A 72,089-nucleotide genomic window follows, 5' to 3' on the forward strand; every position below is an offset into this window, starting at 1 on the left:
TCTGTTTTCTCATTGGTTGTAAACCCAGCCACATGACCTCCTCATCACTGCCTGTGTGTACAGACCTCCAGGTCTTCTATGGTTGGTATTGAGATTACAGGCTTGTGTCTGCCATGCTGGCTGTGTCCTTGAACACACAGAGATCTACCTAGCTCTGCCTCCCAAGTGCTGGGATTAAAGGCGTGTACCACTACTGCTCACCTTCTGCTCTGGCTTGCTCTGACCTCAAGGCAACTTTATTGACATACAAATAAAATCAAATTTCAATAAAATTAATATATATATATATATATATATATACACACCTCACAAACTTCAACACACACACATACACACACACACACTTTTGAGATGTTTTGATTTTAGAACTAGGAAATTCACTTAAAACTGACCACACAGAATCATATTATGAATATGTGTTGTGTTAAGACATTAGCTTGTAGCAAATAGGTACAGAAAAAATATGAATAAATAAACACAGTCAAATACCAAAATTAGCATCTTGCTCCAGGATGTCCTAATTCATCTTAGTACACGAGCCTTGATTTCTGGAAAGCATTTTCAGACCATCTGGCTTCCTCTTGTAATTAGTAGCACTTATTTTATTCTATGGTCTTGAAAAGATGTTAAATACTAGATTTATAAGTATAGTGATACCTGAGATAATTAACATTGGATTTGAAGTTTGAATTCCCTTTGAAACCTCAGGGGATTTTAATTCTCTGCATACAGTGACAAATTATAATGCCATATTAATGCTTTGAACTGTATAACATGGAGGCAACTAAGGAATTTCAAATCAAATTAATGCAAATTCCAATCAAAAGTACTATACACACTAGTTATGAAAGACAAAGCACATCAGATGGAATGTGGCACCCAGGCCAGGTGTACCAGTTGATAATGCCAGTTCCTTTCAGGATTCAAGAAACCTCCAGCTGGCTATAAGCTAATCAAGTAATTGGGTAGTATTGTTTGGGACTTTATTTAATAAAACTCAATTTTATATAAAATGGTTCTGAGTTCATTTCCTTTGATATTTGGATTATAATTTTCAAAATGATTTGCTATTACAACATACTTGTATTTTTCTTTTTTTATTATATTTGTGTTTTAATTTTACACATCAGCCATGGGTTCCCCTGTCCTCTCCTCTCCCGCCCCCCACCCCACCTTTCCCCCATCCTCTCCCCTCCATTCCCATCTCCTCCAGGGCCAAGACTCCCCTGGGGATTCATTTGAACCCAATGGATTCAGTACAGGCAGGTCCAGTCCCCTCTTTCCAGGCTGAGCAAAGTGAACCTGTGTAAGCCCAAATTTTTAATGAGAGATACTCCTATTCAACTGGGGTTTACCACAATGTCAATGAATAAAATTAGTGACATATCTATATTAATTTAATCTCAAAGTTGCATTTTTATTTAGTTTTACAGAAAAATATCTCCTTGAAATTCTAAGCATGACAGATTTACTTACGGAGTAAACTAGACAATGTTTACTCTGACCTTATGTACTTGTATTACAGCAGGAGACAGTGGTAGCAGCTTCTCATAATTATATACTGGTATATATGCTTTTCTGGTAGACATGCTTTTCTTTATATATATATATATATATATTTACATGATAATTTGATAGTTTCTTTTGTGTACTAAGGGCTCATAAAAGATATGGGTAAAGACATGCATCGTAATGATGATATTTAATCTGAAAACTGATATTTTACCTTTAAAAATTGTTTAGAAAGCTGACTGCATACCAGGTATTCTTTTAAACTGGAATATTTATGAATGGAAACAACCGAAGGAAATGTTTCCATGTTTGAATAACTGCATGTTCTCTGCATTCTATTAACTGGAGAGCAATTGTAATCATTAATGAGGGTGCTGAAGCAAAGCATACCTACCTCCCAGAATTTCTAAGAATATTTCAAAGAGGCTATGTTTAGGCACTGGCCTCACACATAGCAGCAGAAACCAAGTGGTTCATTATATTGAAAAGCCAACAAAGTAACTGGGTATGCTAAGCCCAGTTATGCTTTTATTTTTATTTCAAGATATTTTCTGATCAGTATTTCCTTCTTGAATCATGGCATGATTCTCACCTGGGCATCTTTCTACAATTGGAAGTTTTAACCAGGCATTGTTGTCTGTGATGAAATACACTTTTCAAATTGTATAAAGTTCCTTGTATTTAAACAATATCTTTAAGCCTATCTATTTGTAATAGTGTCAATATATCTGCCTTCTTGATTACATTGTTTTGCATCTTAGCTTATTGAAAACTGGAAGGGGAAATAGGGTAAGTTTGTTTCAGAAATAACATCATATTTTTATATTAAATACTATGGTCTTAAATACCAATAGTGTACAGGTTTTTAAACTTGATGCGATTGACTGGGAAAGTAAGGACATTCATGTGTTTAAGCATATACAAGTATCTATACTGGATTTTCCTTTGTGCAATGTGTTACTCTCAGTCCATTATATGTTTGTGGCACTATATTACTTACCTTTCTGTTCTAATAAAACACACTGACCAAAGCTGGGCAACAGTGGTACACGCCTTTAACCCCAGCACTTGGGAGCCAGAGCCAGGCAGATCTCTGTGAGTTCAAGGCCAACCTGGTCTACAGAGTGAGATCTAGGACAGGGCCTAAAACTACATAGAGAAACTCTGTCTCCAAAAACAAACAAACAAAAATACCAACAAACAAACACAAAAAAAACCAAAAAACAAAAACAAAAAACACAATGACCAAGCAAACTTATGCAAGAAAGTGTTCATTTGGACTCATGGCTCCAGAGGAATAGAAGTTCTTCATGGAAGCAAGTGGCAAGTGAGACACCAGGAACAGAAACTGAGGACTCTTATCTTCAAATGCAGGCTTGAAACAGAGAGTATGAACGAGAAATGAAGCCAGGATTTTAATTTAAAACTGCTATCAGTGACATATTATAGCAAGGCTTTGTATCCTAACCCTCCCCAACCAGTGCCACTAGCTAAGAACTAGGTGTTCAAATATGGGAGCATATATACATATACATATATAAATGTGTGTGTGTGTGTGTGTGTGTGTGTGTGCATACATATGAATACTAAGGATAAAACTTGCTCAAACTTGGAGGAAATATCATCAGGGGATACTTGAATCACAGCCAGAATCAGGATAAAATTAGTGGTTACATATAATAAGGCAATAAGGAAAAGAAGCAAGTAAATGCTGGTGGAAAGATACAAGCAAACAGCAACATTATAATTTGAATGCATGCAATTCTCTAAAAATATCATCCTCTCTTTTTTTTGCTCCAGTGACACAGGCTTCAGTGACGAGTGTTTAATAATACAGCAGATGTTATTAGATCGCCTGCTGATCTAGTGTCGGTGTAGAATGTGGGGAGTGGTGTTTATAGGATAAAGGGAAACAAGTTCACCTCTTATTACTCAACAGCTTGTGAACACCCAGAGCATTTTCCAGGTACACACATGAAGAATATATAGCAGGAACGAAGAGTCAATAATCACAATTCTGTCTTCCTTGTATTCTTTCTAAGCTTGTAATGGGGGGGGGGTCAGGAGTCTATAATGATTTTATGTTAGAGTGAAATGATACATGCACAGTAATAACTATGAGGTCATGTCTATATAATGTCTGCCATTACATAGTAAAATGTTTGAATTTATCTAGAAAACTAGTGCTAAATTATACAATCTGTGAAAATTCAGATAAAATAAATTTCACCTAAGTCATCTTGAACTTCCCATATGTTTTGTGTATATTCCCCATGTATTTCAATTAACTGTAGTCTAGTAATCTATTACTAGATTAATTTAACACTAAGCCAAAACACTTGGATTTGGAAAATTATAATAATATGAATATTGAAGCTCCAAAGCACAATTTTACTCCTTACACAATATAAGAACAGTGGAAAACAATATGTAATATAGTGGTAGCAAGAACAGACATTGGAGCTATACTCGCTGAGACTAAAGTCACCACTTCAATGCCCAAGAAAATATCTAACAACCACATTCTGTACCTTATTTATTCCAGAGCTAAAATTAAAGTGAGATGATTTTCATATTTCATTGTGTAGTTATGAGTCTGATTGGTTTATAATGGCAAATACATTTTTGATATATAAGCAATATATGCATGCCATATTTTTTAAAAATAGTATAAAATGTATTCTATCTTACAAACTTTTCTGTGATCTACAAATCAAAAATTTATTATGCTTGTAGTCTATAAGCTCAGTATATAGTTTTACTCCCATATTACTATTGTATTCCTTATTTTTTTTTGTTTACTATTTATTCCAGAAATACTCCAGGATCTGAGGAGTGTTATTTTTATCTTCTTTTGTCACTTGAATACTTACTGACTGAAAGAGATCTCGGAAAATATTTAGTGATGAATATTTGATAATTGAAAATGATCATTCATCTTGATGCATATGGTTAGAGTTGGTATCACTTTTGTTTCTATTTTTAGTAATATTTCTCTTGCTCAAATTTTGTGTGTATAAGGTATAAGAAAGTCTGGATAAGAAACTCATATCTACTTCTTGATTTTTGAGAAAACAGTCCCAGATTTTCGGTCATTCAATGTAATGTTTATTGTGACCTTATTATGTTTCTTTTATTATACTGATCTAAGAGCTTTCTATTATTAGTTCCTTCATGGAATTTGTCACAAAGAGGAAAAATCATATGCTATTAGTCCTTTATTACATATATATATATATATATATATATATATATATATATATATATATGTATGTGTGTGTGTGTGTGTGTGTGTGTGTGTGTGTGTGTGTTCTATTATATTTATTATCTTGTACTTGTTATGCAATCCAGTGTTCTGGTACAAATCCTATTAATCGTAACATAGAGATTTTCTAAATTTTATTGAGATAGTTGAAATTTTTTATTGAGGATTTCTCTCTAACAATGATTATTATGAAATCCATTAGAGAGTTTTTTGCTTCCTGTTGTCATTGTTTTATATCCTTATCCAGTCTTGGTACTACGTTCATTTGACCTGTTGAATGAGTTTGGAAACAATCATTTTCTTTGTTTTATGGCCTAGTTTTGAGAACATTAATGTTAATTCTTTGAAGGGCTGGTAAAATCCAGCAGTGACTCTATCTTCTCAAAAGGTTCCCCTTTTAGGAAATAATGACTGCCTCTATTTTCTTTTTAATCACAAATGCTTGTTTTTTCTTATATCCTCTTAGATACACTTGGATTGATTATATATGTTTAGAAATTTGTGAATTCTTTCTAGATTTTCTAATTTACTGAAAAACAGTTCTTCATATCACTGCCTGAAGATGTTTCATATTTAAGTGCTTTCTGTTGTAGTATTTCCATTTTCACTAATAACTTTATTGATTTTTGAGCATTTGTGAATCATTTTTGTCTTCCACAAGACCAAACATTTTGTTTCATTATTCTTTTATTCTATTGTTTTGGTATCCATTAGATTGATGTCTACTTTGGTCAACCTGTTTGTTTTATACATAATATGTCATTTACTTTGGTGCTGTTTTCCAGTTTTACAATATTATACTCTGATAACATAAAAAGTAATTTTAATTTGCTAAAATTTGTTTTGTGTTCTAATTTGGAAGGAGTTCCAAGAATTCTGAGGATATTTTACAGCTGAAAGGTGTAAACTTGTTAATCCAAGCCATTTTGCATGAAGGTAGGGTGAGTCTTGCTGAATTCTTCACAAATACTTTTTTGTGATCCAGATCTCTGCTCCCAATACACACAGATCATCCTGTTCCTCTTCTCAGAATCTGGGTTCCATCCCCACTTTAAGTGCCTTCTGTTTTCCTTTTCGTCACAACAGTAGTTCTCACAACACTGGCTGGTATCCATTTGTGTAAGTTCATGCCACAACCATTTCCTACCAATAGGACTTATTGTACTAATCACTCACTTATCTAATAGAGAAATTAAGTTTAAGGCCTTGGAGATGGAAATACCCACATTTGCCTCTTCTACTTAGCCCCAAGCCTTGCATGCAGTGTGTGGTGATATTGTGTTCCCCAATATATCATTCACCCTAATAAATTTATCTGGGGTCAGAGAACGGAACAGCCACTAGACAGACATAGAAGCCAGAAAATGGTGGCACTCACACCTTTAATCCTATCACTTGGGAGGCAGAGATCCGGCAGAGATCAAAGCCACACCGGAAACAGCCTGGCATGGTGACTCACACCTTTGCTCCCAGGCAAGAAAGATATATAAGGCCTGAAAACCAGGAACAAGAGCTTGGTTAAGCTTTTAGGCTTTTGAGCAGCAGTTCAGCTGAGATTTATTTAGATGAGGACACAGAGGCTTCCAGTCTGAAGAAACAGATTCAGCTGAGGAATTGGCAAGGTGAGGTGGCTGTAGCTTGTTCTGTTTCTTTGATCTTCCAGCGTTGACCCCAGTACCTGGCTCCAGGTGTGTTTTTATCCAACCTTGACCCATTGATGATTCAATTGGGCATTATTCAGTTTCCATGAGATTGTAGGCTTTCTGTAATTTTTGTTGTTTTTGAAGTCTAACTTTAAGCCATGGTGGTCTGATAAGATACAGGAGATTATTTCAATTTTTTTTTTGTATCTGTTGAGATTTGCTTTGTGGTGGCTGTGGAGCCCCCATGGGACTGGACTAGGCCCTCTGGATACAGAAGACAGTTGTTTGGCTGGAACTGTTTGGGGGCACCAAGGCAGGGGTATTGGGATCTGCCCCTGGTCTATGGGCAGGCTTCTGGAATCCAGTTCCTGTGGTGTGGTATCTTGCACAGCCTTGGTGCAGTGGGAAGGGGCTTGGACCTGCCTAGGCTCAGTGTGCTGGGCTCTGCTGATTCCCCATGGGGGACCTCAATTTGGGGGATGTTGTGATGCAGGGTAACTTGGGAAAGAAGGCTGGGGATGTGTGAGGAGGGAGGAGGGGGAATCTGTGGATAGTATATGGAGTGAGTAGAAAATTTCTTAAAAAAGATAAATGAAAAAAATTAATTTAGAATCTAAAAAAAAGAAAGAAAGAAAAAGAATATAGATTCCAGAAAATCTCAAATTCTTTGTTCCTAGTGGTAACAGTTTAAAAATCAAAGTCATAAATCAAGCTTTGTTTGTTTATTTCCAACACGTTGGTGGACTAATTCACCAGGCACACTACATTTAAGCAGGGAAATCTCTATCATAGACCACAAAAGGCATCTGATGACATTCTTAGCTTTTAGTTTAGTGAACAGTAGTCATGTCCTAAGATAACACATTTTCACAAAGTAGCCATAGGATATTAGGTTATACAGAAGTGGGCAGTAACTGGCAAATGAGAAAGCTAAAAATTATCCATGATAAATTATAATAGGGTCAACTTTACAACCTCTCCACACTCAACTGAATTTCTAATCAATTAATCATTTTTGTTGGAGTTCCATGCTAGATGTGCTTCTTTCCAGGAATTTTTATTCATTCGTAAAGTGTTTTCTCACTGCAGCAACAAAGAACAACCCAGAGGAAACAGGAACCCATTCTCCAGCCACCAGGATGAAGACCTCCAATTTATACTCTTCTTCTGCATAATGTCTGGCTTTGGTTCTCTCATCTATTCCCATCTGCTTCTGGAGGAAGCCTCCCTAATGATGACTGAATATGGTAACTGATATATATATGAATAGAGATGAATATCATTATGGATCTTTTCATTGATTTGAATAGACAACTCTCAATTGTATGATGTGAAGGAATATTTGTGAACCCTTAGACCTCTATGCTCCTTCTTGAAGTTTATCATCATCTTTTCTTTCCAACTGTGTTTGGTTCTACCCTAGGTCTCTGGATTACCCAGTCTCTGGTTCCAGTCATCCAGTGTCCAGCATAGGCCCCTTCTCATGGCTTGGGACTCAAGTTAAGCTAGACATTGGTTGGCCACTCTCACAAGTTCTATTCAACCATTGCCACAGCACATCTTGCAGGCAGGGCAGGTTGGAGGTTGAAACTTTTGGGGTAGGGTCGGTGCCCAGGTTTCTTTTTTTGTAGCCTGTAGAATACTGTCCCACACCAAAGAGACTAGAATGTACTTAGTGTGAGGGATCCATGCAGGCACCAGCTTGACCTCTTTACATTCAATGATCTGTATGGATGTTGTGCTCTGAAATGGGGCTGTACTGTCAGTTTTCAGAGAGAAACCTTATGTGCTCGAATCAGCCTTGGTTATTTATGGATCCTTATGGGACCATCTCATCCAATATCTATTAAAGTTGTGTGATCCCAAGTGCTAGAGTTAAAATTGTGTACCACCGCTGCCTGGCTGTTTCTTTTAGACTACATTAATATGTAGCTGAGAGTGGCCTTGAACTCACAGAGATTCAGACACATCTCAACCTCTTCCTCCTGGAAGCTAGGATTAAAGGCATGTGCCACCACTGCCTGACTTCTAAGGCTAAATCTGTGACTAGCTTTGTCCTGTGATCTTCAGGCAAGGTTTTATTCCTTAGATTACAAGCAATATATCAACACATCACTCTCTTAGCTTCCATAAAGTTTCCAATGCACTGGGTTCCCATGCTGCCCCTCCAAATGACCCCCAATTCCAGCTGTCTCAACCTCCACTCTCTCCCTCCATAGTTTTCCCCAACATCAAATCCCTCCTGTTCCAATCTCCACCTATCCTCAGTCCATCTGCACAAAATCATTTTATTCCCCTTGCCAGGAAGATCCATCTGTCCTCCCTGCTCGCTTTACCCATCTTGAGACTGACATGTACAACAGCTTCTGTTGTTAACTAATTTAATAACTAATCAGTATTCCTTAATCACACATAGAGAAATAATATGTCATTTTCACTAAATTATGAGAGAGTCTATATAAATTCAGCTTCATTATTTAATTAACAATTGAAGAAAATGTCAATTCAATAAAATGTGATCAACAGGAATGAAGCCAAATTACAGGTCTGTAGTCCTTATTGAAACAATATTTTGTATAAAATATATCAATGCCAGTTAAGCTAAGTTCCATACAATTCATTACTTTAATATACTACTCTTTTCTATAGTTTGAACCACAAGTACATGTATACCTGTATGTATGTGTGTTTGTGCACATGATTGCAGTACCCACAGGTGGAAGAGAAAGAGAGTAAGTCTCCTCACCTGGGGTGAATCCAGTTTGTTGTGAGTGGCCTTACAACAATGCTGGGGACCAAACTTCTATTAGAACAGTACATGGTCTTAAATGCTAAGCCATCTTTCTAGCATTTATTATGATTGTTATATGAATTGATCTGTGATTGGCATACAGATACTTGCTTTCATGCAAAAAAGAGGGTGCATAATAACCAACGACAGTATAAATAATAATAGAAAATTGTATAATATTAAGACATTATTACTCAATTAAAAGAACAGCTTGTACGTGATTTGATTTTGGTAAAATATGTATTGTTTAATAATATTTAATACACATGAAATAACAGCTTTTTCAATCTATTATTCCTAGTCTCTAGGAAAAGCACTTATAATATGGAGTAATTTAATATTTTGTGAATTATAATTTATTGTCTTAAATAGACAACTAATTATTTTCTGTTAATAACTGAGTTCTAGTCCAGAAATTAGCAAAGCTGATGGATAAGTCAAAATATGAATTTTATGTGGAATTTCCAGCATGAATATTTTTCAAGTATTGTCAAATATAAACATTGGCTTAATAACTTAATAATATTCTTATATATCAAGTTAAAAATCTGTGACTTCATTTTTCCTTTTGTGAATCTCTACATAAATTTAGTTAACCATAGATAAATAAAAAACATGAAGTTTTAGTGGTGAATGTCTTCCTTTAAAAGTGCTATAACTTTATCACAAAGTATGTTTTGAAAGTATACATGTGAAAACATTACCTTGTCTGCTTTAAATTAAAAAAATGACTCCCTTAATTTATTAATGAGTTTAGATAATTGTGTTCAGATGTATAAACAGTGAATCGATTGAGTGCTTTTTTTATTATTATAGTTGAAAGTTAATTTTCCTGCTTGGTTGGTTATATTTGTTTGGAGGGTATTAATTTGACTTGCTGCTTAGCAGTGTAGGAATTACATTTTTACATATATTTTTAGGAGCCTAGCAGGGAAGCATGTGAACTCATGATTATTATTTTTATTATTTTTAACAGAGATTAATCAAGCTAGGAGTCAAGGCCTGAGCAGGATTCATGACATCAGCATCTTTGTTACTGTAAATTTTGGAAATCTAATTCAGATCCTACATCAATAAAGGTCAAATTTAATTATTCAGTATGGTGTTTCCTAATTAAAATAAATTTACCTTGATTATTATTTTGCCAGATTACTTCCAAAGCATTCCAAGGACAATACAAATTCTACTAGGAAAACAGAGGAAGAATTCTCATTTTTGGAGCACTGTGGTTGAGCTTGATCAATAATGGATTTGGTCCTGTTAATTGGAGTATCAACCCAAATTTCTTAAAGCAGATATTACCTTTATATAAGAAATTAAAAGACATAAGATGAATTCTGTCTTTCAGAGTCAGTCTGTAAATATGATTAGAGAAATACTGGCCTCTTCCACATATTTCAGGAACATATTACTATGAACAGAGTCAATTATTTGAATATTATTCTTCCCTACTTTTTCTTTTAAATAGACAGCAGAATTGGATTTTAAGTCCCCATGTGCGCTTTTTCCCAACGTCTACTGCTTTCCCCACTTCTTTTGCCTTTGTTGGCTTTCTGCTGTGACTAATTAAACAACACATATGCTTTACTACACTGATAACATGGATTTTGTCCAAACGTTTACTTTATTTAACTCCTGTATAGTAAAGAAGAGACAGTATTTGGTTATATTTGCTTGAATTGATTCCACTTCAAGTAGGACAATAAGGATAAAATTAATAAAGTCCATGACATACACAATCATTTTCTTTCTTCTTATGCATAAGTTTTAGTAGATGGCAGAGTTGTTGTGACATGCATAACTCAGGACACTAATTAACTACCAGGACTCCTTGTTCTGTCCTTCAGACCAGCCTTTAAATTATAGCTGATGGTGGGAGACTTTTACTTCAGTGTCTGAAAAGTTCACAACAGGCAGCAAAGTAGGAAGAAACAGCACAAACTTGTCATCACCTATATCTCAAATAATAAATCCCACTTAGTACAATATACATTATAGCTGGAAGGCAGATGTGCCTACTTTGGGTGTTAAACTGTATTCGTTACTTTTCTATTGCTATGACACAACAGTGTTGCCAAGGCAACTTAATAACAACAACAACAACAACAACAACAAAAACCATATAATGGTGCTTACAGTTTCAGGCGGTCATAGTTCTTGATGGTGGAACAAAGACTGCTGAGTGCTCACATTTTGATCCAAAACTAAGAAGCAGAGAGCATACTGAAAACATCACAAATCATCTGAAAACTCAGAGCTTCCCCCAGGGATACACCTCCTCCAAGTCCACACCTCCTAAATCTTCCTAAACAGTTCCACAACTGGGTAAAAAAAATATAAAGAGACATGAGGAGACCACTTGGAGTGGAGCGTTCTCATTCAAAGCACCCAGACAAGGTGTTCGGGGGAAATTTAAATGATACAGAAAGTCTGCCAAAATTCATCATCTTTTGGCATTACTTGAGAATGCTACTAATGAATATATGATGTAATCCCATATATGTGAAGGTAGTCATATCTAAATATAGGTCAATTTGTAAAAAAAAAAAAAAAAAAACCAAAAAACTATTTTTCTAGATCAAAAGTAATATCTCTCACTTTCTTTAGTTGACAGTGTTCAATTTCTGTTCTTTATATTTATTTTTCTGGCCATTGTTTTTTGTTTTCTATCAATAATAACATCAACAACAATGGAGTTTTTAAAAATACATCACAAATCTTCTAAATTATATGTTTAACTCCTGAGTATAGCAAGCACCTGAACTTCCAGTGGATACTCAAAATATTATACAAATATGGATTCAATCAGTATTTTTCTACATGAGTGATGATAACTCTATCTCTATAGTTATAGAAGAGAATAATTACAGAAAATATTAGTGTTTTATATAAAGTACCTCAGTAATTAGTAGAAGTATAGAAATAAATTATATGTATATGTAAGTATATATGTATCCATATATGTTTATATAATTATATATAATAGTAACAGTATTTCTCTTATGCAAGGATCTCTTGAATGGAAAATTTTGCAGGGTATAGCCCCTATACAAAAACTATAGGCACTTTTGGATTTCAGGAAGGAGAATTAGTTTCTAACTGAATGAAAAATATTACTGGTTAACCCATGGAGAGTAAACTGCCCTGAAAACAAATATACACAGATAGCAACGACAACAAAAAAAGCAGGCTAAATTTATCTATTTCTGAGTATACACACACACACACACACACACACACACACACACACACATACACACACAAACATACACACACACATACACACACACACATACACACACACACACACATACATACACACACAAATAAAAATAAAATTCATAAGAAAAGAGAACATCAACTTGAGATTTGTGGGGATATGGGAAGATTTGGTGAGAGGATACTTGGGAGGGAACAGAGATGGGAAATGGATGGAATGTGATATAATTTTTCAATGCAAGAAAAACTAAAATGTAAAGTGTTGAAATTTTACACTTTAAATAAAAGACAAACTAAATTTTTTTGACAATTTATATTTTTTTATTTGTTTCTTTTTTATAATTTAATTTAATTTTATATATCAGCCAAAGGGTTCCCCCTGTCCTCCCCCCTCCCACCTCTGTCCCCACTTTCCCCCCATCCCCTCCCCTCCATTCCCATCTCCTCCAGGGCCAAGACTCCCCTGGGCATTCATTTAAACCTGGTGGATTCAGTACAAGCAGGTCCAGTCCCATCCTTCCAGGCTGAGCAAAGTCTCCCTGTGTAAGCCCAAGGTTCCAAACAGACAGCTCATGCACTAAGGACAGGTCTGGGTCCCACTGCCTGGGTGCCTCCCAAACAGTTCAAGCTATTCAATTGTCTCACATATTCAGAGAACCTAGATGACAGTGGGAGTAATGAAGGGCAAGGTTCGAGGGAAAGAAAGCTGAGGGGAGCAGGAGATCCCAGCTGGATCAAGAACAGAAAGGGAGAACAAGAAATAACAGACCATGATAAATGAAGACCACATGAGAACAGGAATAGGCAGAGTGCTGGAGAGGTCCCCAGAAATCCACAATGATACATCCTCTGTAGACTGCTGGCAATGGTCAAGAGAAAGCCTGATCTGATCTAGTCTGGTGATCAGATGGCCAAACACCCTAATGGTTGTGCTGGAACTCTCATCCAATAACTGATGAAAGTGGATGCAGAGATCCTTGGTCAGGCCCCAGGTGGAGTTCCAGGAGTCCAATTGTTGAGAAAGAGGAGGGACTGTAAAAGAGAGTAAATTGTTGAGACCAAGATTGGAAAAGCACAGGGACAAATAGCCAAACGAATGGAAGCACATGAATTATGAACCAAAGGCTGTGGAGCCCCCAGCTGGAGCAAACTAAATATTTTTAAAAGAATTTGTATAGAGGTATCCAAAATGAGTAACCTCAGTGTTCCCAAAAGATATGGGTTACTAAATTCAAATCTCAGTGCTGGTAACAATTTACTTCCCTATGAGTTATTAGCCAGAGAGACCCCCAGAGTCACCTAATGCAACATGATTATGGCTACTCTGTGTGTAGCCCACCATAAGTAGATACTAAGACACTATGGCAGAAGGCATCACATACTATGTTTTCAGAACATTAACAAATCAATTTTGAAATGATGTGGAATTCCTCTCTGCTGGATGGCATTAATTATGCTTGGATATTCTGTACAGACAGTTGGGTAAGAAAATCCTCAGCACTGGATCCTTCATGATATACCAAGTGGCCCGCAAGATGTGCTCAGTGGTACAATCATTCTATTACTGTTTATAGTTGTAACCAACTGTTTCCTGGACTGGACTGTATCATTCTCAATAAAAATCGGTATATGATAATGAAAACATGGTCAAAACCCATGGCTATAGAGGACATAGGCCCTGCTGGGGATAAGATGGTGATCTACTGTTGTTATTTTTCTAAATGATCATCTTAATAATCCTACTAAATATTTGTTTTAGTCTGTAGATTTTTGCTACTTTCAGCCTTGATCAGATTCATGATTTTATTGAAGTGTACTATAGTGATATTTTATTTGTACTGAAATGTGATTTTATTTGTATATTAATAAAGTTGCCTTGGGGCCAGAGCAAGCCATATCAGAAGCTGGGTGGTGGTAGTGCATGCCTTTAATCCCAGCACTTGGGAGGCAAAGCTAGGTAGGATCTCTGTGTGTTCAAGGATACAGCCAGCATGGAGACACATGCCTTTAATCTCAATACCAACCATAGAAGACCTGGAGGTCTGTACAGACAGGCAGTGATGAGGAGGTCATGTGGCTGAGTTTACAACCAATGAGAAGGCAGAACAGAAAGTCTATATAAAAGACAGGACACAGGAAGTAGCTCTCTGGTGGAGAGGAAAGACAGAGCAACAGTGAAGTGTAAGGTTTTCAGCTCTTAGCTATTGCTCTGACCCCTTGGCTTTTAACTCTACAATTGGCTCTGTGTTTCTTATTTAACAAGATGGTTACATCTACAGTGTACAGTAATTATTGAAGAGACTCATACCTTTCGCTAGAACAGAAAATAAACTACTGTGAATGCTTGGGCAAAGATGGTATATCTATATCAACCTGCATAAGCAAACCTCACAAAAGAGGGATGGACAGAATGAAAGAGTTAAGGATTGTAAAGAGCTATGAAATACTGGTGTTTTGAACATGAAATGGCTGGTGTACATATGAGCTCACAGCAGCTGTGGTTAACTGTGCAAGATCAAGTCATTTAAATTCATGCCTATATGAGGAAGGGACTACTGTGTCTTCACTACTAGATGAGCAACTATTGGCCACTGGTGGCTGTGGGAGTGACAGTCCCTATTCTTTGCATGCTCCAACATGGGGAGCCTGCCCAAGCTCCAGTTGATGTCCCCATATTCGTGAGCACAGGGTCAGAAGTCATTAGATGTGACAAGCTATGCTTCTGCATCGCTGTCACAATATTTAAGGGTTCTCTTCAATGCCTTTGTGTCTAGAATATTTTTTTGGAGGGAGGAAGTGGGGGATATTGGGGGAGATCTTGCCACAGAATATTTCTATGTCTGTCAGTCTTTTTTTTTTTTTTTTTTTTTTTTTTCGAGACAGGGTTTCTCTGTGTAGCTTTGCACATTTCCTGGAACTCACTTGCTAGACCAGGCTGGCCTTGAACTCACAGAGATCCACCTGGCTCTGCCTCCCAAGTGCTGGGATTAAAGGCATGCACCACCACCACCAGGCTGTCATTCTTGATGATGAGTAGGCAGTCATCAATACTACTGCAAAGTAAGCTTTCTAACCTTTTACGTTCTGCAGCAGAATGGATAATGGCCTTCTACATGAGGACAGAACAGACCATAGACACCATCATGGCCCTCAGTGGTAGACCAGCTCACAGATGTCAACATGGATTCAGGTGGCAGCACAAATTACGTCCTTCAATGGTATCATGGACCACAGACAATTTCATGGTCCTCAGTGTAACACAGGCCATGGACATCAACATGACACAATCAGTAACTATTCTTATTCAGACCACCATAACAGTCTATTCTTTGTATATATATTCTCTTTGTTAACTTAAGAAGCAAATTTCACTGTCTCACACTTCTGCTCTAAATGTTGCCATATTTTCTCACTTTTATCGTAAGAATATTTTTAGATTTCACACATGCTATGGTCTCTCTCTCTCTCAATATATATATGAAACTTTCCTCATTTACCATCATCTCCTTACTCCAGCCAAGATGGCCTCTGTGTTCCATTGTGCTTTGTTGAACCAGCATACATTTCACAGCTTTTGCTGTTAACATTTTTCTTCTGAATCACCTTTTCCTGCCAGATGTATGACTGAAGAGACGTGTAGTATATGTTCAATAGTTGCTCAGACATCCCCTTCTGTGGTAGACCTGCCTTTTTATTCCAGATAAAGCATCAACTTCTTTCTTAGATATACTTAGATATTCCTTACCCTGAAGGACCTTTCCTAGGACAAGGATATCTTAATATGCTGCATTAAGTAATTTACTTAAAATGTTTTACCTGGGCTGGGGATTTAGCTCAGTGGTAGAGCACTTGCCTAGCAAGTGCAAGGCCCTGGGTTCAGTCCTCAGCTCCAAAAAAAAAAAAAAAAGCTTTATCGTTACTAAATACTACTTGTACTATTTACTTAGACAAACTATGAAATCATTATGATTCAGCATGCATTTTGACAACCCTAAATGTCTAGAAAAATGATTAGTAAAACTACACTAATAATTTTTCTAAAGTTCTACTGAACTGACTCATAGAAGTCCAGGTACAGGGAATTTGTGTATTACCTTCTGGATCTGAATTCTAAATAAGGAATTCATGTACTAGTTAAATTTTGATTGCTTTATATTAGTAAGAAAACCAACTTGAACTTCTTAGTGTAAGACGAGGTAATTGCCAGACAATATGGTACTTATCTAGAGTAAAGTGCTGTGACATGTAAGGTAAGTACTATTAATTACACACCAAACAATCTTTCATGGAATCAAGTAGGTCCCAAATTAGAAAATTATATATACAAACATGTTTTTCCTGATGTGGTCACTGCCCCTTGCCATATGCTGTATAATATAGCAATGTCAAGAATTTTTACTACTGTCTCACTGGGCAAATCACTATCAAATCCAAATAAGTGAAAAGGCCAAAGTGATTTATTTGATTTGAAAGCCAATCAGGCATCGTCACCTGCATTTTAGCAGAGACTCAGAAAAACAGGTGGAAGAGTAATGAAACATGAGAACAAACGGAGGTTAAAGGAATGTCCCAGGTGGAAACTGTTGGTGCGGGGAGGCTGACAGCAGGCTAACTAAAACAGAAATGCTAGATACAGTTTTAGGAAAGCAGTCAGTTACTAATCAGTCATGGCTACTTTACATCCAATGCTAAAGACACTTCTGTCTGTGCTATTACTAAAGTATACCATTCGTCTTTATGCAGGTTTACACTTTAGGGTGGATTTGGGAATTGCTTCCTGTGGGTAAGTAGTTGGTTTTGTGAGCAATTAAGGTTAGTCATGGTCAGAAATCCAATTTTACATATACATAATTGCCTGATGACTGTCCATTTGTAGATTCAGATTTCAGCATTTTCATGACCCATGATAACATTTATTGACTGATGACTTAATGAAAATTGTTTTCCCCATAAGCTCTGTAAAGTTTGTACTCTTATAATACTAATGTGATTGGTGAGATCATTGAGGTTTATCAATTTACAGAATTCTTTTTGGTCATTTAGTTAAGAAGTTTTAGCAATTTAATAAAATCTAGATTTATTGTGCACAGAACCCTCACGGACTTAAACCTATATTTTAAATTTTATGTAAACCTCAATCCTATGAAACAGACAAAAATGTATTCATAAGGAACTGAAGTCAATGAACAAAGAATAACTAGTAAAGGAACATAAAACAATAATTTCATAAAAACATGTGAACTCACTCGTGTGTATGAAAACATGTTTAAAGAGAGCTATTCTGATAATAGTAATGACAGTTTATACATTTGAATGTGTAAACAGGGGTTTATATCAAAGTCCAAGCTTTAGATTTACCCCATTTTCTAGTTTTTAACAATAAGAAAAGACTGATTATTACTTTTCAAGAAAATAGATTTTGACTCTTTTCTATGGTAATTGTGTTCTGTATTTTGAAGTAAAAATATTCTTCAAAGACTGTATACTAACCACCGTAACAAATATGCAATGTAATTTCCACTCTCTGCCATCATGTAAACAAATCTTAATTAACCTTTCAGCAATTCCGCCTTCTCATAGCACTGTCAACCTAGAAAATTCAGCAAAAACTAGCCTGTGAGAAACCAACACTGGCCATGAGCTCTCTAAACATTCAGCTCAGTTATATTTTGCTTTACTGTGACACTGTCATTACCCTACCATAAAGGCTTCCATCCTTTGTCCAGATCATATTTATAGATTCCAATATAATTTTAAGAGGTCTTATCCAGTGGAGCTTATAACATGATTTACCTATGGCCATGACAGGGCCATTCTCCCATAATCGCTTATATTCATTGGCCCTGGAAATTAATAGAGTCAATATTATATACAGACAATCTAGTGTAGAAAACCTTGTGAATTATATTAATAGCTTTATTATGAACATAACATTCTTTATGTCCCACAATAATTAGCACTAGGAAAACCAAACACTGCTTGCTCATATCCAGATGAAAAAAAGTCAACATCAGTTTAAAGATGCTTATTATGCATATGAATATAGTTATGAACCATAGAGCATCAACACATCAATCAAAAGAATCAATGTTTAATATGTTAAAATATGGCTGGTGCCTCTAAGATATACTAACATATACATATATGTATAATTATCATATACTTTAGAACAATTTTGTAATATTAGGATCTTCTACTTATTATTTTGAATAGATTAAATTTAGAGTATTTATATATTGGGCCTATATGCACATGTGGCCAATTCTATGCAGTAAATTCTCTCCATCTACCTTGACATGGGTTCCAGGGATTGGAATTAGGTCCCTAAGCTTTTAGTACAAGAGCCTTTACCTGTTCTTCACCCCAAATGAATTATGAGCCATTATATTGTCTGAGACATTATGCTGATTATGAGCTTGCACTAGGTAAGAGAATTTAAAAATATTTATTTTATAGTTATTTGGCTTTGTGTGTTTTGCTGGAAATTTGTCACATTAGTTTGCCTCTTATAATGATACAATAATTTAGAAATCCTTAGTAAATTCATATCTATGGGGTTCTGAATGCTACAAGGAAGACCATGGAAATGATAACTAACATTTATCCTAATCCAACAAACACTTAAGTGATTATGAAAATCATATTTGTAATTGTAATCTCACAAAAAAAGATTTGGTTTATACCCTTCTATTTTGTTACTTTTAAAACATGGTATCATTGCATATGCACTAGTCTACTTCAAGCATAATTAGAAGGGAGAGAGTAAAACATACTAAATTAGGCTTTATTTTTATTTGGATTTTATTGAAAATTAATAATTATGGAATTGAGCAATGTCACGTTTTGTCTTTTCTCTTATTTTCGTATACTGTTCCTTTTGTAATTATAGTTACTTTTCTTGTTTAATATATCCCTCTAACAGCTCCCCCCCACACTTCTCCCATTCCCTTTTTTCCCTTCCCATCTGGGTTCGTCCACTCTCTGTCTGGCATTAGAAAGCAAACAGGCTAATGGGATAATAACAAAGTATTGTACAATAAGACAGAAAAATCTATTAAATTATAGTTGGATAAGACAAACAAATAAAGGAAAAAAATATCAAGAAAAGGAACAAGAACCAGAGACCCACTCATCCACACAATCAGGAATACCATTTTAAAAAGCTAAACTAGAAGCCATAATATATATGCAGAGGACCTGGTAAGAACCCATGCAGGCCCTGTATCCACTTCCTTATTTTCCTCATTTTCAGTGAGTTCAAATGACCTTTGACTATGAAGATTTATCAGACCTGTTTTCTTTGTGTTATCCATCCCTTCTGACTCTTTCACTCTTCATAGCACCCCGAGAGACACCCCTTTTAGTGGTTAGTGTTCCAAATTCTCTCACTCTCTGCATAATGTCTGTATTCATTCTCATTTGCTGTAGGAGGGAGCTTCTCCAATAATGTCTGAGTAAGGCACTGAATTATGAGTACAGAATGTCATTAGGAGTCATTTTACTGCTACTTCATTACACAGACAGACAGACAGACAGACACACACACACACACACACACACACACACAGTATTTAGCACAGAGTATTTAGTCTTGCCCTAGATCCCTGGGATATCTAATATCAGGTTCTTTGTCATCTACGAATTGTCAGGTGTGGGTTCTGTCATGGAGTTTTCCTTAAGTCAAATCAGATATTGGTTGGTTACTGCCCCAAATTTTGTGCTACCATTGCCCTAGTGTATCATGCAGGCAGAAAACCATCGTTAAGCCAAAGTTTTGTGGTTTGCTTGGTTTTTATATTTATACTTTGTAACATTCAGAGTACTTTCCTGAAACAAAGTTGCTTGAACAAAGGAGCTAAGGCACTTTGTAGGCACCAGTTCCACTTCCACATGTTCAATCACTTGTATAGGTGTTATCTTTAGCAATGGGGTCTTGCCTTCTGTTTGTGGAAAGCAACCTATATTCTTGTTTTGTTATCTGAGAGTTTTCATAAGTATACACAGGGAAATATACACAACATATAATACAATGTATCTGAAATAATATCTTATCACAATGTTTTGTATGAATTATTTTTAAAATTTTGTAAAGGCAAACTCATATAGTCACTACTATAATCGATTTTATATTCATTTATTTGTTCAGTGTGTGTGTGTGTGTGTGTGTGTGTGTGTGTGTGTGTGTGTGTGTATGTGTGTGTGATGTGTGTGATGTGCCTTGTCACAGCGCTTGTATGGGCTTTAAAGGACAAACAAATGTGATAATTGAATTTCTCCTTCCATTTGTGAATGAGTCCTGGGGATCAAATTTAGTTTGCCAGGTTTGGCAATCCTTTCATATCATCTGGATGTGAGGGAATGGGATGATCTAGGTAACTCTTGTTACTACAAAATTAATGAAGCTCTTCCTAAATTCTAATGTCATGATCTTTCACTTGGCAGCCATAGCTCTTAAATTGTTTTGATAAATAATTAAGTATTCAAAGTAGAAATTCTGTAGGAAATGGTCGCTGGACATCTCTGATGCAGGTATCATATCATTCATCATCCTGCTCATTATATTTAATGTTTTACAGTACAATATATTGATATTAACTTTAGTAGTTTGAGCACTTTTCATTTCCTTATTTTTTCAATACTTACTCAAGTTATATTAACATGTAAGACTGAAGAATAATAGACAATGCTTATTTTTGTGGTAAACAGTTTTATTTTTTGACTTATTTCTTTGAAATTTTAATATATATTTTTAATTAATATAGAATTATATCACATCCCCTTCACTTCTTCCTTCCAGGATTTCCTCGGTACTCTCACTCTAACCTATACTAAGAACCCCAATCTCAAAATCATAGCATTTTCTGTGATTAAAATTTATATTTTTAATTATATTTAATTATATTTTCACATATATATGAAATATGCTAACTCATTTTTGTTGCTTATGTGGATATGATTTCAGATCTAACCACTTGATTTTGTTAAGCAATAATGGGTCTCAAGAATCAGGGTGCCCTCAGCACAGACACTGAGAGCAACAATCAATAAATGGGACTTCCTTAAACTGAAAAGCTTCTGTAAGGCAAAGGACATCATAAATAAGACAAAATGACAGTCTACTGAATGGAAAACGATCTTCACCCACCCCACATCTCACAGAGAACCGATCTCCAAAATATATAAAGAACTCAAGAAACTACACATGAAAAAAAACAAAAACAAATAATCCAATTAAAAAATGGGCTACAGACTTAAACAGACAATTCTCAACAAAAGAATCTCAAATGGCCAAAAGACATTTAAGGAAATGCTCAACGTCTTTAGTCATCAGGGAAATGCAAATCAAAAGAACTCTGAGATTCCATCTTACACATGTCAGAATGGCTAAGATCAAAAACAGTGATGACAACTTAAGTTGGACGGACTATGGAACAATGGGAACACTCCTCCACTGTTGGTGGGATTGAAAATTCATACAGCCACTTTGTAAATCAGTATGATGAATTCTCAGAAAATTGGGAATCAATCTACCTTGAGACCCAGTGATACCACTCTTGGGCATATACCCAAGAAATGCTCAATCATACCACAAGGAAACTTGCTCAAGTATATTCATAGCAGCATTGTTCATAATAGCCAAAACTGGGAAACAACCTAGGTGCCCCTCAACCAAAGAATGGATAAAGAAAATGTGGTACATATACACAATGGATTATTACTCAGCCATAAAAAATGACATCATGATATTTGCAGGCAAATGGATGGAACTAGAAAAAAAAAAATCATCCTGAGTGAGGTAATCCAGACCCAGAAAGACAAACATGGTATTGGTATGTACTCACTCATATGTAGATGCTAGATGTAAAGCAAATGATAACTAGACCACAAGCCACAGCTCTAAAGAAGCTATGTAAAAGGAGAATCCTAAAAGGGATGTGTGGATCACCACAGCAAGAGGAAATGAGATCTGGGTAAACTGGGGGTTGGAGGGTGGTAAGGGGAGAGCATAGGGGATGAGAACAGGAGGTAATGGATGGTCCTATTGTGGGAAGGATGGAGTGGGAGAGCATTAAAAGAGATATCTAGGTAGAGGGAGTCATTATGGGACCAGGGAGAAATCTGATGCCTGGGAAATTCCCAGCAATCCACAAAGATGACCAAAGGCTAATACCCCTAGCAATAGTTGAGAGGGTGCTTGAACAGCTTTCCCCTGTAATCAGATTGGTGAATGCCCTAAATATCATAATAGAAGCTTCATCCAGTAACGGACAGAAGCAGATGCAAAGACCCATATCCAAGAACCAGGATGAGCTCTGGGAGTACAGTTGAAGAGAAGGAAGAAGGATTACAGGAACAAGGGGAGTCCAGATTGTGATGAGAAAATCCACAGAGACAGATGACCCAAACTTGTGGGAGCAAACAGATACTATCCTGACTGCTGAGCAGCCTGCATGGGACCACATTAGGACTTCTGCATGTGGGCGGCAGTTTTGTAGCCTAGTCGGTTTTTGTGACCCCTGGCTGTGGGACCAGGATCTATCCCTGGTGCATGAGTGGGCTTTTTGAAGTTGGTTCCATATGGTGGGATGCTTTGCACAGCCTTGATGCTGGGGAGGGGTTGGTTCTGCCTCAATTGAACATTCCAGGCCTTGTTGACTCCCCAAGAGAGGCCTTACCCTTTCTGAGGAGTAGATGATGGTGGGTTTGAGGAGGTGGGAGGAGTTGAAGGAGGGGGAACTGTGAATGGTATGCAAAATAAACAAAAAAGAAAAAAAAATGAATTAGGGTGCCAAGAAGCCTGCTGTAAAAAAGTCTGTCCTGGAGGTAGCTGTATAAACAAGATGGCAAGCAAGACAGAAACAACAGACATCTAAAGAGGAAGAAGGACCATTTCCCTAGGTCTCACCCCTAGACAAGGTATTGGGATGGCATCCATAGGTGCCAACTGCAAGTGGTGCACAGTTACCCATTCAGGCACATAAAATTAAATGCAATCTTTAAAAACATTTGGATATCTTTTTTCTTTTTCTTTTTAAATTATATTTGTGTTTTAATTTTACATATCAGCTATGGGTTCCCCTGTCCTCTCCCCTCCCACCCCCCGCCCCCACCTTTCCCCAGCCCCTCCCCTCCATTCCCATCTCCTCCAGGGCCAAGACTCCCCTGGGGATTCAGCTCAACCTGGTAGATTCAGTACAGGCAGATCCAGTCCCCTCCTTCCAGGCTGAGCAAAGTGTCCCTGCTTTGCTCTGATATCCTTTATAAGAATTTGGTTAGGATTTAAATAATACATGTGCATCTTTTAAATTTTGTATATGGATATGAGGCATATGTGGAAAAAAAAAGTGACCAAACAACTATCCTTAATATACATTACATGTCCTATCCAGAATACCATTGTGGAATATACTTACTGCTAGAGCAAAAACAAAACTGGGTTTTCCTTATATCATTGCTCTTATAAGATTATGCAGGGGGAGGGGCTTGGACTTGACTCAACTGACTATATTTGTCTGCTGACTCCCCAGGGGAGACTTGGCCTTGGAGGAGGTAGGAATGGGTGTTGGGATGGTGGGGGGAAGCTGAGAGTGGGAGGAGGGAGAAGAGGGGGATTTGTATTTGGCATGTAAAATGAATAGAAAATTTCTTAATAAAAAAAAGATTTCTTCTTACTAAAAAAAAAGATGAATAAATGCTATCAACTCAATTTCATGCTACCATACAGAGGAATTAGTAGAAAAATTTAATCACAGCCATATTAACTAAAAATAATCTTACATAAGTCCCAATAAATATGAATCAATGTCTTTAAATATGAATATAATTCTTCTGAAAATTAAAGTCCCAAATCTATGTACTGTATATTGTTATTGTAGATGCAGACTCTCATGTATGCATATCTTTCATATATATATACATATACATATACGCTATATGTGTGTAAGAATAGGGCAAAGAAATAAAAACAAAAAGAAAAATAATGTTTATTTCTATCAGTAATCCATGACTGAAAAGGTACTGCATAGGGACCTCTAAGTATACCAGGAAGAGAAACAATAATTTTTTGAGACTGACTGACACTTGCCTTTTTAACACAATCAAAGCATTTCCAAGTGTCCTTTTCCTACCTTCATGTGAGAGAAGAATTTAGCTTCATTGCAGGCTTTGCCTTAGACACTGATAGAATTTTCTGAAAGAATACAAAGGTTGCTATAATATGCCTTCTACTCTTGGGAAAGAAATAAAGTATAAACAGAGTGTGGTCTGGATTTTAAGTTTGCACTGAGTAAACTCCCAAGCTATTGCTTTGAGGCCAGTCACTCTCCTAGGTATTATAGCAGAGTAAGCCCTATAAAACTTTTTATAATTGTATCATGGGGCCAGGTATGCCTGCCCAAAATGTTTAGGGTTAAATTGTAAGAATGGATCAATGAAACATGGAGGTGTATTCTAGATATACAGATGTCAGAAAAACATCCCCAAATTGTGAGATTACACAAAAGACTGTGGCATTCTGTTTCATTGAAGATTCAGAAGAATAGGGAGTCACTACAACCCTGAAATAATCTAAAGAAACATCTAGAACTTTGTACTAGATGAGTATCTACCCACCTTAATTCTGCCTAATACTTAGAAGTCCAATAATACCTAGGTAGTATGATTCTTAAGTCTTACTTCCTTTAGACTACTCACTGGTAGCCATGATAGACAAACATTTTGATAGCTCTTTATATATGCCCAAACATTGTGTCAGTTCACTTTCTTCTTTGAATTGTGTTTGCCTAGATATGCTGTTCAACAAACACTTGTAGCACACTTGACATTGTGTGTAAAAAAAGTAAAGAAGCAAAACTAAGACAGCAAATATTCTTTTCCAATGAAATAATTCTAACAAGTTCTTGAAGTTCCCAGTTACTTCAAGTAATTTAATTTGCATTTAAACATGTGGGTATAAATGTAATTTGATCCACCCCCTACAGAAAGAAACTCAAATGAATTCATATAAAAGTATTTTCCTTCTACCATGTGTAAATATTTTAAGGCAAAGTCATTTTAGGCTAAACTTACTTAAAAAACATAAGATGTAAATTTTCATGAACTGGTGCTGTGTTTGCTCTCTTTTCATCTAATTTGCATGAATTCCTGCCAATAAGAAGTATCCTTTGAAGACTAGTACTAATTGTGAAAGCCACATTGATCTTTCACAGTATTAATTTTTTATTCTCTATAGTAATATAAATTTATTTCTACATTCTTCTTGAGCCTTGGTCTTCTGGTCTCATGAATGGCTTGTTTGAGTAATAACCAAAGTTGTACACAATAATATTAAAAAAATGTTTTTAGTAAACCAACATAGTTTCAAATGACAATTTATTGCTTTGTGGACTATCATATAGATATAATTTAAGAAATATACTTAGCTTAAAGAGGAGGTGTTTGTGAAATTATGGCCAAAAATAAATAAAATAGGATTTCCAGTACAAACAGATTTTCTTTTTTGAATAGGAAAGTGTAAGAGGAAATGGGTGGTGAGTTGGGAGGGAGATCTTTGATGGCTATGCAATTTATTAATAAAGAAATAGAGAATGGTTCTTGAGATATTTGTATTTAGGGATTATTTCTTTCTGATCATATTATTCTACAGACAGATCTTAGTCTTCTAACAATGTTGAATTTTTGTGTATCTAGAACTCAGGATAGTTACATCTGAAATTCTGAGAGTCATCCTTGACTTTCTAGATACACATTTTTCAAAAGACTCTATGTCTTTAAAGTCAGAAAACTAAGATAGTAATATTTTTACTTAGCAAGAGAGCTACTCACCATAGCGACTGGAATATTAGTTAATTATAAAAGTCCGTTTTATTCTTCACTTATCTTTTTACATTACAGTATCATTGTGAAAACAGAAGCCAACTACATTCTAAGAACTTATATCTATTTCAAAACTCTTCTTTCAACTTTATCAATAATAGCTTCCATTTCTGTGATGTATCAATCAAACTTCCTAACTTTTATTGCAGCTGTCATGTTGTAGTAAATCAAAATAATTTTATTATTTCTTCTTCAAATTCCACAAAATTAAACTAAATTTCTATATGCAGTTTAAAATCCATGAAATAGTATTGATAATTGCTTTATTATTGGTAACCTTTGAAATAATTAGTTTTGTTATTTATAATATTTAATATAGTCTAAATATCATGTATATTATTGAGGAAATAATGAGAAGAAATGTTTGGATATGCTAAGTTCAGCTATAACACCCCTTCCCTACCCCTACTCTATATCTCTCAGATCTATTTCTTTTCTAATTGTACCCTTTGGTCCTAGTACAGAATAGATTAATATGTACAAATGCCTACAAGTGCAACTGTGCATACATTTATATACACAGAGAGAACTCCAAATGTGTCTGTGTGTATATTTACACCTTTACCTTCTTAAATAACATTAGTGATTTGATATTATAAAACACAGCCCTTTTATAATATATTATTTAGGATTTGTCACATTACAATGCTAAAGTACATTTTTTGTTTAGTGCATCATCACAAAGTAAATACTCATGTACTCAAAACAGGTCACAGAATCAGGCTTTCATAAGCACTAGAAGCACAGATCTCGACAATAGTAATTACTGTTGTTCACCTTTCTAATTTTAAAGCCATCATCATTTTGTTATAGTTCACACGCTGGCTATTGAAATGCTTTTACCCCTGGCTTCAGGGTGGTGGAGTAGCTAGAGAAAGTTTGAGTTCATATAACAATAATAAAAAACCTTTCGCCTTATTAATCCATTAAGATGTTATTTACATATCATTTAATTCACTAGTAAGAGTACACAGTTTAATGACTTTTCACAAAATTATGTAATTATGTAACCATTATTATAAACAAGGTGTAGACAAATGTTCTCATTATAGTGTTTCCTATTTTTAATATTTACTATGATTTGTTTTAATTATATTTACTATTCTTTCTGTTAAAAATATGAGGTTATTGCTGGTCCCACATGTATTTGTTTTTAATTTAAAATATATTATTTTCATACAATATATTCTGAATATAGTTTCCCCTCCCCAAACTTCTCCCAATTCCTCCCAAGTCTTCCCTTTCCCCTAACACCCAAGTCTACATCCTTTCTTCTATCTCTGATTAGGATAAAAAGTAATATAATAATAATAAAAATAATAATACATATAAAAGCAAACAAAGCAGAGTAGGATAAAACAAGCAAACAGAAGATAAAAGAAAATGTCAAGAAACATGAATAGCTGCAGAACCATACATTTGCAAACACAGAAATCTCATAAAAATGAAAAACAGGAAACTATAACTTATATGCAAAATATCTATAAAGGACCAAAAAAAAAAAAAAAAAAAGCCCTGGCCAAGCACTATTTTAGTTATGATTTCTATAGCTTTGATGCCACACCATGACCTAAAAAGCAAGTTGAGGAGGAAAGCCTTTGTTTGGCTTATACTTCCATATCACTGTTTATCAATGAAGGAAGTCAGGACAGGCACTCAAACAGGGCGGGAACTGGAACACAGGGACTGGTGCAGAGGCCATGGATGGTTGATGCTTGCTGGCTTGCTCCCCATGGCTTGCTCAGTCTGCTTTCTCATAGAACCTAATGCCACCATTCTAAGGATGGCACGGCCAGCAAGGAGCTCTGCCTTCCACCATAAATCACTAATTAGTAAAATGCCATACATAGGGATCTCATGGAGGCATTTCCTCAACTGAAGCTTACTCCTTTATGGTGTCTCTTATCTTGTGTCAAGTTGACATAAATTATTGAGCACAAATGACTTCTTGTCAACTTGACACACAAACACATCACCTGTAAGCCACAAACTTTTCCTTTTTCATTCACCCCAAAGTTCTCACATTAAAAACATGAATAACTTTAAAAATTCCAAGGTCTTTACAAATTCAAACACAATGAAAGTTCACTCCACTTAAAACATCTAGTCTTTTTAAAATTACAAAATCTATTAAAGGTTTGAAACCTCTCAAATGTAGGCTCCTGTAAAACATAAAATTTCTTCTTACTTCAAAATGGGGGAATCAGGGCAGAGCCATGGTTAGAGCAACATAAAACCAAACTCCAACTGTCTATGTTTGAGATACACTCATAATGTCCTGGACTCCTCAAATAGTTTTGGGTTGCTTCTTCAGGTCTGCTCTCTGCAGCACACACAGCTTGTCATCTAGACTCTGAGTGATAGACAGCTTCATTCCACTGCTGCTGCTATTGCTGGTAACCATCTCATGGTACTGGTCTCTCCAAACTGCCAGGGTCTTTTGCTGCAAATGGACTTCACTTGCACCAATAGCCTTTCATAAGCTGTCTTCATGGTACCAAGCCTCAACCTCATGTGATCCCTTCAATTCTGGTCTTCAGTTGCTACTAAGACTTTACCACCTTCACCAATGGCCTTGGCTGCTCCCTCACAGTACCAAGCCTTAGCTGTTCTCCATGACTCCATCATGTCTTTGAAACCAGTATCACCTGAGTGACCCTTACACTTTCAACTGTAGCTACCCACACAAATTTGGCTGCCTCTGAAGTACAGCTTCTGTTTGCTGACCCTCAAGAAATACTTCCCAGAAGATTTCACCTAAACCATGCTCAGGAAACATTTCCTAGAATATTTTACCATAACGATGCTGGTATCTTCTTAATCACTGCTAATTTTTCACCTCCACCTAACCAGTATCAATTGTCCCAGTAAAACAAAGGTTCAGGTTTCATGTTAATCATAGCTAATTCTTCAGCTCCAGCAGAAGAGAATCAAAGATTCTTCACACAAATAACTCAAAAGAGCCTTTGCCTTACTCTGAATCTTTACAACCTAGGCCTTCATCATCTGCACTGTTTTCAACATTCTTATGTTCCAATCTCTTACAGAACACTTCAGTGAACTCCTAACACTCAATGATTTTTCTTGCCCCAAATTCTAAAGCTCTTCCACTTTCTTCCTCACAACATGTCAGATCTGCCACAGCCATACCTCACGATATTGGTTCCAACTTGTCTTAGGATTTCTTTGGTTGCAATGAAACACCGTGATCAAAAACAAGTTGGGAAAGAAAGGGTTTATTTGGATTATACTTCCATTTCATTATTTATCATTGAAGAATGCCAGGACTGTGGGGGACCAGCCCTCACATTTACAGGGTTCATATGAGGAGGCGAGAGGAATAAGAAATATTAGGTAGAATTATAGGACCAGCCAATGAGAAGAAGAAGAAAGACAGAAACACAGGATAGCTTTGGGAGGATCTGGCTCAATGGCCTAGAACTTTTTTCAAAAGGGCTTTTTTATAACAGTGCCAAAGAGTCCTCCCCCTTGCTAGAAACAACCAAGTGCAGACTCTTCCAAATGCTTGGTAGCCAGGCCCGTGGTCCAGTCAATGTCTTACGCAGTCCTGCTGGGTACAGCAAGCTAAGATTTCACTAGGAATCCTCTAGGCTCCCACATAGGACAGGAACTCAAACAGGACAAGAATGTGAAGCTGCGAGCTGATACACAGACCATGGAGGGGTGCTGCTTAATGGCTTGCTGAATATGACTTCCTCCATCTGCTTTCTTATAGAACCCAGGACCACCAGTCAAAGGGATGGTACCACCCACAAAGGGTTGGACCTTCAGGTATCAATCACTAATTTAGAAAATTCCTTATGATTGATATTATGGAGGCATTTTTTTCAACTCCTTTCCAGTGACTAGCTTATGTCAAATTGAGAAGAAGCTATTCAGCACAACCACTATGAGACAGAGAACCACAGAAATGCCATTGCGTTCATTTTGTGTCAGCATCTACTGCTGGGAATTGAGCCAGCCTAAGAGGGGTTTGTATACCCAGTGAAACTCTGTTGCACAAAACTATTTTTTTTTTTAATTTGGCATTGGTTATCATTGTATATAGTTTCTGGCTTAGGAATACAGGCTTGTGTACACTTCCTCTACGTGCTAGGACCCCATCTGTCCCAGAACTCTGCAGGTCCTGTACATGATGCCACAGTCTTTGAGCTCTTCCATGCTTTGGTCTAACAGTGTTTAGAAGTCCCTATGTACTGGTGTCCTGCATTCACTCTGTCTTTTACAATCATTCCATCTCTTCTTCCTCAAGGTTGCCTGAGCACTGACAGGAGATATTTAATTAAGAGTGGAGTGTACCAAAGACTCTCACTCTCTGCACTTTGTTCAGCTGTGGGCCTCTGTATTTATTCCCAGTTTCTCCAAAAGGAAGCTTCTCTGATGACGGCAGAACAAGTCACCGATTTATGAGGAGAATGGACTGTCATTGGGTATAATTTTGTTGTTAGGCTCCTTTAACATAACAGAAGCATTTGGTTTTCCCCCTAGATCCCTGGATCTCTTTGGGTTTCTGTTGCTGCCATGAAACACCGTGAACAAAGACCGAGTTGGGGAGGAAAGGATTATTTGGTTTACAGTTCCACACTGCAGTCAATCACTGAAGGAAGTCAGAACTGGAAATTAAGCAGGGCAGGCATCTGGAGGCAGGAGCTAATGAAGTAGTTATGGAGGGGTGCTATTTAATGGCTTGTGCTACATGGCTTGCTCAGCCTATCTTCTTATAAAACCCTGGAAAATATGCCCAGAGTTGGCACCACCCACAATGGGCTGGGCCCAGCACAATCAATTGCTATTTAAGAAAATGCTCTACAGGCAGGAGGTATTTTCTCAATTATGGAGGTATTTTCACAACTGAGGTTTCCTCTTCTCAGATAGCTACACCCACCACGTGTCTAGTTGATATAAATCCAGCCAGAACACTAGACCATCTAGAATTCAGTTCTAGGCCTTGCCAGCAGTATCCTATAATGAATACATTACTTTTATTTTCCTTGCTTGAGCCACTTCCTCTATAAGTTTCCAGGAAACCGTCTTGTTAACAATGTCATTTGAATCCCTTTATGTGTCTAACTGTTTTCACTTTTATTCTTAATGGTGAATTTTGCTGTACTCATCATCACTGACTCTCATTTTCTCTTCTGAGTACCTAAATTATTCTCTTGCATTTTCTTCTGGTGAGAAGATTGGATGGCAAACTGTAATTAAAATATCATGTTCTTTCTAATTCACACAATTTTTGCTTAACTACCCTTAAGACTCTTTTCTCTTAAAGATGTAGCAGCATTTCCCCAATGTGTTTGTTACTAATTCAGGGTAAGTATACACAGAAATATGTGTCTATAGAAATGGATATTTTTGCTTTTATATACTACCTGTTCATATTTTCAGAATTCATCTTTATAACCTATAGTCACTAAGATCATTCTTTGATAAATTACATTCCTTCAGTGTAGGGGCTTTTTCATTCTTATACCTCCATTTTCTCTAAAATTGTCTTTTTTTTTCTTAAATGGCTACATGTAGTATTATTTGCACATGTATTCACTCACTGATGAGTATTCTTTAGTTTAGGTTTTATGTCTCTGCTCTCCAGTTTTATAACTTAGTATGTATCTACATATATCACTTTACTATATTTAGTTCATAATATCCTTCAATCATATGTACTTTCACTTATCAGCTTGTTTTCAAGTGCCAGATTACAAAGTTCATTTTCTATATGGATATATCTCTCTTTGAATTGTTTAGTTTTTGTGATGATGTGATACTCCATTTTTTTTCACATTATAATGTAGACACTTCACGGTTGTTCATTTATTAAATTGTGTTTTAACACAGCTTTTCTAATGTGTGTAATATTTTTAAACACAATGGTTTGTTTTCTATTAGTTTCTCTATTTGTGCATTCACAACCTTTTCTGGATCTTGTTTTTTAATTTGTCACTAAATTCCAAATCCTGCTTTCTCTTGAATCTATTTCCAGAGAATCTAACACAGAAAGGGCTGTGTAGGAATAGAGGTCTGCTCAGTTGGTTTTTACATCTTGAGTCTTGACATAAGGTGTCAAATCTGATTTTAAAACTTCTCAAATTTGTGGAGGCTTCACAAACCAAACTGGGTGAAATCCTTCAGGATTTAACTTTGTCGTCACAAGCAGCCGGCTAACATCTGAGGTAATGCTGCTGTGAACACTTTCATGTGCTCTATGATCACCTTTTCCCTCTGATATAGATACTGATTGTGTAAGCATTTATGATAAAACTCACTCTTATGTGGATATTTGTGGTGATATCTGGTATTTTTGTTATAGAAGTTCTTCTATGCCTTCATATTTGCTATCTAGTTAATTTAATATTTATGAAGACATTGGAGAGATTCTAGAATCATGTCATTTGCAAATTGTTCCTATTTTATAAGCACTTTAAACACTCTGTAATGCATTTGTTGTTGGTTCTCTTTATATTCCAAAACAGTCTTTGAGGAAATACAGCTTTTAATTCACTGTACTGAGGCAAGTAGAAAAGGATAAATATGATGTGCAATGCACTATCAGGCTAGGTAATTTGAAATATTGACAATTCTCTAGATGCTTATGTCCTTTGAACAAACACAAAGAACTCTATTTTTAGGTGAAGAGTGAAACATAACATTTTGTGATTTAGGTGAAAATGTATCCTTGTGACCTTTAAGGACTCTACTGATACTCCCATTCTTTGTAAAAGGACATGAACATTGTCATTTGCTTTACACAGCTGTTTTTCCTCAGAGAATTGAATGTGACACTGTTTGAAATCCCATCACTCTAAACTTAGATTGTCTTATATGTCATTCTGAGGAAAAAAGTTCAAACTTTACTGCAGCCAGACAGACAGAATAGCCAGTATTTCTGTCTTGATTTTTACAGAATAAGAAATTGATATCTGTGAAATACCAATATGTGATAAAATACATTTTTAAAAATGAAAAATTCCCTCATTTGGGATCAGCAAATATTAATTACACAAATTTATTTTGTTTTATAGGAGGTCCTATTTTTCAGTCAACACCTGTAAATCAGTTACTTTTATATTTTCTTCTTATGTTTTAATATTTCACTTGTGTTTAATTACTCTAATAAGAGGAATAAAGTTTGTTTTTTCTTTAGAAAAAAAATTTCTTTAGTGAACAATTCACTAGTCTTTTTGTTTTCAATGTGTAGAATTTGGTGACCCTGAGACAAAGCCATCTATGGATAACATCATTGTTCTCAAAGCACATCAGTGATTGTCAAGTCCCCAAATTGTATAACACAAATGGATCAAGACTTACTAATTGATCTCGTGTTTTCTTGAATGGTATGTATTTTGACATGTGGAAAATAATAATTGATCTGATTTTTTTATTTTATTAAAGATTTGTTGATGTCTTCTCTAGAGCAATTGCCATGCTCTAAACTGAAGATCTGGGACTCTGTGTAACTGTTTACTCCTTGCTATTTGTTGGTCAAAGATTTTCTTTATTGCATATTAGCACATACTAATTATACAGCTTAATGGGTTATAGTGTGATATATCAACACATGCAGAGAATAGGTACCTAACAAAATCTTGGTAATTATCTTCCTTTCTGCTGTGGGATAATGCTTTTGTACACTGGTTTAATAAAATGCTGATTGGCCAGTAGCCAGGCAGGAAGCATAGGCTGGATAAGCAGGCAAGGAGGAGTCTCTAAAGAGATAGGCTGATTCAGGAGACACCAGCCTGCTGTCCAGGGAGCAGCATGTAATGGCATAGAGGTAAAGCCATAGAACATGTGGCAACATATAGATTAACAGAATGGGTTAGTTTAAGTATAAGAGCTAGTCAGTGGTAGGCCTGAGCTAATGGCCAAGCAGTTTTAATTAATATAAGCCTCTGTGTGTTTATTTGGGTCTGAGTGGCTGTGGACCAGGTGAACACAGTCACTTCCAATGATGTGGAAGAAAAGGCTTTATTCATTTCATGTAATATTTGACCTCATCATTCCAGTTCCAATCATTCTCCTTTGCCTTCACCTTCCACAACATCTAATTATCCGGACTCTGCATTCAAGGGAACTTTGTACATTAGCCAACAGCAAGAATTTTCATTCAGCAATTGTTTTTGTAAGGACTGATTTATTATACTTAACACAAAGGCCTAGTAACCATTGCTGCTCTTAGGAGCAGCCTTTAGCAGCTCAGAGACAGAGGGAGGTCCACAGAGTCATTGAACTAATCACTCAAAGACTTTTCTATCTGAGGGAGTAAAACTTAATTCTCTGGGACCAGAAAGGGGGGATGGATTTAACTCCCTGAGGCTGGTAAAAGAAGGGAACACACACACACACACACACACACACACACACACACACACACACCTGCATTTAGGGTCTCTTTATCATCTCTCATCTTAATTTCTTTTCTTACTTCATATCCCTTCTGTACCTCTCTTGATGTCTTCCTTTCTAAATTTCCTTATACATCTTTCCTGGTGTTTTTCTTCTCTTGTGTATTTTCCCATAGAGCTTATATATCCGAGCAAAATTTTTCAAGCAAAATAAAAAATTACACTGTGGTTACATTTTACTTTTTAAGTCAATGATTACAGTGAATTCAAGTATAAAATGTCTACCATTTCCCTTACATGATTAAATATTCTATGTATTATAGATGAAAAACAAATTATCCTAAGAACCCACATACATTCATGTCCAAGCAACTTGTTATAGATTAACAGGGTATAAGGAAGCAAGGTAAATTTTCTTAGCCAGTTATTTTACTGAAAGGCTGTATTTTGCTGTTACAAATAAAGGATCAATCCCTTTAAAATTTATGTCAAAAGGTACTCATAAAGAATCTTAAAAGCAACACAAATCTAAATATCTATATATTAAAAACAATCAGTGAGCTACACTTTCAATCTTCAGGATGCATACCCATTCATCAACAGCTTTTTTTTCTCATAAAAACATTTAACTGGGGAGGCTGTTTTACAGTTTCAGAGGTTCATTCCACTATTATTATTACTGAAGGTATGGCAGCATATAGACAGTCTTGGTGCTGGAGTTGAGAAGGCTACATTTTGCAGACAACAGGAAGTCAACTAACTCACTGAGCAGTATCCAAACATGGGAAACCTCAAAGCTCCTCTTCCCACAGTGACACACTCCTTCTGACAAGGCCCTACCCTCTTCATCAAAGCCATACCTCCTAATAATGCCACTCCCTATGAGATTATGGGGAGCAATTGCATTCCAACTACCACAGTCACATGCAATGTTATGTGGTTAGTGATATACCAGTCAGTTGCCAAAAATCACAAAAACTAACATTGTGCTACATTGTATGAAAGAAAGCATTTTTTAAAAGATTCATTTCTAATTCATGTGCTTCCATTCAATTGGCTATTTGTCCCTGTGCTTTTTGCAATCTTGGATTCAACAATTCACTCTCTTACAGTCCCTCCTCTTTCTCAACAGTTGGACACCTGGAGCTCCACCTGGGGCCTGGGATCTCTGCATCCACTTCCATCAGCCCCCAGGTAGATCAGGCCCTCTGGATAAGTGAGACAATTGAATAGCTTGATCTGTTTGGGAGGCACCCAGGCTGTGGGACCAGGACCTGTCCTTAGTGCATGAGCTGGCTGTTTGGAACCTTGGGCTTACACAGGGGCACATGCTCAGCCTGGAAGGAGGGGACAGGACCTGCCTGTACTGAATCCACCAGGTTTAAATGAATCCCCAGGGGTATCTTGGTCCTGGAGGACATGGGAATGGAAGGGAGGGGCTGGGGGTAAGGTGGGGTTGGGAGCGGGAAGGGGGAGTACAGGGGAACCCATGGCTGATGTATAAAATTAAAACACATAATAATAATAATAATAATAATAATAATAATAATAATAATAAATTTTTAAAAAAAGATTCATTTCTTTATTATGTACACAGTGCTCTGTCTGCAGGCCAGAAAGGGCACCAAATCATATCACAGATGGTTGTGAGCCACCATGTGGTTGCTGAGAATTGAACTCAGGTCCTCTGGAATAGCAACCAGGGCTCTTAACCTATGAGCCATCTCTCCAGCCCCCTCCAGGGCTTTTAACCTCTGAGCCATCTCACGAGCCCCCTCATCAACAGCTTTTTATATCAGGAAGCTGAGGGCAGAAATGGGTACAGGGAATTAAAATCATCTTGGATCACCAAACTATCCTAGCAAGAAAGGTGAGTTAGCCAGCAATAGCCAGGCTGCTATTGTTCCTGTTCCCTGACCTCAAAGAGTCCCCTGTTCAACTATTGAAATTATGTCATTATAAACTTTAAATTGTCCCCCAAGATTTTGTACCTCAAAACCATTAACAAAAATATCTTAATCTAACCTTTAGTCATTATTTAAAGTTTTGTTTTAGCTATGATACACACCAATACTTATGAACACATCTCCTAACATTAAGATTAAAAGAACTTGGACTATCTTAGGTTCTGAGACACAATTCTTCTTGGTAATCCTTTTTTTTTTTTTTTTTTTTTTTTTTTAATCAGACCTAAGCTACAGTCCACACAAGTCCTTAAGAGAGACTCTTAAGTCCTAGCTGTATGATACTTCCTTGTTCTTATATTTTATCTTCGGCAGGACCTGCTTTATCAATGGTGTGGGCAACACCATATCTTCTTTTTGCCTATATTAATTTTCCCAGTAAACTAACCTCTATCATAATCTCTTATAATATTTTTTTCACAGAGTAGTGTTTTATTCTTCCATGGTACTTAGATTCTCCAAAGGAAAGCAAATTACATTTCTAGCCAGGATAATTCAAATTAAATGCTAAAATGTGAATATAACTTTATGTTCAGTATACTTTCTGGGAACATTTTTTTTTTCTGAATAAAACTGAATGGTAAGTTGAAACAGAAATTCAGACTCACTAAGCATCCTTTCTTCTCAAAAATTGACTTGACAGAGAAGGAAAACTTCTCTCTGTGAGCACAGCCTGAGACTAATAAGTGTGGCCTAGAAGGGTAAAACTCACCATGCTACAAGAGCTCCGGGCATCAACCGTTAAAACCATTAAAAACCCTCAATCATCAAAATATTATTTAAGACAACCCTATTATTATATAAAATCATTGCTCCAGTTGAACAGTGCAGCTTAAGAGGAAATCATCTTCATAATAATTCACAAGTAAAAATGCTGTGTAGAACAGGTTATTCCCGTGATACCGTCCCACTAAATTTAAGGCAGCAGAGATCCCTTTACCCACTCACACAAAGCCAGATACCCAAGGAAAATGGCATGGCAAACATGCAAAGACACAGTGCTAGCAAGAGACATTCTGGAGCCAAAGCCCTTGCAGCCTTGTCTATCTGAAGTTTATCCATCAGTGCCTTGCAATATGGTGAGCCTATTTCCTAAAGTCAATTTCAACCTGAAGCTCTTCTGACATGGCCACTGGCAAGTATCAAATTCAACTCTTATTGCTGTGTTTATGTCAAAGTTCAGTCATTAATATTTTTGTAGTATCTTTTTTTAAATAAAACAGATTATTGAATGAATGAGCATATTATTTTTTCCATGCCAATCCTGGAAACAGGTGAAGTACATGCTCAGTGAAGAGACCCTGTCTCTAATATTAAAATTTAAATCAATAGCAAAAGGCACCCAAATTGTCCTTCAGTGTAAACAAATGCACACGAACATTTACTCTTCCATAGGCTCACCATTACACATGAAGAATTCCTATACTGTGATTTAAGAAATGATACACTGGTAGATACCAAGAACCATACTCTATGAAAATATTGCATTTTGTTTAATCTATCTGAATAGTTAATATGTTTTGCAATGGCCCAAGTATTCTTACATGTAAATAAATAATATTACACTGAAGATAAGAATGATTACAATTGCTACCAATAAATATAGAAAACACACAAAGTTCACACAGGGAAATAAAATAATTAGTGCTCAAATTTATAGTGTTAAAGCTCCTCTGAACTCTTAAGTGTCAAGACCACAAGTAATGCAAATGTCAGTGCTTTTATAATGAGAATCTCATTATAAATCATCTTTGCGCATTTCCTGGATATTTATTAGGATGTTTAAAATATTAAACATCCATTCTGTCATGCATTACTCAACATTTAGTGTACAAATGTCCTCACTATATAAAACTTATAAGTAAGTTGGGAGGAATATGTGTGAGTTTCTATGAAATTTGTGATTAAGAATGAAAGTATGAATGTATTATTGCCTTAACTTTTAAAGAAATCTCTTTCTGAATCTATTCAGTAATATTGATAAAAATCTAAGTTATTTATAAATTTATCATTAGCTAGAAAGTACATTTTTTCCATTCATTGCAATTGTTGACCACTAACTAACTTACTATATGTGTATGTGTGTGTGTATAACTTACTAATATATATATTAGTATATGTTTGAGGTTTTTGCATACATGTATGTTAGTGTATTACACAAATGTTTGATTCCCACAGAGGCCAGAAGGATGTGTAAGTCATATCTAATGAAGGTGGAGCTATAACTATTTTTAAAAATGTTTGTCCTTAATAGCCAAACTAATGGAAACACATGAACTATGAACCAAAATCTGAGGAGCCCACAAATGGAGCAGGCCCTCTGGATAAGTGAGACAGTTGAATAGCTTGAACTGTTTGGGAGGCACCCAGGCAGTGGGACCTGGACCTGTCCTTAGTGCATGAGCTGGCTGTTTGGAACCTTAGGCTTACACAGGGACACTTTGCTCAGCCTGGAAGGAGGGGCCTGGACCTGCCTGAACTGAATCCACCAGATTTAAATGAATCCCCAGGGGAGTCTTGGCCCTGGAGGAGATGGGAATGGAGGGGAGGGGCTGGGGGGAATGTGGGGGCAGGGGCAGGAGGGGGGAAGAGAGGGGAACCCATGGCTGATGTGTGAAATTAAATTATTAAAAAAAATTAAAAAAAAAAATGTTTGTCCTTAGAATTATATTATTGTACTCAACAAGAACAACAAATACTCTTAACCACTGAGCCATCTATCTCTCTAGCCCCCTTTAATATTTTCTTAAAAATGTTGCTTTTTAAGTTTTTTGGACACATTCAGTAGTAAGTTACTAACATTGTTGTGTGTGTGTGTGTGTGTGTGTGTGTGTGTGTGTGTGTGTTGTGTGGTATGTGTGTGTATGTATGAGTGAGTGTGTGTTTGAAAACTTCCCAAGTTGTTTGAAAACTTCCCAAGTAGTTTGTTGTTGTTGTTGTTGTTTTGAGACAGAGTTTCTCTGCATAGCTTTGAGCATTTCCTGGAACTCACTTTGGAGACCAGGCTGGCCTTGAACTCACAAAGATCTGCCTGCCTCTGCCTCCAGAGCGCTGGGATTAAAGGAGTGTGCCACCACCGCCCAGCCCAAACAGTTTTAATTGATTCCCCCCTTGCTGTGGATATCACTCTGTGTAAATAAAGTTCTGATTCGCCAGTGGCCAGGCAGGAAGTATAGGCGGGACAAGAGAGAAGAGAATTCTGGTAAGTAGAAGGCTGGAAAGATACCGCCAGCTGCCACCATGAGAAGCAACATGTAAAGACACTGGTAAGCCACAAGCCATGTGGCAAAGTATGGACTAATAGAAATGGGTGAATTTAAGATAGAAGAAGTAGATAACAAGAAGCCTGCCACGGCCCAACAGTTTGTAAGTAATATAAGTCTCTGTGTGCTTACTTGGTTGGGTCTGAGCGACTGTGGGCTGGGCCTGGTGGATGAGAGAGATTTGTCCTGACTCTGGGCCAGGTAGGAAAACTCCAACTACACCCCTTCTTAAAACTCATATAGTGCTGTCAGTCATTTAATTATTATATTAAAGTAACAAATAGTTTATCTTCCACCATAGGTTTACTTCAGGTGAAGAGTGTAGTTTTATCTATTAAATAAATACACAGAAAACCATTCATAAAAAAACTATATGAACTACATATAGCTTTGAACTTAATGTGTTTTGTTAAAATAAGCTAAAGCACAACTTTTGAACATAATTTTAAAAATTTTGTCACCTTACACAGGGACATTTGCTCAGCTTGGAAGTAGGGGACAGGACCTGCCTGTACTGAATCTACCAGGTTGAGCTGAATTCCCAGGTGAGTCTTGGTCCTGGAGGAGATGGGAATGGAGGGGGAGAGGCTGGGAGGAAGGTGGAGGCAGGGGTGGGAAGGGGGAGGACAGTGGAACCCATGGCTGATGTGTAAAATTAAAACACAAATATAATAAATAAAAAAGAAGAAAAAAATTGTCACCTTGATGACCTTCTTTCACAAAAACAATGCAAATTTGTTCTGAATTTCTATTATCTTAATATAAAATATGAGCTGTATTCTCTTTAAAATACAGAAGGTATTCTCTTTCTTACCAATACTGGGCTCCTGTACACAGGCACTATGTCTCAATTTTCACCTTGACTTTCTGCACAAGGGTCTGATCAAGGAACCTTACATCAATAAGTAACGGATTCCCCTATGGTTCCCACCGAACTTTTAACCTTAGCCAGCCTGAGTTCCTCCATTGAACACTGCTCACCACACAAGCCTTCAAATTAGAGTCTATTCTTCACTTCACTATCATTCAGATCACATATTGCTTTGCAAGTGAGATCATAAATACCTATAATATGTATAATCGATGTACTGAAGTTTTCCGAGACTCTGCATTTCAAGATAAGATCATCAACTTCTTTGATTATTCTGCTTTGAAAAGAAAAGCATTCAATTATTAGACACTTGAAACTTTGGACTAAGGGAGTATCATGTGGCAAAAACAAGGGAGGAACTGAATACTTTCAGTTTCGTATACTGTATTTTCAATTGAATTGTATTGATTTACTCTTCTCTCATACAATACATCTTAACTTCAGCAGTCTCCCCTGCCTCTCCTCCTCTTCCTTCCCCCTCCTCCAGGTCCACTTCTGTTTCCCTTCAGAAAAGAGCAGGCCTCCCAATGGTATCAGCTCACTCCCCACAACAAGATGCAGTCAGATGAGGCACAAACTCATGTCAAGGCTGGATGAGACAACCCCATTGGAAGGAAATATATTCCACTAGCAGGAAATACAGTAAAAGACACCCTCCACTCCAATTGTTAGGAGTCCAACAAACACTCCAGCTAAACAAACAAACAAACAAACAGACAACAACAACAACAAAGCACAACATACATTCAATGGATCTGGTGTAGACCCATACATACTGGGTCTATGATTTATAACTGAAGTTTTCCTGTGTCTCACCTGGTACTTCAACCCCTTGAACACAATTAAACACACAGAGGCTTATATTACTTAAAAAACTGTATGGTCTATGGCAGGCCTCTTGCTAGTTAACTCTTATATTTTAAATTAACCCATTTCTATAGATCTATATTTTGCCGCATGGCTCATGGCTTACCAATACCTTTACATCTTGCCTCTCCTAGCAGGGGCAAGTAGCATCTGTCTTGCCTCTCCATTCTCTTCCTGGCTGTCTGTTTGGATTTTCTGCCTGCCTCTAAACTGCCTTGCCATAGGCCAAATGGCTTTATTTATCAACCAATCAGAGCAACACATATTCACAGCTTACAGAAAGGCACCCACAGCAATGACTGCTGACTCAGTCTCTACTAGCTCCTGTGAGGACTGCTTAGTTGTTTTTGTGGGCCAGGACATGCTCTTCTGGTATCCTTGAACCCTCTGGCTCCTACAATCTTTCTTTCCCCACTTCTACGCAGTTCCCAGGGCTCTGCATTATGTTTTGCTGTGGATCTCTGTATCTGCTCCCCTCAGCTGCTGGATGCAGATACTGAAATGGTAAGTGAAAAAAAGTGTTAGAAAAACAAAAAACAAGCAACACAAAACTATATCATCAGTTATAAACAGGTATTTAAAACCCATTTACAATCATAGATGTAATAAGTAAGGTTGCAAAGATACTCTTTAGTAGTATTATTAGTGTTTCCAATAAAACTTGAACTGCAATTTGCCGAGGAAATTCACCGAAGAATAAACTTATCAAATATGAATATGTACATTTCCCCATCACTTAATGTGAGCTAATAAATGGATTTAATATCTGTGATTAAAATGCATGAGTTCACTTATGATTAAACTATCCTCAGTAATGGCTAGGTTCAAATTTTAATTATTTTAACTACTTAAAACACCGAGTTCCTATTTTATTCTCAAATTTAACTACAAGATTTCAAAGGGCAAATGAGCAGAGCTTGCTAGCGTGTGAGCAGAAGGATATTTGGCGCCATCTTGTGGCCGATGTAATTATTTCCCTAGTACATTTTTGCTTTCCCTTGGTCCTTAAGCCTCCAAATAAAAATAATATAAAGTATGTTTATGTTTAATTCTTCAAATCCTGTGCTATACACAACTATCTGCAGATATATTTGAATTTCAGCACAGATATATTTGAAAGCATTTTTCTATGCCGTTTCTATCTACTGAATTTTTTCTTTCATTGCTCCAATCCCCTATCCCAAACTTTTTCACTAATTATGTACAAATCAAAAGTAACATTTCTTTCACAAAGAGATTCTGAAGGCCTATTAGTATCAATATATCCTTTTACTAATTGAAATTGTATCTACAGCAAAAGAAATAGTATTTGAAATAATTTTAGTATGAAATTAAAAATAAAGGAGAGAGAATTAAACTGTAAGTACTTACTAGTGCTTACAGGATACTATCCAGTCAAGCCAGGAACATTACTTACATGCTTTCTGCTCAAGTCAACTTCGAGGAACAAAGCATTAGCATGGCCTGAGACTTTTTCAGGCTCTCCAGGCCTAGTAGAGCAAACCTGAACAGGTCCTTACCATTTTTACAACAACAGCAATAATAATTCTGATGGGAGTAGATTTGGAGACGCAGTCATCGACACTGTGAGCAGTTACTCTACCTCTGTGTCTTTCGTGATTTGCCTTTGACGAGCATTTGTATTTTCTCACATTCTGGTTAGTATTCCAGCTAGTTGCCTGCTACTGTAAGAAGTAGCAGACAAACACTAAAACAAACATGTTTCCTTATTTTGGATGTTTTGAATCACAGTTTTTCCAATGCCAATTAAGGAAAATTCATCACTTATAAAAATGTATTATTTTATTTTGCAATGAATTCTGATTCTGGAGAGGTGGCTCAGTGGATAAAAACACTCGCTGCTCTTGTAGAGAACCAAGATTCTGTTCCTAGCACACATATGATGATTCACAACCGTCTGTAACACCTTTTCCAGTGCATATATTACCCTCTTTTGGCCTCCATAGAAAAAAGCCACACAAATGTTGCACTTATCAACATAAAGAGAAATCAATCAGATATGTTAAAAAAATCCTATTTTTAAAGAATAAAATGTATTATTTCCTTGGCTTTCTGAAAGGGATTTGGATTTGGTATCTCCTCACGTAACTTTTTGGTTTCTTAATGATTATGCCCAGAAATTTTGTTTCCTTTTCCTTATTTAAAAGAAGTAGTTTTCTCTACAGAATCCCCAGACACAATTACATAGATTGTAAAGATAAAATTGATTATATTTTTTTCACTGTTCTTGCCGCAACCTTTTTTTTTTTATTGATGCCAGAAACTGTGTGTATTTACAAATGTAACAAACCTGCACACAATCAAGATTGTGTCTATTGCTAGCCAAATCCAATCTCTGCAGGTCTTTTAGGACATGCAGACCAAGACTGTTCCACAGCAGATGGCTCTTACACAACAAAGCATCTTTGAAATGCTTGGTTTCTTTTCTTCCACAAACATTCAAAGGAGTTTCCTTTATCCATCCTAATTTCTATACTCCCACCATCATCCACCAGACACATTAAGCTTTTTCTCTAAAGTCTCTCTGACGTCTTTCACAAAGGTCAAGTGTAATTTCCAAAGGGCCCACTTGTTTCTGCCTACTGACTTTTTAAAAGAATTTTAAGAACAGTTATGCAAGTAGAGATTTGAACACAGGGTTCTGTGGCTTACTGTTTAAAAATGATCACAAGCACATCCTGACAGGAGGAAGTGGATTCAACAGCTCCATAGATAAGCTGATACTCTCTTCCCTCCTGCAGTTCCATTTCAAAGGTTCTTCTTCATTTCCCCTAACCAATCAAAAAAAGTAGGAATATTTCTTTGAGAGTGTGGTCTGCTTCAAGAGGAGTAATTAACTGGATATACTTTGGGATCATTCATTTTTACATATCCCAGAAAAACATCTAGATAATTTAGATATGAATATAAGTTAGATACATAATTTGACCTTTTAATTATCTACCTCAGCACAGCATCCATGGTCTCAGGCTATTTATTTATTTGTTTGTTTGTTTGTTTACTTATTTATTGTTTCTTTGGTTTGTTCTCTCTCTCTCTCTGTCTCTGCTTCTCTGTCTCTCTCTGTCTCTCTCTCTCTCTGTCTCTCTGTCTCCCTGTGTGTTTGGGGGTTGGATTTTTGAAAAGGAGAACCTCTCATAGTCTGGGCTAGCCTAAAACACAGACTTCAGCTCTACCTAGCGTCAAACTCATGTTGATGCCACTGGTTGATTTTCTAAAGTGTTGGCTAATAAAGAACTTATCAGTAACTAAAGGGTTATATTCTATTACACAATAGCCATTAAAACATTGATAACCAAACATATGACTATATGCTGCATTGATATCAGGCTATGCTCTATTCTAAATTACTCCACAGTGAATAACAGTTGTCTGCCAGGCTATCTATTGCCTTAGGAGACTCCATTTTATAAACAGGTTTTGACTCCATTTTGAGCGAAAACTTTGTCTACAATCCTTGCAGTCCTTGGAGTAGACTCAGAAAATCTGCCAGGAACCATCCATCCAACACAGGTTCATACACAATTTAATCCTGGTAATAGGACAGGAGCTGGATTACAAATAAAATGAGGAGGGCTGAAATTGAGAGGATTTAAATAACTTTAAGAAAACTAGGCCCAAGAACTTTTCAGCTATAACAGATAGAAGAAAGGGTATAAGGCCCTCTCTGCCTGCCATAAACTGCTGAGCATTTAGCACTATTAACATGTCCCCACACCAACCTATCATCTGATACTTGCCCTTAGTATGTTCATCCAGAAAGAGGAATTTACCAAATTGGTTCAATCCAAGCTGTTGATATGGCCTACAGGACCTATACACTCATCTGGTACATCTATATTTTTATCCATCTGGACTTGGTCCTGTCCTACAATTTCCTGTTCATGACCCATTTGTTCTTTTACCTTTCATCTTGACTGAAATGTCACTATCAAACTACACTCTAGCAGCCTTAACTGCTGGAGCAGCAGGACCTCTAAGTCCTGGTCTGGGTCCTGATTTATCAATACACACTAGTTCAGAATCTACTTCTAAAATTTCTTGAACTCTGATGCAATCTCTTTAACTTATATTCATAATGTAACCCATATCTATATCTATCAATCTATATCTGTATCTATATACATATGCATATCTCTGTCTATGTATATATATACATATATATATATGTATATATATGTATACACATACACACACATATATGAGAGAGAGAGATGGATAGATGAAAGACAGATAGATATATAGATACATGATAGATTTATATGAATCTATTTGTTTTATGCCTTGTGACATGTGATGTGAGACAACATTAGTAATTAAGGTTGGAATTAAAGAACTTTTATTGTCCTTCACTAGGCTACCAAAATATGCAAATTTTTATGACACATTGTTATTTCAGAAATGTTAAGCTTTGTATATTTATTCTTAGTCATGAACCTTTGACATTGTCTAAAGACAGGAACATATTTGTCAATATTCCTACCATAAGCATGTTCATGGCATTCCATAACAGGTAAATCATCAAATTTTAGTAGCTTTATAAACATAGGTTTCTTTTTTTCTTTTTCTGGATTACAAAACTTGAATATATTTCAATTATTAACAGAGGAGTCCCTATTTCACAAAACATGATTTTATGCTAAGAAAATGTGTTGCCTGTATCCTTACAATCAATGATTATTATACAGCCCTTGGAAGGAATACATCTAAAAGTTACATGTGTAATTGTCATCAAATGTACTTAGAGATGTGATTATCACTTCTATTTTCCTATTATCCATATACTGTATGCAGATTGTAACTCATTCAAAAGCATACAATATTAATTTGGCAAAAATAAAACACACTGTTAATTAGAAGATGAGAGATCTGAATAAAGCTCTACCATAAATTGGCTGAACATTTAAGACCCTTACTTTCCCATCTAGTCAAGTCAATGAATGGCATGAATACATGGATAGCAAGTTTAATTATCATAAAAGACATGTTTTCTAAGAATTGTGAGTCCATTTACCCTTGTATAATAGCTTGTATATATGAGTTGAATAAACAAATAATCTAAAACTAGCATCTATGGTTGGACTAAATTTAAGATTTAAAGTTAAAACTTCAAGTAGCTGCATAAGAAAATATCATGTACTTGCTTTATACTAATCCATTCCACAAGAAGTTATTGTAGACATATAGACAGCAATTTTTTATTAGTGGTTAGAGAAAACAAAGAGCATAAAAAAGAAATTCTTAGTTTTAGTTTTGACAGCCTGATGTACCCAACATGTCATTTTCAATGTCAAAATTAACTTGAACATATGGAATTTTGGTATTTTGAATTCTATGCTTCAAGAGTTATTTTTCCAAGGATTTCAGAAAGTAGGAAAACATAGATAGATAAGGTTCTTGAAATTTTGATAGATTTTGGAAATTGTGAATGTTGCCTTGATAGAAAAGAAATCTTTCATTTCTACATTGAATGGAACACAGAGAAAATGTTTCTTTACCATTAGTTGCTTTTTGAGTTGCTCATATATCACAGACTTTACCATGACATGAGAAAATTGATTCCATGGGTATACGTATTAAGGATGAAAACAATTCCTTTAATTTTACCCATTTTTCTTTTTCTGTCCCAACATTTGGTCTAAAGATGTCACCTAAGTTTGTAGTGGGTAAAAGAAGGGCTGTTACAGAGCCAAAGTCTTTTGAGATCATTTGCCCTTGAATAAATAATGAAAACATAGATTGAAGGCTTCAAAAATTTCAGTTTTCTCTAAAATGTAAATTTAATCCACAATTTCTCTTTGTATTTATATTAATTTCATCAACATTCTCCAGTGTTTAATAGAAGAGTATATGTGCATATAATTTCATATCAAACATATGTTGTTAACTACACAATGCAGCTCCAGATCGCAATCCCACTGCTTAGCATGGCTCACTATTGCTATGAAATTAGATGTTACTAGACAGACTGAAATCCCAGATGTTCCAACCCTGGTATTATTTTTGGAGTGCTACTGAAATTTTTAGAAAATGATATTTGAAATGCTTCTGTCATTTTTTTCTTACTTTTTTTTTCTCCCTTCCTTTCCTCCCTCCAAGCCCTTCCATATCCCCCTCCATGCCCTCCTTCAAAGTCATGGTCTCTTCTTTCATTAACTATTATTGCCTGCATATATTTATATGCATATACATGTTGGTCATAGTAGTAACATTATTTATATGATCATACTTCAAAGTACTCTTCTCACTTTTAAAACAGTTTCAGTGCTAAATTATGACTGGTGATTTCGCAGACCTTTCAGTTTTATAGTATGTTTGGCAAGCTAGTGACAGAAAATAACATTAAAATATCTTTTATTTCATTTTATGTATAATCTACATCTCCCTCCAAGTTACTGTTGAAGGTATGTTATAATTTAGAATGTGTTCTCCTACTTGTATATATCACATAAAGATCAGATGGCTATTTAGCATTCAAAGAAATATCCAATGAACTAAGAACAAAATTTAGATAGTGTAAAAGATGCTGTGTAAACCCTACATGTGGTGATAGTTGTAAGCAAGCAAATATGGCTGCTGGCTCCACTGGAAGAGCAAGGGGAGCCCCTAACTGTGGATCCGTGGCTGTAGACTGGTATTATGTATTTTTAACATGTTCCAAAGTGTTTCCAGAGCGAATTAGCTAGAGGTATTTTAAGCACAGAATGGAAAAATATCATCAATAATAAGCATTGTATTCATTCATTTAACACAGCACAGTTCTTGTGATTATTAATCTGAAATTAAGAGAGAATACATGACTGTACGCTCAATTTATAATTGACCACGAACTCCCTGAAACCCTACTAGAAAGTCAGTTTTAATGAAGATGCCGTCTGCATCTTAATTACTGAAAGCATTAGCAGGAATTTGGTAGACCACACCAACTTTTGAAATGTACTCTGGTAGACTGAATTTGTTTAACATTTTCTATTAAAAGAAAAACACAGACAAACAAATCTTTGGTCCATGTTAAACAATCTTTGTTTTCCAAATGCTGAGAATAAATGTACAGAAATATTTTTAAAATTATAAATATCCTCTTGTGTTTGCACAATCTGCTCAAATTGCTAGAAAAATAACAAAATGAATAGATATACTGACATTAATATTTTGTGTAATATTTTAAATTAATTATTTATGAATGAAACTGCCTTCACTTCTGTGAAAATATTTCTCATGCAGACATCAAATTGTTGTGTATAAAATAGTGACCAACACTGAACACATATTTCAGCTGTATCCTATAAATCTTATTCATTTGCCCTAAAATAGCAAAGCCATTTATCCTTTGAATTGTCCTCTCTAAGTTTTTACCAGTTTGGGTTTTATCTAGTAACCAGGTCTTAGGACAAAGGGGAGAGACTAAACCACTTGATAACCCACAAAAGGCAAGTATACAACTATTTCCAGTTCCAGCATCAACTGATTCAGGACACTATTTTGAATCCTCTGTGGGCTATAGACATTGCACTACTTTGGTATATATTTACATATATGCAGTGAATAAGTAACAATACAAAACAAGAAATAAAAAAAGACTCCTCCCCTAAATCTGAACCTCCCAAAGGATAACAATGCATTAGTAGATACCACTTGTAAAATAAACACTTATTTCACTTTTACAATGATAGTATGCCATTCTAATGGTATTAACAGATTTTTTAGAACACTTCAACATAGTTACTGACTCTCAGTATGCCAAAAGAATGGTCTTACATATTGAAACTGCTGAATTTATCCCTGATAAGTCAAAATTAACTTTGCTATTTATTCAGTAACCTGTAACAAGCCAAGGAAATTATAAGGAAATGTCCTACTTGGTCTTTATACAATCAAACACCACTACCAGCAGAATGTATCCCAAAGGGTACTCAGAGGAAGAAAATCTGGCAGATGGATGTGTTTCATTCTGTAGAATTTGAAAAATTGAAATATATAGACCAGCCCACTGATACCAGGATTTCAATGGGTAACTGCTCTGAGTTGTGAGAATGCTGATTCTGTAATCTTGAATTTATTAGAAGTTAAGGCTACCATGTGTATACCTCTACAAATTAAAACTGACAGTGCTCTAGCATATGTCTCTTGTAAAATGAAACAATTTTTTTGCTTATTACAATATAAAGCATATTACAGATATACCACACAATCATATAGGACAAGCAGTCATAGAAACATCAAATTGATCTCTAAAGGATATGCTAAATAAACAGAAAGGGGTAAAAACTGACCCCCCCCAGAAATTGATTACACAATGCTTTACTAACTTTGAATTTTCTCAGTGTTAATGACAAAGGAATCTCTGTGGAAAGTCAATGTATAATGAAAAAAAATTAGAGAATTCAATTAACCTGTATACTTGAAAGATGTGCTGACCTCAGAATAGAAACCAAGATATGTGTTACATTGAGAATGAGGGCTTGCTTTTGTTTCCATGAAGGAAGAAAAGTTATGGATACCATCAAAATTGATAAAGGTTCAGTTTCAACAAGAGACCTCTTAATTAGAAGAAGTAATAGCTCATCCATAAACATAACCATTCAATTTAAACTAACTTATACCACTAACAAATGATTTTCAATTGATCAGATATAACTTGCCAAAATGGAACCTCTCTAAAGTTGGGTTTGAGGAAGGGTTTTGTTTTTGTCTTTCAACAGAATGAAGGCTAAGGAATCTGAAGAACACTGGATAAATGAGACATCTGAAGAAAAAGGACAAATCTTCCAGAAAAAATGTTCCAAAAAATAATAAATTGGCCTATTGGTATATCACATATCTAACAGGATAATATTTCATAAATCTTCCTAAATATTTGTTTCTGCTGCTCTCTACAGACACATAAAACAAATGGTCTTTATGTAGTCCCAGTTCAATTAAAAATTAAAGCTGACTTTGGAGTTAGAACATGGCTCTCTCCTTCTCTAAAATAAAGTATGATTCTTAAAAGAAAATGCAAAATCTCTGTATCATGTCAGAAGAACCACCTGATATGGAACAGAAGAAAACCCAAATTAAAGGACTGTTTTATTGCCACTAATCTCATAATTCTTTGTTGTTGTTTTTTTTTTTTGACTCTTTAAAGGCATGAATTTTATATCAAATTTTATAAGATTAAAATATATATTAACTTTTGTCTTGGTATTAAAAGTCAAATAGACTACTATATCTAGTATTACTAACTAAATCTAGAAAAAGGGCTTCCTGTAGCTCCCTGTACAGGATTTTGGGTTTGAGTCTCTATCAGTTTTCTGTAGTGAACCATGACCATGTCAAACAGCAACTCTGAAGTCTCCAAAAAGATACTGGTGCCCCACAATAGTGATGTTCCATAATACCACTAAGGTGACAAACACCACCCAAAGATTGGCTTTGGACTGAAAACTGCTCAGGACAATTTTGAGGTGGCTAACTGAAATGATTCAGCCTCACAGACTACTTGAATAAGGACTTGATACAAATCTGGCACTTTTCCATTGTGCAGAGACTAGACAAATGATACAGCTAACTCACTCAGGACTTTTAACCCCAAAATTTTCCTTTTAGGATTCGCTAAAGATGCCTTCACTACCAAATAGCAGGAAGTAATTTTAAGAACATGATGTCCATATTCTCAAGAAGTGGAGTGGGTAGTTTTTGGTTATTCAATAGGTTATAGATAATTATTAATATTTGTGGTGGTTGGTTACCAGTTATTATTGTTAACAGTCAGGGAAAACACTAAACAAAGGAGATTAGATTTAGGGTTCTTATTTGCAAAAAAAAAAGAAGATAGATATGAGATAAAAGGAATATTATAGAATACACACTTTAAAAAGATATAGAAAAGATGGATAAAGAGTGAATTATTGAATTTACTCTGAAAAGAAAAAAAGAGAGAGTGTGGATATGATAAGATGAAAAAGTAAATTATTAGCACCACTCAACTCCAGGGAGGCTACCTAGAAAATGGGACACTAGGAAAGACACAGGGATCACTCAATGACAGAGAAATGGATGAGATCTACATGAACAACCTGGACTACAGTGGGAGTAATGAAGGGCAAGGTTCGAGGGAAAGAGAGCTTAGGGGAGCAGGAGATTCCAGCTGGATCAAGAACAGAAAGGGAGAACAAGGAATAACAGACCATGATAAATGAAGACCACATGAGAACAGGAAGAAGCAAAGTGCTAGAGAGGTCCTCAGAAATCCACAATGATAGATCCTCTGTAGACTGCTGGCAATGATCAAGAGAAAGCCTGATCTGATCTAGTCTGGTGATCAGGTAGTCAAACACCCTAACTGTCGTGCTGGAACTCTCATCCAATAACTGATGGAAGTGGATGCAGGGATCCTCAGCCAGGCCCCATGTGGAGCTCCAGGAGTCCAATTGTCGAGAAAGAGGAGGGACTCTAAGCGTGTGAACTGTTGAGACCAAGGTTGGAAAAAGCACAGGGACAAACAGCCAAACTAATGGAAACATATGAATTATGAACCAAAAGCTATGGAGCCCCCAACTGGATCAAGCCCTCTGGATAAGTGAGACAATTGAATAGCTTGAACTGTTTGGGAGGCACCTAGGCAGTGGGACTGGGACCTGTCCTTAGTGCATGAGCTTGCTGTTTGGAACCTTGGGCTTATGAGGGGACACTTTGCTCAGCCTGGAAGGAGGGGACTGGACCTGCCTGTACTGAATCCACCAGGTTGAATTGAATCCCCAGAGGAGTCTTGACCCTAGAGGAGATGGGAATGGAGGGGAGGGGCTAGGCAGAAGGTGGGGGTAGGGGTGGGAGGGGGGAGGACAGGGGAACCCATGGCTGATATGTAAAATTAAAACACAAATATAATAAATTGAAAAAAGAAAAAAAAAGGTAGATTATTAAATCAATGTTTAGAAAACAACTACTAGTTTTAAATGTGTTACACTGGATTGCATTTTTGTATATTATATACAAATAATGCATATTGATACAAATCTGAGGATAATTTTGTTAGAAAATACTGTACATATATTTCTAATCTTGTTCAAGGTATTGTACCTATACAGTTTATTTACAAATGTAATGTAAATTGCTAGTCCTTGAAAACTATTATTATCAACTTATGAGGACAAAAAAATATAAAAGCAAGTTAGTATTTAGTCATTACAATTGAACTTGTAGTCCTATTAGGTATGTTTTTAAGGTCAAACAGAAATGTATTTTAGATAAAAAGGTCATCTTCAAACACTTCAGAAATCTACAGAATATGGCTTTTAAGATGTTTTGATAACATAGATTCTTTTTTTATGACAATGAGACATGTCTGCTCCTGGCAGCACCAATCTACTTCAGAGAAGATGATGGCCATTGAAGAAAACTCCATATGGAGTTTAATTTCTTTTTGGCAAGTTAGACACTGGGCAAGAGAATGCCCTTTCCAGGAGTGCTGACAGTATGCTGTCCAAAATGGACAAGCAGGACACAAAAGAAAGGACTGCCAAAGCTTGCTAAGACAAAGTAGGAAGACCCTTCAGAATACCTTGTTTCACTGATAAGTCTGTCTGATATGCTAGACCTGTAGGCAAAGATGGATGGCCCAATATTGCAGAGAAATCTTTAGTGACTGTCTAGGCAGCCCACTGTTTCTATAATTTTTCACATGTTTTGGAAGTCACTTGTTCCCACTTTCTGCTTACTCAGTTAATATTATTTTCTTCTAGAGTCTCTAAGGATGTTGAAAATTATATAGTTATAGTTTTACTTGTTAAGAAATTCAGAAAAGAAACTCACTACAGAGGTACAAAGTGTATAAGATTGAAAGACATCAATCTTTCTGTGTATATAATTTTTCCTATATTAGTTATAATCTTTTAGTATTTTAGACAAAAAAGGGGAAATGTGGTGATATATTGTGTACCCTAATAAATTTGTCTGATGATGAGAGGACAGAGCCAGCCACTAGATTAGACATAGAGGTCAGGCAGTGTTGGTACGCATCTTTAATTCTATCACTCAGGAGGCAGAGGTCCATTTGGATCTCTGTGAGTTCAAGGCCACACTGGAAAAAGAGCCAAGTAGTAGTGGCACACACTTTTAATCCCAAGAAGTTATGTATAGGCAAAGAAAGGTATATAAGGTGTGAGGAAACGGGGACTCACTCTCTTTAGACTAAAGATTTCATAGAGGTAAGAACTAGTTGCTGGCTGTTCTGTTTCTTTCATATTTCAGATTTCACCTCAATATCTAGCTCTTGGTTTTTTATTAAAAGACCATCTAAGATTTATGTTACAGTGGTCAGACACCAATAAGGCTGACCAAGTCTTTGCAAAGTGTGACTCTTATTAGAATATTTGTCCCTGAGAGTTTGCTTTGTAGTTTTTTTTAATTACTGACAAGTTGTTAATGAATGTATATATATATATATATATATATATATATATATATGTATGTGTGTGTGTGTATGTGTGTGTGTGTGTGTGTGTGTGTGTGTGTGTGTGTGTGTGTGTGTACATATATATGCCTGGGAATTTGTAATGGGTAGAAGAATAAAGATGTAGAGCAGAATAAAAATGTAGAGAATAAGGATGGAAGAAACAAAAAACATAACAGTAAAGAGCACATATTATGAAAAGTATTTTCCTATATGTGTAAAATTACTATAGAAATCTTCCTTTTCCTTCACTCCTGGAAGCATTTCTCTTTAGGAACCCTGGGTGAGGGTTAGAGGCTGGTACCTCGACCTTTACATGTACCATAAAACAAAAAACAACAACAACAAAAAACAAAACTTATATGTGGTATGTTATACAATGGGATTTCCAAAATTGAAGATAAATAAGGTCACTTAGAAAATCTTGAGAAATGAAAAGATTATTGGTCAAATGTATATTAACAGTAATAACTGTAAGAACAAATACTGGAAAGAAACATCCTAAAGTTACTTGGTTGAATTATGGGATTGGCCAACTCAGGTTTGAATTACAAAAAATATGTCTTTGTATCTCACATGAAATATAATCTCAGTGTAAATTTACATTTTGAAAATTTAATTTGGACTTTTTATAATATTCATAAGTTAAAAATTGATTCATTTTTTATATTGTATTTTTCAAAATATTTTCTTTCTCAATGTTCTCATCTAGATTATAACCACATGAAAGGAAAGTGAAGGTTCAAAGGCTAATGGGATATGGAAGTGACATTTAAAAGCAAGATGAACTAAAAGACTAAACTTCATTTAGGTGTATGGCAACCTGTCTATAGTCAGTCAAGGTCATGCTTATTCTTCTTAAATTAATCAGAAAACCAATGCTAAACATTTTCTATACAAACACCAGTTCTATGCCTGTCTGTAATCCAAACACTTAAGCAGCTGTGATAGGAGAGTCTCCAAGAGTTTTAAGTCTGTCTAGGAAACATAGTGAGGCCATGTCTCAAAAATTTCAATTAATTTCTTAAATAATTAAACAATAAAGATTATTTATTTTATGCATTTTCAAAGAAATATTTTGACAGGTTCTCTAGTAATTGTTTCCAGTGTGATAAAAAATAATCCTGTAGGGAAATGTTCAGCATTAAATCAGCAAAAACATTGTGATTTCATTTCCCCATTAAGCCATTTTACCTTGTAACCAATATTCTTTCTGTGTATTTACTATTAATGATAACAACAACAACAATAATAATAACAACAATAATAAATCATTGTGTTTTTCTTCACTTGTTTATTTTACTATTTAGGAAACAGAAGCCAATATACCTTAGTAATCTTCCAATAGGTAAATTAAAATGTGAGTATGATTTTACTGGGATTAAAGGACCAGACTATCAGAGAATAATATGCAATAAAGTGTAATAGTATGTAATTGATAACAATTATACAGATGTTTTAATGTCTTTTAGAAGAAAAACATATAAAGAGAGAAAGAAGAGGAGTAAACGAGACAAGTGAGAAGAAGTATGGTGATATGTCTGCTTTGCTACATCTTATTTTAGATGCTTTTCTCTTACAGTTAAATTTTAATGATATCTTCCCTCCATAATCCTCTCTCAGTTCTTTCTCTATTTTTGGCCTCAAAGTTCATTTATCATGTCAGAGTTTCAAAAAAAACCATGTACATTTCACTACATCAGCTTTGATCTTTAGGATGAGCCTCATCAGGAGCACTGCTCTCATAATTATAACTTCTAGACTGTGATTCAATGAACTGACATAATCACCTTTACCATAAACGCTGAGAATCTGATGTCATTTGCTTAATCAGTCTCTTGAAACATACAACTCAGAAGCAAAATTTCAAAGTCATTATAATCTAACCATTGTGTAAGACACATTACACTTTTTTTATATTTTTATGGATGCCATATTAAGTCCTAAGTTCAATTTCAGTTATCAAACATTCCATATTTCTGTATTTCAAAGTAGTCTTCACTTCTTTTACATTTCTAATTTTTAAAATTGATTTCAATTAAAAAATAAAGCTTCTAATTGAACTTTGAAAATTATAGTTAACTTATTTATATTTAGAAATATAATCTGAGGCTTTGTATTTATTTTCATTTGAACCTTAGGCCAACAAGCAAGCAGACATGGTAGTATTCAGACTTCATATATCCTTTTTGATGTCTCTCAGTGTGAGAGATTGGCATATTCTTAAGACTTATCCCAGGACCTGAAAGAATATAACTCCCACCACATTCTACTGAGTCACATTAACCACAGGTCCACCTATGAAACAAAGAGGGGAGATTATGCTATTCAAAGAATTATTGTTCATGCAGAGACATACAAGATTTACAGAACATACTTAAGAAGATTGATTAATAGTGGTAGAGAAAATGAAATTAAAGCATAAAATATTGCAAATAATAGGACTTTCTTAAAAGATCGTAACAGTGTAAAATTACATTTTACTTAAAATAATAAAATTACTTTGAGAAAAAAAAAATGAACCTCCAAAGATGACACTGACTTTAAATTTGTTTTGTGTTTGCTGTCTATTTGCCATGGAGCCCATCCTTAAGAATGGTTTGCTTCCTCAGTGATAACTCATAGGAGAAAACTAACTTTTTTATCTACAAGTGGTTATCAATCGGAGATAGTGTCTAGGTTAGGGATGGGGTAATATATCCATTTCTTTCATATTTAAGACCCCATTTGGTTCAGACCCATGGAGGCCCTATTTTGCTGTAAGTTCATATATGCGACAATGTTGAGTCTAGAAGACCTTGATTCTTTTGTGTCCCTCATCCTCTCTATATATCTTGCACTCTTTCTTATTCATCTTCTACAGAGTTCCCTGAGACTTGAAGGGAAGGATTTGATTGACTCATTCTATTTAAGGTTGAGTCTTCCAAGGCCTGTCACACTCTGCATGTTGTCTGTATGTGAGTCTCTGTATTCTCTTTTGTTGTAGGAGAAAACTTCTATGATGATAGATGACCCAAGACATGTATCAGTGAGTATTGAAAAGATGTCATTACAAGTCATTTTATTGCTTCCTTCCTTTGGAAGAATAGTAATATTTGGTTTTACCCTCGGTCCGTGGCCTATCTACTCTGAGGTTTTTGTCGGTGTCAGATATGGAATCTTGTGGTATGGCCTTAATTCAGATATTGGTTGGTTATGCCTACAACATTTGTTCCACTATTATACCAGCATATTTTATAGGTAGATCAATACTGTAGATCAAAGGATTTGTAGCTGGTTTGGTTTTTACCTTTCTCCTGTGGAAGCATGCTGAGTACCTTCCAGAATCAGTAACATGAACATTAGTCCATAGTGGTAAGTCTCTAGGCAGGCACCAGCTTGACTTCTCAACTTCTTGGTGTTCAATCAATTGTGTGAGTGTTGTCTTCAACAATAGGGCATTATAGTCAGTTTATGGAGAGCAACCATAGCCTAGGAAATTTGGTGGTTTCCATGGAAGATCCTTGTCAAACAACTTGATTTTTCATAACCCACTCTCTTTACGAGAAGCTATGATGACCAGAGAAGCTTCAGATGGTGACTGAGAGACTGTAGGCATATAGCCTGAAGAAGGATGCCTCAATGTTTCAGAGGAACTTTGGGTGACTATACAGGCAGCCAGCTGCCTCTGTAATTCTATATTTTTGGAAGTTGTGGACAATGCTTTTTCCTGAATACGTAGGTAATATTATATCCTTCTGAGGTCTTTGATGTAGATGAAGACTAGATAGTTATATTTTCCTTGGTTATGATAAAAGATAAGTTAGATATGAAACCTTAAGCTCATAAATATAGGATTGGTGATAGAATATTTTCTCTAATTTTGCCAAATACAAATAGACTAGATATTGTAACTGTAATTGTTACTTGATAACAATTCCACTATAAGTAATTTTACTGTGTTAAAGTTAAAATCCTCTTTTTTGATTAGACAGAAAAGGGTAAGTGCTGTGGGTAATGCTTTCTTATACTGGTTTAGCAAAATGCTGATTGGCCAGTAGCCAGGCAGGAAGTATAGATGGGGCTTGCAGATGAGGAGAATTCTGGGAAGAGGAAGGGCAGAGTCAGGAGTCTCTAGCCAGACACAGAGGAAGCAAGATGACAAGACAGAACTGAGAAAAGGTACCAAGCTACATAGCTAAACATAGGTAAGAATTATGGGTTAATTTAAGTGTAAAAACTAGTCAGTAATAAGCCTGAGCTAATAACTGAGCAGTTATTAATAATATTAAGCCTCTGTGTTATTATTTTTTAAAAGGCTACAGGAATATGGGTGAGAGATTTGTCCCAACCATGGGTCAGGTGGGACACAGGAAAATTTCTGACTACAGTTGGAGTTCTGTCTCCCTCATTACTGGACAATTTTATATAGCCCAATTCCATATATGTACATATTTTAGGAAGTTTTACTGTATTAGAATTCCATATAAACCTTCAAATAGCCCATAGTTTTTGTGTCCTTCCCCATATTCCCCCCATTTCTGCCTCTTCATGCTCTCTCCCCATTTGATCCCCAAGTTCCAGTATGCTGACAGCCCTTATCCATCCACAATGACTCTATTTGACTTTCATCTTACTACAGAGACAATTGCTCGACTATGTTGATTGTTGTTCTTCTTATTCATAAAGCCAGAAATTGAAAATAGTGTAGATGTCAGTCAATGGATGAACAGACAAAGAAAATGTGGAACACTTACATGTGAAATATTACTCAGCTGTTAAAAAATGAAACCATGAAATTCACAGGTAAATACACGGAGCTAGAAAAATTCAATCTGAGTGAGGTAACCAAAACTCAGAAAGATAAATTTGGTATGTTTTGACTAATATGTTAATGACAGCTTTTAAGTCCTTGATAAGTAAAATACAATCCTTTATGTTTAGAGTAGGGAACTAGAAGAGAAGGTTAGAGCTCCCTGGAAAGTTTTTACATTTATTCCTCTACTTCTGCTGGGTAGCAATTTTAAATAAATGTATAAATAAGGACAAGTTCCTCTTGATGCTGATGCAACAACCACATCTAGACTCTAATATCCTTCCTTTTTTCTCTAAGCCACCTATCCTTCCATACTACAAAATAAATTTCAACACTCAGGAGACCCAAGAACCTAAATAAGTTTGTTTACTGGCATATGATGGTTGACTAGTCATTAAGAAAGAGATGGAGTGTGAGTAGATCTTAGTTCATTGCTGGCAGATTCTTGACCCTGTCAATGACAGATTTTAGAGATGATAAGCCAAAACTAAAATTAGTGAGGAAAACAGAGAGAATGAGGAAACACACACCCTTCAAAGGAAGTGCAAGCTTCTGGAGAAAAAAAAAATGACACTATGCAGTACTACATTTTGCTGGTTTTAATAAATAATATTGGACATTTTAGCAGGATATATACCTGTATATATTGTGGGATGACTCATCCCTAACAGGCTTGTGGACCAGCCGGCCCTAAAAAGTGAAAAAGATACTTTTGGAGAACCAACCTGGGTCTGCCTAATGGCCTTAGCAACAGCAGCTGAAACATGATTTGGAGATGACCTGGACCAAAGAGATGTCACACCAGAAGATGCATGGACCTTCCCCCATGGTTGGGGGGAGGGTATATAAAGCTTGCCTCTTCCTGAATAAACTGAGCTTGTTTTTTCGACATGCTTCCAGTGTCTATGTGGTTTGAATGACATTTAGACATTTTGTACTTATTAGTCATGATTAGCACAGAATAATGTTTTGCTTTATAGGCAATTTTACCTGCTCCTTGAGGTTTTGTAAGTCATTATTTCCTTCCCGCTCTTTGACTTTCCAAACTTCTTATGTTGATTCCAGCATCACTTAAAATTTTAAATCCCCAATCTGATAATCAGAGCATATTAGTTCACTCTTGAGCTCCTATAAAATAAACAATGAAAATTGAAAATACTCAGAAAGGTCAACGTTACTGGCCTGTACTCCATATATTCTGAAGTTTTATCTAGAAGAATTACAAGTTCAAACTCTACCTGGGTAATAAAGCCAGTTCAAGTTCAGTCAGATCAGTTTAGTCAGATTCCATGTCAATGTGAAAAAGGTTTAAAAAAGATTATTTAAAGAGTACATATTTTGTGCTCTCTTTAATCATTTGGCACTACTATTTTGGCTTTATGTATCTATCTATCTATCTATTGTCTATCTATCTATCTATCTATCTATCTATCTATCTATCTATCATCTATCATCTTCTTTCTATCTATCTACTTATATATTTAATAATATAATCTGCTGAATCCATTTAGCCTTGCATATACATATGCATAACACAGACACAGACACACACACACACACACACATAGCTTTATCATTTGATGCAGGATAATCAATTGAGGGGCTTAACCCTTGAAGAGACTGACTCTCCCTGTCAGCAGCCATCAGTTGCCAGGATCTCTTTGGACATGTCAACTGAGATTATCATTTATTGTTCAGCAATTGCAGTTTGGTTGCACTACCATGCCTGTATTAAACTAATAAGAAATTATGAAGGATTACTTGCTATTTATTGAAAATTATGTTTATATTTGATAACTCAAATTAAAAATGTAAAATACTAAATGGCTCTACAAACAAAAAATATACTTGATGTAATATTTTATATGTTTAGCATAATAAATTGTTTTGAATGAGCAATAATGAATATTCAATTAGAAGAATAAAACATTATTTTTGTTTGTTTATGTGAGCTGAATATCAACTTTAAGAATGATTAATTCAAGATACATATTGTACTTACTGCAGAAAGACTGAGAATTCATTAGTCTTCATTTATATTCAAGTTTACCAAACTAGAAACTGTATACATTTTAATAACTGATGAATAGAAATGGTCAATTCTATTTTCCGGAGCACTGTACTTGGAAGTTAAGAAAATTCATTGATATGATACAAAATCCCAAAGCATATGTTAGGAAGAAATCATCTTAACCTTTCTGAGGAAATTATAATACACTGCCCATGGTCAATTAAATTTGATAGATATGTATTGGCTGGCTCCATGTACCACGGATCTCAGAGGGTTTGTAGGTATTCATGCACAAATTCTATTTCCTCCATTTATTAGATGTACAACCTTGAGTATGACTTTTTACTGAGATGAAGTGTCTCAATTTGCTCACCCACAACAGTGTTTACCTACTGAGAAAATTAAATAGTTCTAGGCCATGAATATGGGGGGATATCTAGTATGATAGCTTTTACAGAGCAAGTATTAAAAAATAGCCACTTTCCTTGTTAGTCTCATGTTTCCAAGGTATTTAACATTATTTTCTTCAGCATAGCTTTAGTTGAACAAGGACATTACCTGGACAATGACACTGTTCTCTGGCATTGTGGTTTACATGCTTTTCCATGTAAATGCAACATGACAGACATAGTACAAAAAGAATGCTGGGCAGAGAGGTCAGACCCAGGAAGATGCAGAGAATGATATGAATTCTGAAGATGATATCAATGTTGTTTTTTCAATAAACTAATAAAATTTATTGTGACCTTAGGTCCTCTTTGATTTCCTTATATAACGAGAATAAAGCTGGACTTATGTGAAATCAGTGCCCGACATCTGCTGGTGGCAATAGCATGCAGGCTGCCATTTGAGATCTAGCTCCTTCTGTATTTTACATACATAAATTTACCCTTATTGACAAGTGTCTGAATGAGTTTCTGCTGAGGCTCCACCTCTTAACCCTTCCTCAATGAGCACTGATACTTAACTCTTTGAAATTCATGGTACTCAGATATCCTCTAGCATCCACTAAAGCAGAGATTCTCACCAATGGGTAACAAATTCATCTGAGGTCACTTATCAGATATTTATATTATGATTCATAACACTAGGATATTTTAATTATGAAGTAGTAATGAGACAATTTGATGGTGGGAGGTCACTACAACATGAAGGACTGTATTAAAGGGTCACAGCATTAGGAGGCTTGAAAATCTCTGCTGTAAAGTATCTTATCTAATATAGTTAATTATAGACAATGATAATATGATAATTCCAAGAGCCAGACAGTCTGACAGAAGAAAGGAAAAGGCTCCTTTGAGTCAGGGCTTCACTCTGCCATTCTACTTTATATCCCAAGAAAATCCAGTATGATATATTTTGAGTTAAAAATATATCTGTTACTCTGTTGGCTGTAACCTCAGAAAGCTTTTTCTTTGACAATAGAATATTAGAATTCTCAACTTTAAAGTGTTTTCAAAATATATTTTAATATTTCTAAATATTTAATCCACATTATTAGAGTTGGGCTTTAGGTTTTTTTAATCAAATCACACAATAACACATAACCAAAAATAATTTGAAAAATATAATAACGGTAGTGTGAAAACCACAGCTGATTATAATGCACATATCGACGATCCCAAGGTGCCCAGACTCAGTACATACATATGTATCAGAGTTCCTACATCTATGTCTGAGGAAACATCATGGAGTAGGGGACAGAAAGATTGTAAGATCCAGAATGTAAGGGAGAGGGCCGTGACACTGTCTGTCATAGAAATGACTGATAAACAAGACCAAAACATTCGCGATATCAATGGACTTGTAATGTGGAAGGGGTAAAATTCCATAGGATTCTACCCCTACACAAAGAATTAGAGGCAACTGTTGACTGCCAGGAGGAGAATTAGCCTCTTTCATAAAGGAGCAACTTATTGACTGTCCACTGTAGAGCAGATGGTCTTTAACAATGTACACAAAAGTAAAAGAAACTGACACAATAACTCTCTATATACAAATACATATATACAAACATATAGGAACACACACACGCACACACACACACACACACGCACACACACACACACATATATATATATGCAAATGTATACACACAAAAGTAACAAATATAATCAAAGAAAGGAGTCTATCATATCATAACATAAAAACATACCAAATATAACTAACATAAAGCAAAAAGGGCTTCTACAATTTAGAAAGATTAAAATGAATGGATATTAATTTGAAAATTAGATGTTAAAATAAATAAATACCCTGTGTTACGCAAAAGCAAATTGTGGCTATTATTCAATAGGTTCAAATAGAATACTTTCATTATTAGATAATTTTAAAAATATATTTCAACTGGGTTTACATATATTTCAACAAAACTACATATTTTAATATATAACAAAGTAAGTGTTCATTATTAGTATGACGATTTACATAGAAAAATATTATAAAACTTCACAAGTAACAATTGTTTAAAATTTTACTAGAAGTTCAAATATCTCCTTTGATTGTTACCTGAGAACTTATTTCTTTCATTTCTAATATCTGATGCAACAGAAAATTACATTGACTTTGTGTAAATGCTCCTACATTTTGGTTGCTTATCACTCTCATCTGGATACAGCATTCTTCATAGCAAGGTATGTAGTCTCTGTACATGTCACAGGAACTTGGACATAATTAACTCAGGAGTTTTTTTCAATAAATAAGTAATTAAAGAGAAGGTTATTTAGAGACTAGTCCTACTAAATAAAATCTGACTTGACTATGTCTCTAAAGTGAACAAAAATTCAAGATATGAATTACCCTATTTTGTTGATACTCCTGGTCCGAATAATTTTCAAACATACCTGTTTTAGTGTTTGTTTCATTTTAACTTTAAGTTAGACACCAGATGTTCAAGATCATTTAACCTTTCTAAGAATCTCAATTCTATCAGATCTCTGCAGATTATGCGCTCTTAACCAATAACTTGACATAAGTGAGAAAGGAGAATGCATCTTGGCTCCTAGACCTCCAACAGATATGGATAACTGTTTAAAATAGAGCAGGGAGGGTGCATACTAATGCAGAAGGTTGAGGAGTTACAAGTGAAAGGTTTCAGTTATTAATTGAAAGAGTTTACTAATTTAAAACGACAATGAGTCTCCATCCACGCTACCTATCTGCTCTTCTATAATTCTGCAGAAGTGTGTCTTGAATTACAATTAGCATTTGCTATGATGTAGTGCAGAGAAGTAGTGGTGACATGCATTCATCATTTTCAATTTGCAGTTTCTCATTGAGTCATTCATTGCAAATATTACTTTGGACTCCTTTTCAACTCTTAATATGTATTAAGCTTCTTATATAGTGTAAATGGGTATTATTTCAAGAGACTGACAAGGAAAATTTTCTTACCTCTGGATTTCTCATTAAGTTCATATTGCTCTTGAAAATTTGTGCCATATACAGTATCTTCCATCTTTTCATTCACAGTTCCATAGACCAGAAACCTAAACAGATAGTATGGCTATATTTACCTATAGGTGCAGAAGAGTATGTGCTTGCCTGCACTATTGCTACCTGTGCGGGAACTTGCATCTAAGGCCGATCAGGGTTAGAGAGGAAATCCATGGTGTTAGTGAAGTTAAGACCTTTTCTATCTGAGGGAATAAGGAAAAGAGACAATCATACTTTCTTATGATCATTTCTTTCTTTCTTCATCAGTCTCTTCTGATGTACTCATGGCTGGATTCAGATGTGTGCCTCCACAGCTATACAAAATCTTATTTATCAATTGTTACATAAAGTATTTCCTCATTCAAAGTCCCAAACCTTAATCTACTCTGTTGAAGGGGAGCATCCCATGCCTCCCTGAGTCTAGTCTTTCATTAAGTATTATGTGCAATACACAAATAATACAAGAACCTTAGGTGTGCCTGAGGTGACTTGTGACTAAGATCATGGGATGGCGGCAAAGCCTCCTCAGCTAAACAATCATTGTTCTCTAAAAATACTTTTCAGTGTTAAAGTACTTCTAAGAACGGTCTGTTTCTTCTAATCTCTATCACATATAGTGATTTGCTAAATTTCTTTAGGGTACAGATGATATGTTTTTCATCTTCCTATGTGATTAAAAATAAAGAAATTATATCTTATTATATATATATATATATATATATATATATGTGTGTGTGTGTGTGTGTGTGTGTGTGTGTGTGTGTGTGTGTGTGTGTGTAAGTTATTCCAGATAAGCAGAGAATAAGCAGACAGCATCCTTTCACAGACAATTCCCTTGCTGGCAGGAGGTGTACTGTGCTACCAAGAAAGAATTCTACTGTCTATCTTGAAAGTCAGTATTAAAAGGAATCCTAAGAGAATCACAAATGTGTCTATAATTTAGATCCTCAGGATGTATACCCATCTATCACTAGTTTCTTATATCAAGGAAAATTAATGCAGAAATGGGTACAAGGAGACCAAGGCCTGTATCTGTATCTTTTAAGCATTAAGAGAATTGAGGCCAGACTGGCTTCCAGAGAATTCTATTGTTCCTCTTTAATCATTAAGCTGAGCTATTATCTAAAGCAGCTTCTAAGATGGAATTCAATGGTCTTGGCTGAAAACATACTTCTGTATATACTTTTATTCATCAAGGTTCTGTAAAAGCTAACATTATTATCAATTAGAAAGTACAGCTAGGGAGGGGGTCATCTTCATAATAATTTGCAGGTAAAATTACCATATAGAATGTGATGTTTCCAATGAGATAAACACATTACCTTACAGGCAATGAGGAATTTCCCCACACCCAATTTAACCATGCCAGGTATCAGAGAAAGATAGCAACAGCAAGTATCCAAGATTGCAGCAGAAGCAAAAGACATTCTAGGAGCCTCAGTCTCAGGGGCCTTGCTTAGCCATCTACCAGGGGATAGCCTCCTTGTGGGACTACACCTTGAAACTCAATCATCACTTCCCTTCAACCCCTAACATAGGTTTTGACACTGCACTTTACATCTTCTAAAACTGCCTAAGTTTCATGACTTTTGGTCCCTTCTTACTATAATTCCAACACCCTTACACACATAAGACAGTTTCTAAACATAGGGATACTTATGATTAAATTGAGACCACCTGGGATGAGCCAGGACAAGATGCTTAATGTCTTCCTATGAGCAAGATCCTATAATTATTTACAGTTCTGGAGCTGGCAACAATGGCCTTTTTTTTTAAATTGACAATGTAGTCTTCTATAATACATAAATGGTATAATGGAACATGATCTTTTTCATGAACATATATGTTTTCTGATGATAGGATTACAGAAATGCCAAGATAGATGTAATAATGCATTTAACATGCGGTTAAATGATAAACATGTTTTCCAGTGAAATATCTCTTCCATGTGCTTAACTAATGCACAAAGTTCAAGAAACAGTTTGGGGGAGCTAAAATATGACTGTGAGAATTTATGCCCATTACAGTTGATTTTACATCTTCTTATTGTGATTGGAAACAACTTGTTTCTGATGCTCTTCAGGCCTCTAGATAGGAATTAGATCAAATTACTCCAAAATACTTACTTCTCAATTGAGATAAAACTTATATTTATAAATCATATAATAAAATATTTCTAAGATCCTTATTTTCTGCTGAATATCTGGTGAAACAATTAGCCTATATACTATCTTTTTATGCTTTTGCTTGCTATTCTGAGTAGGTGTGTAAGATTTATGTCAAGCTGACACATATTGAAGACATTGAGAATAGGGAACTTCAACTGAGAAGATGCTCCCATTACAATTTCAATAATAGAAATCATAACTAATAAAACAAGCAAAATTTATTCAGTTATTTAAAGTTCTATGAATTTCTTGAAAAATATAGTGATAATGTCTTCAGTTTGTTAATATCAGTGTTGGGATTTTCTTAAGATTTAAAACTCAAACTTATGAGTAAAATCTGGAAATGTTTGCAGCATGATGTCAAATCCTGTTATTTTTATATGTTTTGTATTATTTAGCAGATTTCTATTTTGAAGGGGATGTCATAGAGCATGTTATATTATGTTCCTGTGCTAACTAAATTATATGTCCTAGACCATGTCCTATTATATATATATGTGTGTGTGTGTGTGTGTGTGTGTGTGTGTGTGTGTGTGTGTGTGTTAGCTGGATTGTTCATTATCACTTATATATGAAATTATAGATTCAGTTCTTCAGACCTGTTTTTCTTTCTTTCTTTTTTTATTTTCCAAGACAGGGTTTCTCTGTGTAGCTTTGCACCTTTTCCTGGAACTCACTTGATAGCCCAGGCTGGCCTCGAACTCACAGAGATCTGCCTTGTTCTGCCTCCCGAGTAATGGGATTAAAGGCGTGCACCACCACTGCCTGGCAAGACCTGTTTTTCAAAGTGTAAAAGAAATGATTAGTATTTTTAGAAATGTATAAAAATAATTATTCATCTTTGCTAAATTATTTATTAAGCTTATCATTCCAAAATGTAATATTTCCTTGAATGACAATCAAAAATGTTCTCAGTGATTAACCTTCTGAATTTAATGCAGATATTTTAATTTGTGGCTTAGAATGTAAACAAAGATAACTAGCAGAATATTTCTAAGTTAATTACATCATTAAGTTCAATTGCTTTTTGACTAAAAATATTTTCATAATTTTCCTTGAAAAAAAAAGAGTACTCATAATCTGAAAATCAATTTTATCAAATTCCCATCAAACTTAACACATCCTAAATACTAGACTACTATTTAGGATATGTTCGTTTTCGTGCCTTTGATATATATAAACTATTACAATTTGCATTTCTTATATTGAAATCAATAAAAGAAAAGGTAAATGAGGTCAAACAAAATCAAAAGACATTCAACTGCGATCTTTTTGTTCAGACAATACAAAATTAATGTTCCCTCTACATTTTATAATCAAAGTGTAATATTCTCTTCTGCAGTGCAATTTATTAGCAAAATAGCAGGCAACATAGGGATAAAAATTAATCCTTAACTACTTGCTGAGTAATGAGTGAAAATTTACATTTTACAAAAGCATCGAGTGCTCACCTTACTAGAGAAATGTGTCAATTGTTTCCCAAGTTAAATAATGCTTAAAGAACATGATTTCTATTTAAAAATTGTATTTGTTTTTTGAGAATTCTTTGCAAAGTGTTTTGATCATATCAACTTCTCTCACATGTCTTTCCAGATACACCACCACTTCCCTAAACACCTGTCTATTTGTGTACCCAAATAAAGTGGAATTTTGTAGCCTTCTACTAGAGCATGGTTTAATTACCAGGTTCTACTCTTAGATAAAATGTGTTTCTCTTTCTCAACAGCTTACATTTGCCAATATCTTCTCTGATAAGTATGGAACTTCATGTCCAACTTGCCTGTCCATTATGGGATTTGGTCTGCTTAGGGATTGCTCATGTATTACACATGCTGTTACAATTATGTAAGCTTATATGAGAAACTTCTCTTTTATTTCCAGAAGATATTCTTTCTTTGTAGTTATCTAACATCTCTGCTTCTTATACTTTTCCACCCCAATTTTGTAATAATACTTGAGTTTTGGGAAGAGGCAGTCTGATATATATGGTCCTTTTAGGGCTGAACCTCCAACGGGCCCTAATCTTAGTCTCTGTATTTTACTCAGTGATGATTATCTCTGTTAATCCTGTTAATGCAAACAGATGTGTTTCTGGTGGAGCTTGAGAGGCTTATTGATTCATGATTATAATGATATGTCACCAAGAGTCAACATAAGAGTATGTTCACACAAGGATAGCAGATTTATCCCTAAGGACCAGGAACTGTCTAATTACAGCTCTTCCCATAATAATGGCACCAGATATGGGTTTCATCTTACAGTATGAGATTTAAGTCCAATGAGAAAGTGATTGGCTAATCAATTATCCTTGTGCAACTATTGCACTAGTTGGTAAGTCTTTTGGATATTTTTATGTCAACTTGACACAAGCTAAAGTCATGTGAGAGGAGATAACCTCAATTTAAAAAAATACCTCCATTAGATTAGGCTGTAGATAAGCCTGTAGGGCATGTTTTAGTTAGTGACTGATATGGCAAGGAACCAGCACATGCTGGGTGGTACCATCCTGGGCTCGTGGTCCTGGTTTTTTAAGAAAGCAAGCTAAGAAAGCCATGAGGTACAAGCCAGGAAAAAGAACACCTCTGTGGCCTCTACATCAGCTTCTGCCTTCATGTTTATTCCCTGCTTGAGTCCCTGTCCTCACTTCCTTTCTTCATTAACTGTAATGTGAAGTATAAGCCAAATAATCTCCTTTATCCACAAGTTGCTTTGGTCATGGGTTTCTCCATGGGATCAGTAACCTTGACTAACACAAGTTGGTACCAGGAGTTGGGTAGTGATATGAGAAGTCTGATCACGTGTGTTGGAGAGGATTGTGGACAGACTTTGGAACTTTAGACTAGAAAAGCCATTGAGTTTGGAAGCTCAGTGGGCTTTTATGGAGAATTTTGAAAATAATAATGTTGAAGGCTATAAAGACAATGGAGGCCTGACTTGTGTAGTTTCAGAGGGAAGTTTAAAGACTGTGTTTGGGCCTTTTGCTAATTTGAATTAACTTTCTGTGGTTCCATTTCGCTGATGCTAATGAATCTGCTGTGATTAACAAGATACCAGAACCACTAAACTCAAAACTTTGCCTTGCTGAGATTTTCAATACTGGTCACCTGACACTGAGAAATTACTAGTGATTAAGAAAAGACAAGCAGCCCGCACACCCATCTGCCCGAGATCCCAGCCACTTCCTGGGACTCAGAGACCAGCCCCCAGCTACAATCCACCCCACAACTCCTGTAACTCCCATCTGGACCAGAGGAATTTTTTGACTACTATCTCTGGCCAGGAGAGGGGACCTGACAATAGAAAGATAGCCAGTAGGGATGAAGCCACCAGGTCAGCTTCATCTTCTATATGCAATTATTTGCTGTATTGATCAGTAAAGTCTTACCATCAAGTTCTTGAAGGCAACCAAAAGCATTGGCATTAGCCTGGAATTTTGGGAGTCATTAGGTTATCATTGCCCAACCTCCAAAAATATCAGTCTCCGGTTCTGAGATTTTTATTTGTTAGCCTGGTATATCTATTATAGAAATGGTTGGCCTGTTATGAAATAACTTTGTATAAACTCTCATATAGGTAGAGATTTCATATATATATATACCATGATATGTATATATCACATAAGGGATATATACAATAAGTATATATTTGCTATATTAACAGATATAAAATATATAAATCATATACAGTAGGTTTGCATATAGCATTTTCAAAAGTTCTTTAATAATATAGATTTTAGTGGATAGCTACCTTTGCAGATTATAGTATCTTAATTTTCTTCTAAAGTCTAATTTCTAGTGTTCCCTAGTTTATTTACTAAAGACATTTATTTTGATACTTATTTGAATTATTTGATTTTTTGATTTATTTGATTATTAAGTTACAAAAGGTGACATGAGTAAATGCAATAAAGTAATTGCTTAACAACTCTTAAGATACTTGAAAATTAATATTTTCACACACAAAAAAATTAAATGTTAAAACTTTACTTATCTTAGACATTGTATGATTACTTTAGATTTTATTAGTTATCACTCTGATCTTTTCATTTTAAAGTTGGTATTATGTTTACAAATCTCATTACACAAATAAATTTAGGTAGCAAACAGAGACTGAGATGTATCTTTTTCTCATAAAGTATTTGGTAACAGACACACATAGCATCTACCTTTTTGTACTGTTCTAGTTTCTTTTCTGTCACTGTGGAAAAGAGAGTGACCAAGACAATTTTCAACAGATAGCATTTGTGTGCTTTTGAATCAAGAGGCATAGAGTTCACAATAACAGAGCAAAGGTGCATTAGCCAGGTTTTTGTGGAGAATAAGAACTCATATGGGCTGCCAATGGAAGGTGTGGCCCAGATTAAAGAAAACTACTTCAACTTCAGAACATCTGGATTAAAGTTCTTTCTTATCTCCTCAAAAAAGTTTGGATAAAAGTGTGTCTTCCCACTTAAAGTAATTTAATTGAAAAGAAAAACCCCACAATTGTACCCCGTTTTAGTTGTTTCCAGATGTAGTCTAGTTGACAACCAAGAATAGCCATTATAAATAACAGTGACAGGAACAATGAGAGCTCACATCCTGACCCACAGTAGAAAACAGAGAATACAGTGAGCATGGTATGTGGCTTTTGAAACTTGAAGTTCTTCCCCAAGTGATACACCTCATCCACAAAGGCAATACTGACTCATCCTTCCCACATACTTCCACCAACCTGGAACAAAGTATCAAGCATATGAATCTATGGGACAATGCTTATTCAAATTATCACAGGTATGTAACTATTTTTTTTAGCAGTGTCTCCAAATCCATGCAAATATTAGAAAAGGTTTTATTTCTATAAGACAAAGTGCTAAATGGTCTTATTAAAAAACAAAACAAAACAAAAACAAATAAAAATTCAGAGTCAGATATTGGGGTTAAAACTGAGAAATCAGAAAAGCAGAAAGAAGCCAGCCACATTCTCACCACTTGGATACCCTTAGCCAAGGATACTTACTTCCTGTATACTCAAGCCTATATGACTTTCTGTTCTGCCATTTCATTTCTTCTCTCCACCCAGCTACATCACTTCCTCTTCCTGCTCAGCTCTGTTACTTCCTGTCTGTCTTTACAGACTTCCAGACCTTTATGGTTAGTGCTGGGATTAAAGATATATGCCACCACACCTGGTTTTATTGCCAGTGTGGCCTTGAACTCTCAGAGACCCAGACAGATCTCTGCATTCCAAGTGATAGGATTAAATTCATGTGGTACCATTGCCTGAACTCTATATTTACTGTAGTGGCTGGATGTTTCCTCTGATCCTCACATAAACTTTATTTGGGTACACAGATAAAATATCACCACATTTCCCCATTTTCATCTAATTAAAAAATAAAGAGAAAAAAACGTAAGAAAAAGAAAAAGGAGGATATAGATAAAAGGTAAATTACTGAATCTACTCTAAAAAAAAACAAAAAAAGACAAACTAGGATATAGATAGGAAGCAGATTATTGAATCTACTCTGAAAAAGAAAGATACAGAGATGATAGAATAAAGAGTAGATTGTTGAATCTACTCTGAAAATAAAAAAGGGAGTATATATATA

This window comes from Onychomys torridus, chromosome 9 (genome assembly GCF_903995425.1).
Source record: "Onychomys torridus chromosome 9, mOncTor1.1, whole genome shotgun sequence".
NCBI lineage: Eukaryota > Metazoa > Chordata > Mammalia > Rodentia > Cricetidae > Onychomys > Onychomys torridus.